At 33.7% G+C, this 65,924-nt stretch overlaps 2 long non-coding RNA genes across 5 annotated transcripts; both read left to right on the top strand.

Annotated features, from left to right (window-relative positions):
- The first annotated feature begins 18,354 nt into the window (after positions 1-18,354).
- LOC134251258 (uncharacterized) lies at positions 18,355-32,405 on the top strand. Of its 4 annotated transcripts, none has more exons than XR_009988701.1 (3): positions 18,374-19,094; positions 19,282-19,384; positions 20,589-20,852. It is a non-coding gene; the product is annotated as an uncharacterized LOC134251258 (long non-coding RNA). The 4 variants fall into 4 exon arrangements; XR_009988700.1 differs by adding an exon at positions 32,204-32,405 and having other exon boundaries at positions 18,375-19,384; positions 20,589-20,712; XR_009988699.1 differs by having other exon boundaries at positions 18,375-19,150.
- LOC134251259 (uncharacterized) lies at positions 21,992-28,609 on the top strand. The gene is made up of 2 exons (XR_009988702.1): positions 21,992-23,797; positions 25,593-28,609. It is a non-coding gene; the product is annotated as an uncharacterized LOC134251259 (long non-coding RNA).
- Positions 32,406-65,924: the final 33,519 nt, after the last annotated feature.

Raw genomic sequence — 65,924 nt, 5'->3', positions numbered from 1 at the left:
TATTTGTATCATTACTTTATATGAAGATAAAACTTTTCCGTAAATTACAAAATCTAAGTCAATTGCATTAAAAGATATCACAATTTAATTTGGATTCTCAGAATTTTTTCCGACTCGGAAGAAAATACAAAAGATTTAAATAACACATTACAGAGAAGATAAAATTGTATTATTAGATGGAACGAGGTGTTCTCCGCGTTCAAAATTGTATGAAAAGCTTTAATTTATTAGCTCACCTGAGCTGAAAGCTCAAGTGAGCTTTTCTGATCACCCGGTGTCCGTCGTCCGTCTGTCAGTCTGTCCGTCCGTCCGTCCGTCTGTAAACTTTTCACATTTTCAACTTCTTCTCAAGAACCACTGGGCCAATTTTAACCAAACTTGATATAAAGCATCCTTGGGTAAAGGGGAATTTAAATTATTAAAAGCAAGGGCCAAGACCAGTTCCAAGGGGAGATAATCAAGAAAATATGAAAATAGCATGGGGTCATTAAAAATCTTCTTCTCAAGAACCACTGGGCCAGAAAAGCTGAAATTTATGTGGAAGCATCCTTGGGTAGTGTAGATATTAAATTGATAAGATCATGACTCCGGGGGTAGGGCGGGGCCACAATAGGGAATCCAAGTTTTACATAGAAATATATAGAACAAATCTTTAAAAATCTTCTTCTGAAGAACTACTGGGCCAGGAAAGCTGAAACTTTTGTGGAAGTATCCTTGGGTAGTGTAGATATTAAATTTTTAAAGTCATGACCCCCGATGGTAGGGCAGGGCCAGAACAGCTAATCCAAGTTTTAGATAGAAATATATAGAACAAATCTTTAAAAATCTTCTTCTCAAGAACCACTGGGCCAGGAAAGCTGAAATTTATGTGGAAGCATCCTGGGGTAGTGTAAATATAAAATACTTAAAATCATGACCCCTTGGGGTAGGGTGGGGCCACAATAGGAATCCAAGTTTAACCTAGAAATATATAGAACAAATCTTTAAAAATCTTCTTCTCAAGAACCACTGGCCCTCTAAAGATGAAAATAATTTGGAATGCAGCTCAGGCTGTTGATATTCATGTTTGTTAAAATCATGACCCCCGAACTACAATAGGGAATCCAAATTTTACATAGAAATATATAAAACAAATCTTTAAAAATCTTCTTCTCAAGAACTACTGGGCCAGGAAAACTGAAACTTTTATGGAAGCATCCTTGGGTAGTGTAGATATTAAATTGTTAAAATCATGACCCCCGGGGGTAGGGCGGGGCCACAAAAGGGGTTCCAAATTTTACATAGAAATATATATATATATATATATATAGATCAAATCTTTTTAAAAGATCTGCATCACCCAAGTTACTCAGGTGAGCATGTGGCCCATGGCCGCTTGTTTGTATTAAATATGTTTCTTTCCTTAATTTTGTATTTTTCAAAAATATTTTTTTGATCAGTTACACCACATATGGCTTTAAGAAATGAGCTGTATCATTTGATAACATATTTTCATATGTAAATCATGTTATTACTTCATGTGAAAACAATAAAAGAACCACTGCCTTCCACAATTTAGATCTGTATCACAGCAAGCTTTTTATACAGTAAGTCAATAAAGGTCACTTTAACATGCCTGTGATTCTTATCTCGTTAACTGTCGGCACTACTCTGGAGAGAGAGTTCCTTTACTATATCCAGCTGTGTCTTACCATCAGATGCTGATAGACAGTAAAAAATAAAAACCTCCCCCCAAAAACCAGAAAAAGATTAAATCAGGTGTTGTTCATAAATAAAATGTGAAATGTTGTCATAAATGTGAATCAAGAGACTGAAAAATCAAATATACATGTTTATTAAAAGTAGAAAGATTATGTAAACGATTAATATACCATGCCATTGTGATAGATTTTTAGTCTTCTGTCAAAAAACCAAAAGGAATTGAAATATTAAGTGTGCATAAATTTATCAATGAAAGTCAGGTAAATGAATTACAAGAGCTAAATTGAAAGAAATGTAATATTACATGTACATATCAATTTGAAGTCAGATATATTTTAAGAGTGACTAAACCAAACGAAAAAACAAAATTAAAATGTTCATTTCAATTAAAAGTCAAGAAGACTTGAATTCTAAGAGCAGCTAAATCTGGAGAATTGGAGTATTTATTTTGCATATCAAAGATCATTCAATTCAAGGAGATTTCAAGAGTGGCTAAATGAAGAAAATATCAAATATACATACAAATTTTGAAAGTCGTGGAGCTGAATTTGAATAAGGCCATAATAAAATTGAAAAATTCCTAAGATTCCCAAATCCCCGCCCGCCCCGGTGATTTTATACCCCCGCCTCGATTTTTTTCACGTGTTTAAATACTGTTTTAATTTCTTCGCTTAATTCTGATCAACCAAATTTGGCACAAGAGCATCGGTAATCAACAAACAGATTGTGAATTTCGTTTATAATAGTCCCCCTGGGGCATATAGTGGTAGGCAATGGTGTAGAACCACTGAAATTAATGAAATCTTTAAAAAGTAGACATCTTTACTCCTGGACATCAAGCATTCAAAACTATTTGCATGATTGTAATCAGCATTGAGTCCTCTACCAAAACTTTGAAATTCATGGCCTGTAAATTGATTTCTGGTAAATAAAATTATATAGTGAAAATGCATTATTTCTTTGAAAATCTTCTTCTCTGCTCCTTGGTTTAAATAAAACAACTTACATAGGATGAGCAAGAGGCCTCTACCAAATTTGTGAATTTTATGGCCCCAGGGTGACAGAGGTTCTGGTGTTGGGGAGATTATTGAAGTTATATAGTAAAAATACATGATATTCTTTGAAAATCTTCTGTGAGTATTAAATAAACCAAGTAAGTAAATAGTAATGATGAGCAAGAGTGCCTCTACTACCAAAATTGTGAATTTTATGGCCCCAGGGTAAGGGTTCTGGTAGATGAGTATTATATAGTGAAATTACATGAATTCTTTGAAAATATTCTTCTCTGCTCCTAGGTATTAAATAAACTAACTAAGTGCATAGTTATGATGAGCATTGCTTCTACAACAATTGTGAATTTTATGGCCCCAGGGTGGGTTCTGGTGTGTTATTGATTATATAGTGAAATTACATGAATACTTTGAAAATCTTCTTCTCTGCTCCTAGGTATTATATAAACTAACTAAGTGCATAGTTATGATGAGCAAGAGTGCCTCTACATCAATTGTGAATTTTATGGCCCCAGGGTCAAGGGTTCTGGTGTTGAGGGGGGGGGGGGGCTCTATTGATTATATAGTGAAATTACATGAATTCTTTGAAAATCTTTTTCTCTGCCCCTGAGTATTAAATAAACCAAGTAAGGAAATATTAATGATGAGCAAGAGTGCCTCTACTACCAAAATTGTGAATTTTATGGCCCCAGGGTCAAGGGTTCTTGTGTTGGGGGGGGGGGGGGGGCTCTATTGATTATACAGTGAAAACATTACATTTTTCTTTGAAAATCTTCTTCTCTGCCCCTAGGGTATTATATAAACTAACTATAGTGCATTTATAAACCAACTAAGTACATAGTTATGATGAGCAAGAGTGCCTCTACAAAATTGTGAATTTTATGGCCCCAGGGTCAAGGGTTCTTCTGGTGTTGGGGGGGGGGGCTCTTTTGATTGTATAGTGAAAATACATTAAGTCTTTGAAAATCTTCTTTTCTGATCCTGGATATTAAATAAACTAAATACATAATGATGATGAGCAAGAGTACCTCTACAACAATTGTGAATTTTATGGCCACAGGGTCAAGGGTTCTGGTGTTGGGGGGGGGGGGGGCTCTATTGATTATATAGTGAAATTACATGAATTCTTTGAAAATCTTCTTCTCTGCTCCTAGGTATTAAATAAACTAACTAAGTGCATAGTTATGATGAGCAAGAGTGCCTCTACAAAAATTGTGAATTTTATGGCCCCAGGGTCAAGGGGTTCTGGTGTTGGGGGGGGGGCTCTATTGATTATACAGTGAAATTACATGAATTCTTTGAAAATCTTCTTCTCTGCTCCTAGGTATTAAATAAACTTACTAAGAGCTAGTTATGATGAGCCTCAACAAAATTTTGAATTTTATGGCCCCAGTTATGATGAGCAAGAGTGCCTCTACAAAGATTGTGAATTTTATGGCCCCATCATCAATGGTTCTGGGGGTGTGTGTGGGGTTATTGTTCATAAAGTGAAAATACATGAATTCTTTGAAAATCTTCTTCTCTGCTCCTAGGTATCAAATAAACTAACTAAGTACATAGTTATGATGAGCAAGAGTGCCTCAACCAAAATTGTGAATTTTATGGCCCCAGGGTCAAGGGTTCTGGTGTGTGTGTGTGGGGGGGGGGGGGGGCTCTATTGATTATATAGTTCTATTGATTATATAGTGAAAATACATGAAATTCCTTGAAAATCTTCTTCTCTGCTCCTACATTAAATCTTTAAAAATTTTCCTCTCTGTATTAAATATTAACTAACTAAGTGCAAAGTTATGATGAGCAAGTGTGCCTCTAACCAAAATTGTGGGAGTTAAATATTGGTCTAAAACTCTATGTCCGACTTATAGGCCAGTCATAAAGAGATTTTATGGCCCTACAAGTGCAAGTATTTACATATTTCAATAATTTTATTTGGTGACATTGCCTTTATGTTTAATAATTAAAGATTAAATATCAGTGTCATTTCGAAAAAAATAATAATAGAAACCAGGTAAAAACATCAATGGATCAAGGGTTCTGGTGTGTGTGGGGGGGGGGGGATTATTGATGAATATAACTGATTTAGTTGGAGTATTGATTATATATTTAAATTACATGAATTCTTTGAAAATCTTCTTTTCTGCTCCTAGGTATTGAATAAACCAACTAAGTGCATAGTTATGATGAGCAAGAGTGCCTCTACAAAAAATGTGAATTTTATGGCCCAGGGTCAGGGGTTCTGGTGTTAGGGTGGGGCTCTATTGATTAGTAAAAATACATTAAATCTTTGAAAATTTTCTTCTCTGTCTCTGGGTATGAAGCAGATGAACTACCTATATACCAGGTAGTTATGATGAGCAAGGGCCCTAATCTTGCAGAATTGTGAATTTCAAGGCCCCAGGGTCAGGGGTGGGGGTAGGGGGGTGGGGGGCTCTACTTATATACTGGAAATGAATTAATTGTTTGCCATCTGGTCCTTTGTATTTATAAAACATTTATTTACTTTTTGATAGGCAATTTTAAGGGTGCCTTTTGAACACAAGGTATTAAATAAAAATTTGTGCAACCTAGGGTCAGGGGTTTGTGTCAGAGTTTTAGGGGCACTACTGATTATTGATGAATATAACTGATTTGTTGGAGTGCATTTTTGCCCCCCTACCTTGCATATGGGTATTCAGTAACCAAGGTAAGCGACTGTTAAGTTTATTGTTATGATGATCAATGGTGCTCTTTCAAAATTGTGAATGCCATATAGCATCTGGCTTAAAACATGTTATTGTTCATAAAGTGAAAATACATGAATTCTTTCAAAATCTTCTTCTCTGCTCCTAGGTATCAAATAAACTAACTAAGTACATAGTGATTAACAGGAAACGGACAATAATACGATGTTTTACTACACAAAGGAAAACATTTTTTAAGTGTAGACAATATGTAGTAATCATTACTTTAATCAAGAATAACAAGTACCGGGTATAGTCTGGATAACTACTTTAAAACTTGTAATCCCAAGAAATAAATAAATGTAATGAAAGGTGGGACTAATATAAGTAATATACCCATTGACTGGAATTTTTAAAGAAATATTTTCCCATTCTGTTTCAATATATTGATTTTGTGTAAAGTAATGAAATATTATTTTCCACTTTTTTAATAAACATTTTTGAATATTATATGTAATTACGTAAATGATTTTATTTTGTAAAAACCTGACTGAAATTTGAATAAGTTTAATAAGTTTAACTTCTATGATTATTAATCGATTATAACTGGTAATCATTTTCCATCACTAATTTTCGTGTGTTTCGTTTGTTTACATTAGGTTTTTCGGTCTGACAAAATTTGATTCGGTCCTGTGTGTTGATTGGCTACATAGGACCGAATGTCCTGTGTGGTTGAAAAAACTTTCGCATAGACTGCTATTTAAAGAATAATAGTAAAGGAATGTTTGCGACCTTGACCTTGTCAAAATGACCTTGGATCACACCATGACACAAGCTGGTGATGAGTATATCCCATTTGTGTGGTACTGTATTGACAAATTCACACGTTTTTTTTCAAACAATGCATCCAGTCAAATTATCTTATCCTAAATGACCTTGATTCAAGGCCGTAACACACTCTCCATGATTTAAGCCACACATTTTTTTAAGATAGGCCTAATGTCACAGCTTATATATATATGTGTAAAAAGTTATGGTCAATTTTAAGCAATGTTTAAATTTTGGAAAAGCCGGATAAACTTCAAGGTCAAAGTTCATGATATACATGTACTAGTATTTGATATGATTTTATCACAGGTTACATTGTGATGTTTGTGTGATATGAAAGCCCTATTTCTCCTCATTAAAAAGTTATGATCAGGCCTCAAGGTCAAGTTGTCAAAAGTCAGGGTATGTTTAGAAAAGATTTGTCATAGGTAATTTACAGGGATAAAATAAAAGCCCTATCTCTTCTCATTCAAAAGATATGAGTATTGTTAATGTTTTTGAAAAGCAGGTCAAAGGGTAAAAAATGAGTGAATTTTAAAAGTTGTTGTCATATTTTTATAAAATGGAAGTTTTCAAAAGTTATGGTCAATTTAAAGTAATGTTCTTTTTTTTTAAGTGGGTCAAGCTCCCAGATCAAGGTCATGAAAATCAGATGTCACAAATAATGCATATGTGAAATATCAAAGTCCTATTTCAACTAATTCAATAGTTATTATCAAGTTTAAAGTTCTCGTGACAGATGGACAGACGGGCTGACAAATAAGGTTTAATGTTTAATGTAAAAAATAATAAATGTTATTTGAACATGATAGATTGAGAAGTACGAATAATTTAAAAAAAAAAAAAAGAAAATATTATACATTTATTGACTGAGTTCGAGGGCAACACGCGTTTTGTCGGACCCAAGAACCAAACTGTCTGCCTGAGGCCGTTAGGCCAAAGGCAGACAGTTTGGTTCGAGGGTTCGACAAAACGCATTTTGCCCGAGAACTTTGTCAATAAATGTTTTGTTATACCTTTCAATTTTTTTCATTTTTTAATATATATATTTACATGTATTTTGTACTTAATTCCGTGATGCGCCGCGTCATACCTAAGACGTAAACAAAGGTAGTGACTGTTCATTCGCCAAGCGCTCGGCATTAGAAGTGAAAGTCACGGGTCTTTCAGATATGACCTTAAAAACGTATGTTCTGTGTCACAGTAGGCGTTGGCACGATAAAGATCCCTCACTGCTTAATGGCACTGAGTGCCGAGTATAGGTCTAAATTTGAAAGCCTTTCACCGGCATCGGTGACGTCTCCATATGTCATTGAGTGAAAAATTCTCAAGAGGGACGTTAAACAATATACAATCAATCAATCAATCTATCACTGTTTAACACCAGAGAATGAAAATGAGATAAAGCTCCGCCCACTCTTTGATGTAAGCGGTCCAACATCTCTCCGAGCGGTCCAACATCTCACTCAGCGGTCCAACATAGATTTATTTATGCCCGCTCAGCAAAACATTAAAAATGTTAGACTTTTTTGTATAGAATTGTATAGGAACAAATTTCTAAAGGTATAACAATAGAATATATTTCCATTTCTAATTTTGTTCTCTGTGATAACTCTTTGAGAGTTAGGAGGAGTTAATTTCTTGATAATTCTGTCGGAATGTAAATTAGGCAGGGCGATAGGTCAGGAGCTCAGGAGGCCTTAAAATACTCTGGGCTTCCCCCGTTATGCAAATTATCCCATGTTTCCCTTTATTGTTGATCCCCTGGCATACTCTCCTAACTAAACAGTGATTCCTGAAATAAATCAGGTTTCCTACATGAGATAGATTTCCTTAAAGACTTATTAATACATATTATTCAAGAACATGCAATACAAATGTACATATTCTTGGAGGTTCAAGACGCGGAGACCAGTCATTTCGATGAGAACATATATACATAATAACTGTCTTGTTACGGGGTTGCTGGTGCCATAAAAGGTCATAGCTCCAGATAATTTTTTACCCCAAAGTGTATTTACTTCCTGATTTTCAAATCAATGCAAATTTTGATTTTCAGCAAAAAGATTGCAAGTTGAGAGAGAAACTGGCTATGAACCCATAATAAAAAAAGTAATGCCTAATGCATAGTCTTTCTACATAGAAATTGATTTTAATCTAAATCTCCGATTCTTCCTCCCCAAATGGAATATTCCTGGTCACTAAAGGCTTTTAAATCTGTACTTCGTTTTGAGAAAAATCAAACACTGAGTTAACCTTTATTCTTATTATTAAGTCATTCCTGTATTCTTCAACTTGTTGTACACAGTACTAACTTTCTTGGTGTAATGCGTGTCTATGATTGTTAATGCATAATTGTACGCTCTATTTTAATTTTCAATGCGTATTTTGTAAAAATATATGCGTATTTCTGCAAATACGCACCTTATCTGGAGCTCTGAAAGGATTTAATAAAATTCGCCTGATTCCACTTCTGATTTTTTTTATAGTCTGTCTTTGCACTGCTAGTGATTTATATTGTTTAAACAAAATATAATTTTATGAAAATAATTATTTTTAATCCTTATTTTTGACAAATGCTTAAGTTAATTATTAACCTATCAATTTGAATTTTAATAGTCAAAAAGGAATTTGTCACTCAGTGACAATGTGTTAATTGAAATTTGAGTGAATCCCGTATGTTGTGTGAGAGAGTTTTTAAATCCGCCGTGGACTATCCAGGAAGTGAACATGTACTGGACACTCACTCCATCATCAAGAAATACAGTTTTACTCTGGACTGTCCAATAGTTAGACATTAACTTTTATTTCCACTTGTCCTTCGGGCAGTTTCCAAAACGTTTGTGTGTGTGTCTGTGTGTGAGCTTTTCAACCTGTCTTTGTTTTCTGTGATTTAATTTGATTTATTTTTCAAAATACAAACTTTAACTTTTTATTGTTTGTTTTGCGTTTAATAAATTTTCATCACAAGTTCACTTGTGTTAATTTAACCAAATATATTCTATTAAAATGATGATTCCATCTTCTTTGTTAACTTTAAATTGCTTGAAATATAGAGTAAAAATCCAGAATGAAAATAATTAATGTTAGAAAAAAATTATGAAGTGTCGAAAAAAGCAATGTAAAATTCCGGAAATCCAACGCAGTAAAAACTGGAACCTCCCCTTACCCAAAGAAACTAATACATGTACACACTTCGATGCTCGAAGGAACACTCTAATTGGCACAACTTTTAGAAATTTATATATATGAAAGTTTAGTGACGCATACTAATCTTTTTTTCATTTATATGATGACCTGTGAATAAAAAAAATGTTGCGTATAACTGTTGGTTTACATTATAATAGGTTATGGATTAATCATGGATTTCAACACCAGTCCTGACCTGTATGTACCTGAACAAACGAACCAACTGACATTCTCGACTCTGAAGGAAAACACTGTTTCATTTTAGGGAAGGGGGGTTACGTATCGGGATGAGAGGAAATTTAATTATCTCTTTTAGTCCGATAAACAAGAAAGAATGGCTTGGAATATTTTTTGGCAACTACATGGCTCTCTCAGTCTAAACAATTTTGCATTTGTTTAAAAAATTCTAATTATTCATTTTTTTTCTCGTATTCTGAAAGCTCGGAATGTATATATTTTAGGGGCTCCTCCGTTTAAAACAGCATGTATTTAGTTACCATCATGTACCCCTAAAATCATGTCATATTCTTTTTATTCGAGGAAATAAAAGGAATGCATTTGGTACAATGCAATTATAAGTTATGTATCAATTCATGCAAAACTCATAGTTGCTTCATTTACGATTTTCATGAGAATTGGAAATGTCACTTTCACTTACAATTTACTGTGCCATGTTTATATTTGCTAATTTAAACAACATCGCAAATTTTTCTGATTTTTAGTCAGCCCGCGGGCTGATTAGTTATAGTACGAAGAATTTCCAGTGCGTTTGCGTGACCTGGAATTCTGGGAGTGGTTCTGCAGTAAATTACTCCTGCTAATTTTATTACAGTTAAATCACTATAGATTGTAAACCAACAAATCCCTATACAACACCAAAGTAATCTGTAACTTTAACTCAAAAAGGAATTTCCTGATGCTTATTTTGTATAGAAGGTAAAATAAATTCAAACAGTTTACTGGTTTGCAGTAATTTAACTGGTTCGCACCTGATCATGTGTTCTACGCAGCGAAGCATACACTTTATAATGTTGGATGAATTTAGTGTTTGACGCGAAAATTGAAGCTCTTTTATAAAATATTTTGAAGGTATTTTACTTGTGTATTTAAATCTACAGCACAAACATTGCTTTATTACATATTTTTAACTTTTTAGTTTTTACTGCTTTTACTTTTGTTTTTACTACAAATCATTTCGATCCCGATGCTAAATAGCGGACAGACTTGTTAAGTCATACAACAGATACTTCGGAAAGAACACAACCTGACTCAGCTTGCTCGTTTGTTGCCCCCCGCTGAAACTAGAGAATATCAATTTCAGTCTGTCTGTCCGTCCATCTATAGTTCTTTCTGTCTGTAACACTTTCACTTCCCGGCAATATTGCATGAAGTCTTTGATCTTTTGCAGTGAAATTTTACACAACTATTTACACCATATATGGCCATTAGAAGACCCTCTTGATTTTGAGGTCAAAGGTCAAAGTATTAAATTCAGAAATTCTGTCTATTTAAACACTTGTTTTCACGTAATATCTCTATAAGCCAATGAGCTTTTGCAATGAAATTTTATACCACAATTAACTCCCTATGACCATATATATATATGGCAAAAGGAATACCCCTGTGCATTTTGAGGTTCAAACGTCAATGTCATAAATTCATACTTCTGTGTGACTCTGTGTTAAACTTTCATTTCCAGTCAATATCTCAAGAAGGTTTTGAGTTTTTGCAATTAAATGTCATACATAAACCATACAACTCCCTATGGCCCTGTCCTGGAACCCCCCCCCCCCCCCCCCCAATCTGCGCATGTTTTTTTATCCGTAAATTGGCTTGTTTTTCATAAACTAGCTATGATCTGATAATCTGGATTGTGGCAAAAAGTAAAAAAATTTTTTGAAGGCATTTTTTTCAGTTCTCTATGATTCTTTAAAACATTATCAGAGAGAAGAAAAATCCACTGGCTGACTCAAGCTTTTTTTAAAAGCTAAACTTGTAAGCAATTAGAATAACTTGATATAGGCCCGTATACATGTAACAATTGCAATTACTTCAAAGTGGAGGGGGAGATGGGGCCTAAAAAAATCCTCGTAGTACGTGTGTACCTTTCCAATATTAGAATCATCCGTACAATTCAGAAACAAGTTGTAGTATTGATATAGCAAATTTGTTTTTTTTTTTTAAATAACGAGACCATAATGGACTTCACAAGGGTAGAATTGATCATAATTTTAGTACATGTGCAATTAAAATCACTATCAAAATTGGCAGAGTTATCGAAAGGTCATCCTGTGTCACCCTTCAGTGTAACCGATGAACTCGTCCATAGATACCTCAGCCGAAGAGAAAAGCGCGCGTAAACGCAGCATCTTTTATTCATTCATCAAAGAATAGAATCCGACATTCAACACTTTTAGATAATGTTCAAGAAAACCTTTAAATTCATTTTTATGATTTGCGCAAATGACATTTTTATGGCGTCGGGCTTGCCCGATCGTCATATAGGGATCAGTCAGGAGTCAGGTTTACGCGACCGCATGTGTCAGTGGATGCATCCGCAATAGAAAATAGCAACAGCTGTAAACCAATTTCTTTTAAAACCTTCACAATGAATAAAAGCTTGAATAACAAAATCAAATCAATTGTATTTTCAATTAATACTACTACAACACAACGATATTATGTTTAATTTTTACGCAAGAAAAACATTATGGTTGTTGCGGATGAATTTCTACTGAGAGGGTGCGTCGAATGACATGAATCACATTTTGGGACCGCGATTACTGTAATACAAACAGTCTCAAAGATGGTAAAATAATTACAAAATAAACACGAATACAACAAGACTATAAAGATTGAATTTCTTAATCTTAGCATTACTTTTACGATCTTCAATCCAATTTTAGCCGAACAACTTACGATATTGACCAGTAATCATGGTAATGCCAGTATTACTGTATTTATTTCCATTTGTTCAGTTGTTTACCTCACCCTATCGTAAGTCGATCGTACTTGTAACATTAGAGAGTCATGGTTGTAGTTAAGATGCAATCACTATACAACAGAACAACACTGACAATGGCAATTAATTAAAATAATTTATGAAACCCTTCGTATGTTTTCGATTGACTGAAAAGAAATTAGATTGATCTAGAGGATGGACATTTTTGACGATGTCTGGTCAATCCGAACCCTGACTCATTCGGACCAGGACACAACGTTATCAGGCCCTATACTGTATTTGTGTTAAGACAATTTATTTAATTGTATTATTATGTTAAAGGAGTCACTTGCTTCACCTATTTGCAGATCTTTTGAAATTGTTTTTCTTGTTAGACGCCATTGAAGCCTTTCAGGTTTGGTACTTGTGAATATTTTGTAAAAAAGTATCGACAAATATTATTATTGTTTTACAAACAGCGTGACAGTTTACTAGATAGGGCGTGCTAAAATTGTGTGACCTGATTTTCATTTTACTCAGTGATTGGATGCTTTATTTCAATGGAATCAATACTAATTTGCATATGAAACTCAGAATTCAACAATATCCTGAGAATACTGGCCAATCACATTGAATGATTGTTTACCAGTGCGGCATTTGTACTCACCAGCAACACGTGGTCAGTCAAAGCCCGTTCTCTGTCCTCAAAAAAGCATTTATTGTATTTGGTATGATTTGACTGCATGGTTTTATATACGTACAAGAAAATTCAAAGAATAGAATAGAATGCTGTTGTACTATGCAGCTATCAATATCGTCATTGTAGGTTGTAAAACTTGCTTTGTCCGTCCACGTGTAACTGTTGTTTACTGCATGCTAGTAAACATGTGATTCAATACGATTGGTCAGTATTGTCAGTGGTATTGTCGGGTTCTCTGTTTCATATGCAAAGTATTTTTGATTCCATTGAATCAAACATCCAATCGATGAGTAAAATGATGATCGGCATACAAAAGTTTAGCACGCCCTATAAAGCAAACTGTCACGCTGTTTGTAAAACAATAATACCACATTTTCCTAGCGTAAACATGCTAAAAACATTACACAAACAACTCGTACGTGTGCATTTGAGAGTAAAATCAATGTAAGCTGACCAAGCTCGCGGCCCAAATTAGAGCATAGAGTTTCTGTCAGTTTAGGGTGAAAAAAGTGATTATGTTTGTCTGCTGTATAAATATCAGTTGAACTCAATTACTAAACCCACAGTAGATTCCGTCAGCCATACCACGATTGCAAGAAATTTATACATGTACTGACTGCAAATATGCAAAAAGGATGTCTTTAATTCTAATGCATAGTATTGTACTTCAGTCTATAAAATTTTATTACAAAATTATCATCATCAGCATGCATGTGTTTTTGACTTTTAATCATTTCCCCTACGTGATGCAATACATTTCATGGTTGAGTAGTTTTGTCTAGTGATTTTAGTGCAAAGTGACCAAAATAAACATCTCACCAATTTTTAGCTCACCTGAGCCGAAGGCTCAAATGAGCTTTTCTGATCACATTTTGTCCGGCGTCCGTCTGTCCGTCTGTCTGTCTGTCTGTCCGTCTGTCTGTCTGTCTGTCCGTAAACTTTTCACATTTTCGACTTCTTCTCAGCTGGGCCAATTTCAACCAAACTTGCCACAAAGCATCCTTGGGTAAAGGGGACCTTCAAGTTTGTTCAAATCTAGGGCACGCCCTTTTCCAAGGGGAGATCATTATGAATTATAGAAAAATTAATGGCATTGTCAAAAAATCTTCTCTCTCAAGAATACTGGGCCTTCAGGAAAGAGTGAAACCATTGGGAATCATCCTCAGGTAGTGTAGATTCAAGTTTGTTCAAATCACCAGGTTGGGGCCAAAATGTTAAAGTTTTACATAGAAATATGTAGGAAAAATCTTGTCCGAAAAATCTTCTCTCTCAAGAACCACTGGGCTGGAAAGATGAAACTCATGTGGACTTCACCCACAGAGTCCTTTGGATTCAAGTTTGTTCAGTCATGACCTTTAAGGTTTTTAGGTTAAAGGTCAAGTTTTACATAGAAATATATAGGAAAAATCTTGTCAAAATCTTCTTCTCAAGAACCACTGGGCCAGGAAAGATGAAACTCATGTGGAATCATTCTCAGGTAGTGTAGATTCAAGTACTTCAAACATGCCTATTGGGGCCAAAATGGCCGGTTTGCATAGAAATACATAGGAAAAATCTTTAAAAATTTCTTCTCAAGAACCACTGTGCCATGAAAAGATGAAACTCATGTGGAATCATTCTCAGGTAGTGTATAGTTTGTTCAAATCATCTCTCTTGGGGCTGGCCCCCAAGTTTAACATAGGAATATATAGGAAAAATCTTCTTCTCAAGAACCACTGGGCCAGGAAAGATGAAACTCATGTGGAATCATCCTCAGGTAGTGTGATTCAAGTTTGTTCAAATCATGACCCCCAGGGCTAGGATGGGGCCAAAATGGCCGACCCAAGTTTTACATAGGAATATCATAGGAAAAATCTTGAAAAATCTTCTTCTCAAGAACCACTGGGCTTCTCTTGTGGAATCATCCTCAGGTAGTGTAGATTCAAGTTTGTTCAAATCATGACCCCGGGGCTAGTGGGGCCAAAATGGCCAACCCAAGTTTTACATATGAATATACATGTATAGGAAAAATCTTGAAAAATCTTCTTCTCAAGAACCATAGGAAAGATGAAACTCATGTAAAATCCTCAGGTAGTGTAGATTCAAGTTTGTCTCTTCATGACCCCTGGGGCTAGGGTGGGGCCAAAATGGCCAACCCAAGTTTTACATAGAAATATATAGGAAAAATGTTTAAAAATCTTCTTGTCAAGAACCACTGGGCTCTTCTTGATGAAACTTATGTGGAATCATACTCACTAGTGAGATTTAAGTTTGTTGGGTATGACCCCCGTGCTAGTGACCTTAAACCAGTTTTACATAGGAATATATAGCAAAAATCTTGAAAAATCTTCCTCTCAAGAACCACTGGGCCAGGAAAGATGAAACTCATGTGGAATCATCCTCAGGTAGTGTAGATTCAAGTTTCTTCAAATCATGACCCCCAGGGCTAGTGGATGTGCAGGAATATATAGGAAAAATCTTGAAAAATCTTCTTCTCAAGAACCACTGGGCCAGGAAAGATGGTCATGTGGAATTATCCTCTGTTAGTGTAGATTTAAGTTTGTTCATAATTCATTGCCTTTGGGGCCAAAATCCAGTATATTTACATAAAATATGTAGGAAAAATCTTGAAAAATCTTCTTTTGCAGAACCACTGGGCCAGGAAAGATGAAACTCATGTGGAATCATCTTTTTCTGTATTCAAGTTTGTTCAAATGTTGACCTCTAGGGTGGGGCCAAAATGGCCAACCAAAGTTTTACATAGGAATATATAAAAAATTTGAATCAAATCTTCTTCTCAAGAACCACTGGGCCAGGAAAGATAAACTCATGTGGAATCATCCTCAGGTCATGTAATAAGTATTTCTTAGCTAAATCATGAATCTGTAAAATGTTTTTACATAGGGATTTATAGGGAAACCTTTTAAAATCACCTTTTCAAGTAGCATGATTAGTGATATTAAAAGTGAGCTTCAAGTTTGTTCAAATCATGATTGGGGGGTAAAAATTTGTCCCCCGTAAACTTTCATTTCTGATTGATATGTTGTTTTTCCAAGTTGTCATTGTCCATGTTGTAGTTTCGGTCACATAGTCAGAAAATTTAACCATATCATGTTCTTGTGTGTTTCTTTTACCTTTCAGTATATTTAAACATCTATTACAGTCTGCTAGCTGCATTTCCTAACTCAAACTAACATGAACTCTATCTCTAACTCTGACTTAAGACTTCTAACTCTTCTTAAACTTTTTACATATGCATATATGTAAGGGCCATAGTGATCAGTCTCCAAGGGGATATCTTGTCTGGGGCATATCTTCTCTCTCCTAATCTTCATACTTAACCCACAGAGTGCCTTTTTAACCGATGTGCAGTGACCTTGAACCAGGTTTCAGGGTCAAAGGCCAAGGTCATAGCTGAATTATATTAAAAATCCTTCCCAGAGCATATCTTCTCTCTCATTCACCCAATCTGGCCCAAACGTTCAAAAACCTTTGGGAAAAGGTGTGCAGTTACTTTTAACCAGGTTTCTAGGTTAAAGGTCAAGTTCATAGCTGAATTATATGAAAAAACCTTGTCCGAAGCATTTCTTCTCTCTCCTTCGCCCAATCTGGCTCATACTTCACCCACAGAGTGCCTTTGGATAATCAATGCGCAGTGACCTTGGACCAGGTTTTTAGGTTAAAGGTCAAGGTCAAAGCTAAATTATATGAAAAATCCTTGTCCGAAGCATATCTTTTCTCTCCTTGGCCCAATATGGCTAATACTTCACCCACAGAATGCCTATTGGTAACTGGTTTGCAGTGACCTTGAACCAGGTTTCTAGGTTAAAGGTCAAGGTGATAACAGAATTATATGAAAAATCCTTGTCTGGAGCATATCTTCTCTCTTCTTGGCCCAATTTGGCTCATACTTCACCCACAGAGTGCCCTTTGAGTAACCAATGTGCAGTGACCTTGAACCAGGTTTCCTGGTTAAAGGTCAAGTTTATAGCTGAATTATATAAAAAAACCTTGTCCGAAGCATTTCTTCTCTTTCCTCCACCTACAGAGTGCCTTTGGGTAACCGATACGCAGTGACCTTGAACCAGGTTTTTAGGTTAAAGTTCAAGGTCATAAGTGAATTATATGTAAAATCCTTGTCAGAAGCATATCTTCTCTCTTCTTGGCCCTTACTGCCTCATACTAAAGTTCAAGGTCATAAGTGAATTATATGTAAAATCCTTGTCCGAAGCATATCTTCTCTCTTCTTGGCCCTTACTGCCTCATACTTCACTAGAGAGTGTCTTTGGGTAACCGATGTGCAGTGACCTTAAACCAGGTTTCTAGGTCAAGGTCATAGCAGCATTATATGAAAAATCCTAGTCCGGAGTAAATCTCCTCTCTAGCTATTTATACTTCACTCACAGAGTTCCAGTGGATGTGCAGTGACCTTGGTCGAAGTTTCTACGTCATGGTCAAAATTACCCTTTCTGTTTTAAATCTTTGTTTGGTGCATAATTCTTTGCCTTTAATTCCAGTATATTTATAAAACTCGGGAAACAAGATAACTTCGATAAATATTAGTAAATTTGCAGTATCCGTGAAGTCGTACTAAATGACTTTTTCTGTATAACACAAATGTTCCTCTTCAAAATAATCCCTTTTAATCATTAAACAGATTGTTTATCAGAATGTTCTTTCCCTAAATAAATTACGAGATGCATAATCATGATAATATATTTACTTAGCTAAAATGAATCTGTAAAATGTTTTTCATTTTTAGCTCATCTGAGCCAATGGCTTAAAAGTGAGCTTTTCTTATAAAAATTTGTCTGTTGTCTGTCGTTGTTTTTGTTGTTGTTGTCATTGTCCATGTTGTCGTTGTAAACTTTTCACATTTTAATCTTTTTCTCGAAAACCAGGGCCAATTTCAACCAAAATTGCTACAAAGTATCCTCGGGTAAGGGGATTCAATTTTTTTTCAAATGAAGGGCCACGCTCTTTTCCAAGGGGAGATAATGGCAAGTTTTATCAAAATCTAACTAAATTTATGCGCGGATACCAGAATTTTTTTCCGGGGGGGGGGGGGGGGGGGGTCCACCTCATCAAAAAAAATCCTATCCCAGAAATGGACAACCAAAAAAAACCCTAAAGTAAATCTCACCCAAACGTCAAAAACCTATATCGTGGAGGTGGGGTGGGGGTAGTGGCGACTTCTATTGCCGCAAATTATGTTTGTCTTTTCATACCTACTTCCACATTTCATGTTTATGAACTTTTTGTGTATACATTTTTTAACCTTGTAAATTCAGGGGGACCCCCCCCCCCCCGACAGATCCGTGCATGAATTTTCATCATTAATAAAATTCAGACTGGTATATAATGAATTAAGCATGTACAAAATAAATATAAGAGGTTTTGAGTTATAGGTCATCACAGGGTCTGAGAATTTCATAATCAATTTGATTAATACATGTAAATTATAGAATTATTTTGACTATTTCCTTGGAAAGCCGCCCAATATGTAGGAGCGTGTATTTAGAGGCAAACACCTAAGTGCGGGTATTACTGTCTCATGACAGCATCTAGTTTTAAAGTTACTGTTGAGCCCTGAAGATACATTGTAATTGTAATTTTTTGACCTGCTTATCATGCTGTGGCGTGGCACTTTATTAATTTTTATTTGACCACTTCTTCTCAAAACCCTTGAAAGCCCTTTTAGCTGATGCCCTAATTGCTAAACACACTTTTCTGCCAGACAGTGAGACTTGGATTAATCAAAGTACTGAGACAGTACTGAAAGACGGGGTCAAAATAATCTTCATGCTAGATTTCACAAATGTGATTTTTTTGTAGAGTTTTAATAACAACTTTTATCTTTCCATTAACATTCTAAAAAAAAAACTATGAAAGATATATACATTCACATTTTTCATTTAATTTGATTTGAAGAGAAATTTTAATAATTGCTCAGTCTGGAAACCTTTCTGAACTTTTCCGAATTTCATCAGGTACGAACTAATAAATTTTCCGGAAGTAAACAATGGATGATGTGTACAGTCATAATATTATGCAGGATAGTACTTTGTCTACTAGTGTTATTTACAGTTAATATTTTTAGTTTTAAATTATCAAAATACTTTATTAGTTGAGATAGAGAAAGGTTCATATCAATTTCTTCAGTTTGATATAATATGTTTATGTTTTCAAATTGATCGAAACAATTTCTGCACCCTTTCGTACCGTAGATTTAATTCATGTGTTATCACCATGGCTTCCTTTTTCTATTTTTAGGCCTCTGAGATTAAACTAAAAGTGACACCATCTAAAAATCATTGCATTTTAAGCATACACTCTGAAATACGCTGAATAAGGAACCCACACTCCTCTTGACCAAGTAAGTTGAGGATTCTGCAAAGAGTTGAGTTTGAATTAATTTTTTTCATAATTTTACTAGGAATGAACTACAAAATTTATTCATTATCGATATCACTTATCAGAGTTGTTTACTTGAACAAATATTTTGTTACCATGATTGGAAAAATAATTCTGTGAAATCTTTCAAGATACTATTAAAATAGTTTCTTTTACAGTTTTTCATTTTGCATAATTTATTACATTTTTGTTTACAAAAAGCAAGAACATTCATGAATAGTTCATGAACATTCCTAAATATTTTTTACATTTTATTCATGAATAGTTCATGCATTAAACCTATTAATATCATTCATGAACTTTTCTTGAATTAAGGTTCAAGAATATAATTTATAAAGTTTTCTTGAAAGTTCAAGAATTATTCTTGATCATTTTGCAGGCAATTAAAAAATCCAAGTTTGTTCATGAACAACAAATAATTCTTGAATATTCTTGAACTTGGTTTTCATGAATAAAATCCTTGAAATCATGAGTGTCCATGCAATTTTAACTTCAACAATTCATGAGCTGATTCAAGAATATAATTAATAAGAATTATTCTTGATCATTTCGCAGGGGCAGTTATATACTTGTAAAGTTTCACTACTTTTGAATAAAAGCATAACTTAAAAGATTATTTAAAAAACATATGTATGTATCCTTTATCAGGTCACCATCAAATGCACATATATATTGAGGAAGGATTAAAACGCTATATACGTACATTCTGAACCATGCTATCAATGAAATTCCCGACACTAGATTAAAAGGATTTTATAAACTTGAAAGATAATTATTTATAAGCATATGTGGATTTTATCTTGTATGATTTTTTTTGTGTTCACATGTTAAAACAGCTGTTAATATTATTTGTTCCCTACATAAATACTGACTGTAAAATCAGCGTAAAATAATGTTGCATAATTTTCATTTCCGGACTTACTATTTATAAAAAATGAATACTGTTCCCACTCATTAACGGACACGAATTTAATTCTGGACAGAGATTTTTAACCAATTATTTTATACACAAAAAATAAAGTGGTTAATGCTTGGGAACATATTCAATTTCATCAACATTTACTGATTTTTCATGAAAAATGAACGGATTTCACTGAGAACTGGAAGTCAAATCGTCCGGATGAATGAGGGTCCACTGTATACAATAAATTATTGAAATATTTCAGACAAAGGATAATGATACTTCAAGAACTTACACTGGGGATCACAAATTATGGGCACAACACATTGAAGAACTACTGGTGTATTTGGATAAGTCATTTAGATATGATGGAATACTTGGCAACATTGGTATGTTAAATATTTTATAAATCATATATCATATGGCAGTTATTACTTGACATAAAAAGCTGAAGACTGTAAATATCAGGATCAAACCTTCAATGTTAATTATAAAACAAGTTAAATTGACATTGTTGCTTGGTAAAACATATTTGGCATTAATGCTATTTATTTATATTTGCATATCCACTGCTTTCTCCCACTATGAAAAACCTTCAGTGTTAAAACAAGTTAAATTGACATTTTTGCTTGGTAAAGCAATGGCATTGATGCTATTTATTTATATTTGCATATCCACTGCTTTCTCCAATTATGAACATGCAGTCAGCAATTGCGTTCATAAGACTATAGACGCAACTACTTCTGCTACATGTATGAATGCAATTGCTATTTCACACAAGTGTAGCACAAGCTCTTCTACACTTATACAATGTGTTGAGAAGTTTTTATATATGAAATGTTTAGCAAAAGGAATAAATATAAGTTTTTTTTAATAATATTCAATTGACAAGAAAATAGAATAATTTAAAATTGCTGATTTACAACTTTAAAAATCTTATTTTGGTCAATGCTTTTAATTGTATAATAAAAAATTTTAAAAATTGAAGAGAACTGCCTTATTAATTTTTTTCATGTCATATTTTCGCATATTTATACAAAGAACAATAACTCTATTCAGCAAATATTTCTTCAATAGTATATCTATTTCAAGAAGGATTTCGTTTAAAAATAAATAGAAGAACAAAAAAATCATAGAAAGCATTCTGGAGTCATAATATTAGATAATTGTTGTTTTTCACACAACGTTAAATTATTAATTTTTATAGGCGGTCGGTTATATGATATGAAAGTTTATGTAAGTCACTGTTATACTGTGTTGAGAAGTTTTATATAAAAATATTCAAAAGGAATCAATATAAGCGTTTTAATATTAAAATTTTCTAAAAAAAAAGCAAAAATCGTAAAATTCAATTTTATAATTTAAAAATTGCTGATTTACAACTTTAAAAATCTTATTTTGGTCAATGCTTTTAATTGTATAATAAAAATTTTTAAAAATTGAAGAGAACTGCCTTATTAATTTTTTTCTTGTCATATTTTCAAGCATATTTATACAAAGAACAATAACTTTTTTCACACTTGGGAATTTTGACATTCAGAAAAGCAACATTTTGTTGTGTTCAATAGTATATCTATTTCAAGAAGGATTTAAACTCTAAAAATAAATAGAAGAACTTAAAAAAATCATAGAAAGCATTCTGTCACAGTATTTTAACATAATCTTTATTAGAGCTTTGTTGTTTTTCACAAATTTCAGCAACGTTAAATTATTAATTTTTATATGCCCGTCTTAAGACAGGACGTATTATGTCATAGGCTTCATGTCTATCTGTCAGTCTGTCTTTTCGTGTCCTGCTCATAACTTCAATACTATTAGGCCTTATAAGGATTATCAAACTTTGTCAACCGATACTTCTTTGGTAGTAGTTTGCTCTGAACTTTAATAAAGATGCTATGGCCAAATTTGGAAAAATCCTGTCTGGCTCATAACTAAAATCCTGTCCCACTCATAACGAGAAAACTATTAGACCTAGATCTATCAAACTTGGCAAAAGTATACATCTTAGGTAGAAGGTGTGTCACGACCTATTTCAAGGTCAATATGTTACCTTTAATTTTTAAATTAGTGAAATTTAAATAAAAGTTTTTTAAATTTTAAATTTCATTATCCTAAAAATGTAAAAAATAGATTTGTATCCTTATTAAAAAGTATTAAATCAAGTAAAAACATTTTTTTTTCATCATATACTTTACTTCAATCTTAAACAAATTTCAATATTAATGAGAGGAATTCAGTTTGTCCCATGTGCATAATTACTGTAAACGTGGAAATTTTGATGATGTGCTAATTTTTACTATATTGAAGATTCTTCTTTTCTCGTCAAAATTTGCACTTGTCAAACTTCTTATCATATTCAAAGAGACACAACAGACATTGACCATTGTACAATTTACCCCTAAACTTTTAACATCTTTTTCGTTTGGCAACGACATCAAAGTCACTGTTAATTTATTTTGTAATTAGTTAAGAAAACATAGTGATATAAAATCACATTTTTAAAAACCATTGAATCTAAATTAGTGTATCAAATACTGCAAGCGTAATTTAGCGTATATAATCATCACACCGTGCTTGACCTTGTTTGTTACCTCAGGCATTTGACCGCTTATAATGAAATCAAATAACAAGAGGGCAATTTATTTAATCAAATCTTACACACAAAAATAGTTTGTGCAAAAATTATATTTTAGTGATTCCAACACTGCCTTTGTATCACTGTGAATTCAAAGATTTTAAACTCTAGATTAAATATTTCGTCAAGATTAACACTCGTCAATTTTCGTAAACAAAAAATTGTCAATTTTTCAACTCGTCAATATAAGGACGTTTACAGTATCAAGCACTGGTCAAGAAGAATTTTGATAGCAGAAAGTTGCATGTCAAATTAGAGAGAAATTAATGAGTTTAGTGTGAGGAGGTAACTAGTAGATCATTGGTGTTATCTATTTCCCTTGGATATTGAGCAAATGGACAGCCAGCCTAGCTAAAATAGATAAAAAATAGCTCTTGTTCCTAGCTTAAGTTTTAAAATGAATTTGATGAAAAGTAATTAAAACTTATTTGATATTGCATAATATACTAATAATCTGATATTATATAATATTAATTAATTAAAAACTAATTTTATGGGGTGGGGTTTAATCAGCATTTCTACTTGTCCATATGAATTAAATATCAAACCTGTCTTGCATTAAATCTAAAAAGAAATCATGGAGTATTTTATATGTTTTAAAGTGTTTTAGGATAAAAAGTGCAGATCCATTAATATTTAGGGAGTAATGAATAGACAAGCATCCAGTTAAAGATTAATTAATGAGTTTAATGTAGGAAGGCTATCTGATCAAGTGCTGCCTAATATCTGTATCCTTTGGGGATTAGACAGAAAAATTGCTGGTCAGTTTATAGCATACCGGTATGTCATTTGATGGCTAGCCCTTCTTTTCAAAATTAATTTGGCATAGATTACCGTAAGTTGTTAAGACTAATTAGGGTCCCACAGGGATTTGTGGGTGCCCTATAGTAATCACTCTGTCTGTCCGTCTGTCACTCTTCCGTCCACAAATTTTCTATTTTTTTCTAATAGCTTTTTTGGTGGTTGCCCAATCAAGTTCAAATTTGGTATGGTAGTTCAGTAGGCAGAAATACATATTTTGATGCTAAGTTTGGTTCTCTATGTCTTCTGGTTTGGAGCTGGGTTGGTGGGGTAGATTCCTTAACTATGCATAAGAATGAATGGGCAACTTTTTTATGGTTGCCCAATCAGGTAAAAATTTGGTATGGTAGTCCAGTAAGCAGATATACATATTTTGATGTTAAGTTTGATTCTCCTTGTCCCCTGGTTTGGAGCTGGGGAGGTGGGGTAGATTCCTTAACTTCATATAAGAATGCATTGGCAAAGAGGGAAAACTGCTGAAGATGTTCCCATTGTAAACTGAATGCTGGCTATGAGTCCCTTGGGATTAATTAGCTTTCCTCCTGAAGAAAATCCAGAGCATTATCTTTATCTGTCACATTGAGATGAATTACCACCTCTGTCTGCAAAGGTATCCGCTGCATTTCATTTCCGGAAATATGCATAGCATTTCCGACATTTTTTTTTATTTCACTTCCGACATTTTTTGTTTTCATTTCCGACATATTTTTTTTCATTTCCGGAATTTATCTGTGCGGCAATTCAATGTTTTCTACATAAATGAAATTGGAATTTAAAAGTTTGTCTACCAAAATAATGATTTAAAAAAAGCTTATGCATACATTTAACACTTGTCCTAGGAAAAAATAGTTCAATAAGCATAAAACCTTTTAACCACATTTAGTGTGCACGTGCACTAAATTAAATGTCAGTGACAGCACCAAACATTTACAAAACTCAGAAATTGGATTTCAATAATTTATTTATGATTTAATCCTTTATATTTTTCATAAGTAACGTCTTCAAATCTGTTACTAAAGGTAGCTAGACTATACATATGTATTTGAAAAAAATGTCGGAAATGAAAACAGATAAATGTCGGAAATGAAAACTATAAAATGTCGGAAATGAAAAGTTGATAATTACAAAAAATTCCGGAAATGAAATGCAGCCGACTGCAAATGAAGTTTGTTTTGAAGTTGAGTCAATTTGGAATGCTATGAACACTCTAAAATGTGGATTTAAATATAAATTTTTATAATTTATTTTTGTTTAATTGTTATGATTTCATTAAATTCTGAAAACAAGATCGAAATATATTAAAGAAGATTTTTTGATTTACTTTTTTCACTTTATGTTAATCAATTTTTAAGGTTGTGTATAAAAAAAAACCCATTCTATCATTAATACTGAAAAAGTTCTTATTGTAACTTAAGAAGAAAATTATGAGAGAGGTACAATTAATCTTTTGGGATTAATTATCTAGCCTGCTGCAGAAAATTTAGAAGGCTTTTCTTTATCTTTAAGATTAATGAAAACCTTTGTCTGCAATTGCTGTTTGCTTGAAGTTAAGGTCAAGCCTTCATGATATTTGCATTCATTGAAGGTTGGCATTCTATATAACTTAAGCTTCATAATTGTTTAAATATACATTCTATGTTAAGTTGTTCTTTACTGCCTAATGTAAATACAAGGATATTATTTTCAGGTTTTTGAATATTCAGGAATTATCTTGAAATTTTAAGAATACAGTTGCTGTTGCTTATGCTTCGTGCATTTTTTAATCATTTTGTAAGCTGCACCCTTTTAATTCTACCCCATGGCGGGGCCCTTGCTGACTGGTCAGTTTTCTAGTTTGATATTGTTTATTATGATGCCGGCATTTGACAAAGTCTTACACAAACAGTATAATAGTCTCTCAGTTTTGTAATATTTGTTATAATTATGCCTACAGCGCAGGGGATGGATAAAGAAATATTTTTTTAAAAAATTAAAAAATCATGGAAATCTTAGAATCAAGGTTGACATGATTTTCTTGCACTCTAAACTGTTAAAGATAATTGTGTAATATTTTGACAGGCGTATCATGCTGTGGCGTGGCACTTTATTGTCATAGGGTTCAATAAGCGTTGATTGGTGACGTCACAACTGCATCAAAAAAAAAATTAGAGAATGTGACGTCGGTGCAGCTTGTATCCAGATAACTGTATTTAAAAGGCAAAAACTTAAAGAATTGTTTGTGATTTATTAGAGAAAAAAAAGGACACTATAAATCAGGTATACTGATTTTACAGCTGTTACTTTTTATTTACTGAAAACAACAAGCCGCAACCAAGGCTTAAAAAAAAAGTTTGTTTCCTGTAACATTCCCAAAAAATCAAGGGTCAGTAGGTCAGAAATTCTTTTTTTGCTTATGAATGGTGAAACATCCTTGGAATGAAAATAAATACCAGGTGTTATATTTACAGTGGACACCCAACATGGCATCCAACAGGGCTGCCAAGCGCAGAAAACAAACTTCAGAAAGTTGTACGGGGAAACTGTTGTTAGAATAATGATTATTCTTTATTTTTTAAGGTAAATAAAAACTAGGTTGACATATTTTATGTCTCAAATTAAGCTACAAGCTATTTTTAAAAATTTAATTAATGGAATCAGCTGATTACGTAATCAAACAAAGTTTTGCCATTTGTCAGAAAAAGAAAATCCACCCGGGGATAATTTGAATGGGTTTATCAGGTTGCAGGAAACAAACAAATATTTTTTTAGGCCTTATGTAAGCCACGATTTCCTCTGATTTTCTTAACAACATCAAAGAATCCAAATATAAGTACATGTAATAAAAAACGATTATATATGCCAGCAGAGCTATTGCTATTCATAATGCCACGTTCACTGAATAACGTTTATTTCTTAAATGGAGGCGTCATATTTTACACTTGATCAATTTTTTAAAATTGGCTCATAGTAATTTAAATGATTCACATCTGCTCATTAAAGGCCTTACACAATTGAAGTTCCATATATACGAGAGTTGTCCCAAAAAGTCGTAGACAATGTTTATAATTTTTTAAACATGCAACCATTACCATGATTATATTTTAACCTCAACAGGACTCAAAATCAGTTCGCTATATCCGTAAATTTGTTATATCAGAGTTCGTTATACCAGTCAGGGGTGTGATTGAAATCCATCATTTTTAAAAATGATGATTTTCAGTCATTAAATTGATTTTTAATAATGATGGAAATTCATCTTTTTTTTAGTAAAATGATGAAAAACAGTCATTTCTATTTTGAAATTTATTTTAGAAATAGAGTTATCTCTGATTTTAAAAATGACTGTTTTTCATCATTTTTTATCAAATTGTTAGGTCTGGGCGCACTTAATTATCTAATTAGTTTTACGGGGCGCACTAAATTATTTTGGTTTCAATTACTTGTCAAGATGATTCTCTACACAAGGGTCTATGGCAGGATAGTGTACTATATCTAATTACTGGAGTAAATGGGATGGGAAAATTGACTTGAGAATGGAAATATGATGAAAAGACATCATATTTACAAAAATCAGAAAATTGTGTACATTATATACTTAGAAGAAATGACCATTATCCATCATTTTCAAAAATGACTGATTTCAGTACCACCCCTGTGTTATAACCGTAAAATTTTACAAAGATTTGTTGAGAATTTTGTTTGCCAGGGACCAAGAAAAAACTTTGCTATATCCATGAGTTTGCTAATATATCCGTGTTCATACTAAACGAGTTTTACTGTTAGTATAAAATAAATTTAATTAATGAGAATTCTCAATCATTTTACTATTCAAAAGATGAGAATTAAAGACTGAATTTTTATTTTTTTTTCATTTTATATATACAGTACACATATACTCACTAATTGGGGGCTCGATCATGTAATGAATTAAAGGATAGGAGCATTACATGGAGACTTGTTAAGTGGGCCACAATGACTCCGGTGGCTCCGGAGGATACCCCTGCCTTTGAGCAGATAATACAATTAATGGATACTTGAACTGACATCTTAAACATTATATTTCTTTTGAATAAAATTGTGTTCATATCTAGATTACAATATTATCAATAAAATGTTACATAGGAAAGGGATATTCAACATTATTTCTTCTATGAGGCCTGGAAATTAGAAACACCTACTGGGAAATTATGTTACCTGGCAATTTTAGGAAAATAAACTAATTTTAAAAAAATTTGAACTTCAATTTAACTACCACTTCGAGGAAAGATCTATTTTGACTAATATTTTGTCATCAGGAAGACTTGATGTTTTTAAAATCTTTTTTGTTCATTTGCTTTAAGCATGTTAAGCCAACACCATTCTTGTTTTATGCAAAAGCACGATTTTGTTTTAATGCATTTGAAAATTGAACACACTGTTGATAGTCACTGTATAAATTCTTTCAATCAATTATACTTTGTGTCTAAACCCGGTTGTCTAGAAGCAATTCTAGCAAATGGATGGGTTTTATACTTATCAATATTTTGGTTTCAAATTCCAAATTGAATTACTGTAATTAAATGTTTATGTGTAACTTATTTGAATTGCAAGAATGAAAAAAAAATTCCAGGCAGCTGTTAAAAAAACTACTTTTTTTTAAAATCTGACAACTCAAATAAATACTCGGTAAATATACATTGATTTAAACATTACTTAGAAATAGATCATTCTTAGATTGTGTTAAAATATGGAATTTTCCTTATCTATTCAAGATGCTGAATATGCTAGCTAACATCTTAAATTTTAGAAAAATAAATTTTCATTTTAAAGAACTTCAGTGACCCTCTTCCCCTCCAAAGGTGTCAGTTTAATATATCTCGCAAATTGGGGGACCCACAGCCAATGAGCTTTCTGATAAAAGTATCTGGTGCCCTTCTACTTTATATAGTCAAGAACCATCATAGACAATTTCAACCAAACTTCTTTGGATGAACTTAATTCAGCATTGTTCAAAAGAACAGACATGGAGAACTGTGATGGTAAAAAATTGACGTTTTCTGACTAGGTGGAGCAGCAGGCATGGATAAAATTCTGTGTAGACACCCACAGAGACAAAAAATTGTAATCAATCGGGAAAATATAGTTAAAGAAGGTGTTCATAAGCATTTCAGTAGCATATAATATTTTCAGACAGAAGGAACAGTTTACAGGATGACGCATGAAGGAAAACCACCATCTTGATATTACAGTGCTGTAAAAAATAAATTTCATAACGTGACTTTGCTGGATTTCCGTAAATATAATAGTTTTTATGCAAACGTATTCTAGGTGATTGCAGAATATGAGAAAGGCATTGTTAAATGTTATTTTATGTATGCAAACTGAACATTTTGTGCACATTTTTATTGACTGGTTAAAGGGACATAAGAAATATAGTGACAGGGAGTTTAACGGTGACTATGTTGAGAATAGTTACAGAGTACATGTACTCGGGTAACGTCAAAAATTTTTGTTTAAGTGCTCCGGGTATGAGTGCGTGTCATTTTTGTATCTGATAAAAATATAACTATTTGTGCTTCGTTTTTATTGAAAACATGCGTTTTAATAAAATGAAACATGTTTGTGAAGAAAATGAATGGAAACTGCAAATAATTGGAAATTTCTGTAAGTCCAAGGGGCATAACTTTGTCAAAATGGCGCAATTGTACCCAAAACAGAACTTGACCCAAATATTTATGTGATACATCTTTAAGCTTAATTTCATTTCAGTATGTTAAACGGTTGCAAGGAAAATGAACAGAAACTGAAATCATTGAAATTTTTTTAAGTCCAATGGGCATAACTGTAAATAAAGGTGCGATTGTACCTTAAACAGAACTTGACCTAGATATTTATATCCCCGCTCCGAAGGAGAGGGGGGTATACTGTTTTACCCTTGTGTGTCTGTCCGTCCGTCTGTCTGTCCGTCTGTCAGTCTGTGTGTCCGTCCAAAACAAATTTTCGTCACAGTTTTTTCAGTCTGTGTGTTTTAACCGTCCGAACATTTTCAAAATCCGATTTTCGTGTTTGTCACAGTTTTTCTCAGCAACTACTCATCCTTGAAATATGCCATATGGTGGGATACATTTTGGCTTAAATCCAATGTCATGCTTGAAATTTTAACACAATATTCTCTGTGGTATGCCATATCGTGGGATACATTTTCGCACAAATCCGATGTCAACTTCCTGTTTGTCGGTGCGTCTGTCTGTTTCATACATAAGGCAGATTAATTTGCCTTTGTACCAAATTAATCCGATGTATAACGTTGTTAACTTCCTGTTTGTCTGTGCGTCTGTCCGTTTCATACATCACAAATTTTCGTCACAGGCCAATCGTTTTCTCAGCAACTACTCAGCGAATCTAGATGCTTGAAATTCTAACCAGCCCAGACTCCCAGCACAATATCAAACAAAAGATTTGGGAGGGAAAATTTATTGATTTGTCAATATTGCTTAAGTCGGCGCGGGAAATTTCAGATCATTTAGACACACAAGGCCAAATTGCCATCCTGTTAAACAAAAAACACGCACCTTTTTGTCAATTGAAAAATGGATTTTCACTTAAATGTTAGAAAAATTCAGTCAACTTCTCTTGAAATATATGTTTGTCTGGTGTGTCTGTTTAGGCTGCGAAAAGTTTCATACATAAACTCTGAACTCTGGTTGATTACATCCCAATTTTCGTCACAAATCTAATCGTTGCTACTTTTAATTCAGGCAAGCCATGTTTTACCCAAATTGCAGGTTCGTCCACTCATGCAATTCATGCATACACCCCTCAATCAAATGCATTTGGTAGATTCAGTAGCTTTTCTTAAATACATAAGGATCATGTAACTCATTCAACAACATGCCCACACCTATATAATAAATAAATAAATAAATAAAAATTTTAGGACATTTGGGGGGAGGGGTTTTGAACATGTATATAGTTTGAACCACCCAAAGCATTGCAGGTCATAAATATTTGGGAACACTGCCCAGGGGGACAAAGCATTGCCACACTGTCATGGAGAACACGCTTAAAATCAAACAGGAAGTACCCCCCAATTACTTAGATTCATTTAGTCAACTTCCAAAAAAGTCATACAAGAGATTCAGTGCAGCTTCCTGCGATTGTCTGTGTGTCTGTCTGTTTCAAATTTGTCACATTGGGTGGGGGTGTTATTTCTCATGAAAACATTTGTGTTGCTTACGGACATGTTCTTTGATGGAACGCATCTCTCCGAGCTGGGTAATAATGTAAAAAGTGGTTTGTGGTCCCTCATTCAAGGGAAGGGGAAAGTATCCCCTAATATAAAGTAATGGAGGAACATCATATCGAACTACTAAGTGGAAATTTTGTGAACATATCTGGCTCATTGTTGATGCTTGAAATATTATGGCAATGTTGAAAAGTAAAAAGTCAAGTAAGAAGTTTTTCGATTGGGGTCTTTGCCATTGCAGGCCTGGGGCCCCCTCCACCTCTTGTAACAGGATCTAGGCTTCTGATTGTGTTAAAGTTGCTGACCAGAAGCAATCCCTGGAAACAGGGTATACATGCCACCCAAATTTGGGATGCACAGGGCCACTGGTTTTGCCCGGTACTTTTTGGTCCCTATTGTTGATTGTACATCTAAATGCGGCATGAACACAAGTTTGTACATGTATGTTTTTTCAAGTCTTTATAAATTCAATGTCCAACTGTTGTCTATTGCAAAGTTATACACCAAGGAAAAGGAATAGTGATCTTATGAGCATAAGGAATTTTCAAAGAGCAATGCATAGGTCAGAGATCACCTGACTGTTCAATTAACAAATATTATTCGCAGTTTTCTCTGCAACTACTCATTGTAGATGCTTGAAATTTTAACAACAATCTTCTCTAAGGCATGCCATATGTTGGGATGCATTTTTTTTTTAAATTGGATTTCAACTTCATGTTTGTCTGTGCGTCTGTCTGTTTCATAAATAACAAATTTTCTTTGCATTTTTTTCATTACCTTTTCATAGCAGATACTTCAAATTTTATTACACTCTTTGTTTAGGCATGTCATATGGTGGGATTAATTTTGATATGAATCTGATGTCAACTTCATATTTTTCTGTGCATCTGCCTGTAATTGAACTTGTGTGTATTAACATGATAGTGCTTATTTACATCAGAGCGGGGGTATTACTAGTGAGCATTGGCTCACAGATTTTTGTTTCAGTTTTCTCATTAGCTATTCAATGCAGATGCTTGAAATTTTATCACACTCTTTGTTGAGGCATGCCATATGGTGGGATTAATTTTGATATGAATCTGATGTCAACTTCATATTTTTCTGTGCATCTGCCTGTAATTGAACTTGTGTATATTAACATGATACTGCTTATTTATATCAGAGCGGGGGTATTACTAGTGAGCATTGGCTCACAGATTTCTTGTTATGTGATACATCTGTATACCAAATTTTATTTCAGTATATGCAATGGTTGCAAAGAAAAAGAACACAAACAAAGTGGACAGACAGACAGACAGCAGCAAAGCAATTTGCCCTCCCTTCTTCCAAGGGGGGCATAATAAATTAAGAATAAGTATATGAATGCTGGGAAGTGCAAAGATGTGAAATATATAGGCCTTTCAACTAATTTTTCATGTTGCACATCTGGTTCAAAACATAGTATTGATAATTTATGGGTATATGAAATTATCAAAAATGATAACTTATGCATACTTTTAATTATTAAAATGATTAATCATCTTATTTGACTTTTCTGATATTATGTTTTAAGGACAGGTAACTCAGGTGTGAAAAATGAACAAGTAAGTGCCGATTTATGAGTTATCATTTATAGGAACGACATATAGGCTGCTTCAGAACTAGTATTGTTATGTAAACAAAAGGGTTCCTTACATTGTTTTGTACACAAAAGAGTTGACCAAGAGAAAGAGAATGCATTCATTCTACCTGAATTGACAGGGTCAAATGAATGAGGAACAGACTATATTCAACATTTTTAACTCTCTTTGATGATTATTATGATTGAAGAAATTTTTATGTCCTGTTTTTATGTTCACACTTTTTCGCTTCCTATATAAATACACATGTATATAAATTTTTACAAGTAAATGCAACCATTGATCATCTTATTTGTGTTACTAAACACAAATGGGAACCATCGAGTATAAAAAAAATATAAGTGACCGGAACCCTAGGCTATTGATCGGTATACCGAGTACTACAGGACAGGTAAGTGACCAGAACCCTAGACATATTAATATGGTCTACCGAGTACAACAGGACAAGTAAGAGTCCAGTACCTAATAGGCTATTGATACAGTCTAGAGAGTACTACAGGACAGGTATGAGATCAGTACCCTAGGCTATTGATACGGTCTACCGAGTACTGCAAGACAGCTTAGAGTCCAATACCCAAGGCTATTGATACTGTCTACCGAGTACTACAGGACAGTTAAGTGACCAGAACCCTAGGCTTTGAATACAGTCTTTTGAATACTACAGGACAGGTAAGAGTCCAATACCCTAGGCTATTGATGCAGTCTACCAAGTACTACAGGACAGGTAGGAGATCAGTACCCTAGGCTATTGATACTGTCTACAGACTACTACAAGATAGGTAAGTGACCAGAACCCTAGGCTATTGATACCGTCTACCAAGTACTACAGGACAGGTAGGAGATCAGTACCCTAGGCTATTGATACGGTCCACTGCATACTACATGACAGGTAAGTGACCAGAAGCCTAGGCTATTGATATGGTCTGACAAGTAAAACAGGACAAGTAATAGTTGAGTACCCTAGGCTATTGATAAAGACTACCGAGTACTACAAGACAGTTAAGAGTCAAATACCCTAGGCTATTGATACCATCTACTGAGTTTTACAGGACAGGTAAGAAATCAGAACACAATAAGCTATTGATATGGTCAACTAAGTTCTACAAGACAGGCAAGAGTCCAATACCGTAGCCTATTGATACTGTCTACCGAGTACTACAGGACAGGTAAGAGCCCAGTATCCTAGGCTTTGATACGGTTTACCGAGTACTACAGGACAGGTAAGTGACCAGAACCCTAGACTATTGATACAGTCTACTGAGTAGTACAGGACAGGTAAGTGAAGAGTACCCTAGGCCATTGAAATGGTCTACTGAATACTATATTACAGGACACAGGTCAGAGTCAAATACCCTTGGCTATTGATAGGGTCTACCGATTACTATAGGACAGGTAAGGGATTAGTTCCTTAGGCTATTGATACGGTCTACCGAGTACTATAATACAGGTAAGAGTCCAATACCCTAGGCTATTGATAAAGTCTACCGAGTACTACAGAACACGTAAAAGTCCAGTACCCTAGGCTATTGATACCGTCTACCCAGAACTACAGGACAGGTAAGTGACCAGAACCCTATGGTATTGATACAGTCTACTGATTACACTGGACAGAAAGTGACCAATACCGTAGACTATTAATACTGTCTACCTTCTACTACAAGACAGGAAAGTGAACAGAACCTTATCCTATTGATATTGTCTACCAAGTACTACAGAACACGTAAGAGTCCAGTACCCTAGGCTATTGATACGGTCTACCTATTACTACATGACAGGTAAGTGACCAAAACCCTAAGTTATTGATACAGTCTATTGAGTACTATTGATATGGACTAACAAGTACAACGGAACAAGGAATAGTTCATTACCCTAGGCTATTGATACAGTCTAACATGTTATACAGGACAGGTAGGAGATCAGTACCCTAGGCTATTGATATGATCTACCGAGTACTACAGGACAGGTAAGTGACCAGAACCCTAGACGTATTGATATGGTTTACCGAGTACAACAGGACAAGTAAGAGTCCAGTACCTAATAGGCTATTGATACAGTCTAGAGAGTACTACAGGACAGGTATGAGATCAGTACCCTAGGCTATTGATACGGTCTACCAAGTACTGCAAGACAGCTTAGAGTCCAATACCCAAGGCTATTGATACTGTCTACCGAGTACTACAGGACAGTTAAGTGACCAGAACCCTAGGCTTTTAATACAGTCTTTTGAGTACTACAGGACAGGTAAGAGTCCAATACCCTAGGCTATTGATGCAGTCTACCAAGTACTACAGGACAGGTAGGAGATCAGTACCCTAGGCTATTGATACTGTCTACAGACTACTACAAGATAGGTAAGTGACCAGAACCCTAGGCTATTGATACCGTCTACCAAGTACTACAGGACAGGTAGGAGATCAGTACCCTAGGCTATTGATACGGTCCACTGCATACTACATGACAGGTAAGTGACCAGAAGCCTAGGCTATTGATATGGTCTGACAAGTAAAACAGGACAAGTAATAGTTGAGTACCCTAGGCCATTGATAAAGACTACCGAGTACTACAAGACAGTTAAGAGTCAAATACCCTAAGCTATTGATACCATCTACTGAGTTTTACAGGACAGGTAAGAAATCAGAACACAATAAGCTATTGATATGGTCAACTAAGTTCTACAAGACAGGCAAGAGTCCAATACCGTAGCCTATTGATACTGTCTACCGAGTACTACAGGACAGGTAAGAGCCCAGTATCCTAGGCTTTGATACGGTTTACCGAGTACTACAGGACAGGTAAGTGACCAGAACCCTAGACTATTGATACAGTCTACTGAGTAGTACAGGACAGGTAAGTGAAGAGTACCCTAGGCCATTGAAATGGTCTACTGAATACTATATTACAGGTCAGAGTCAAATACCCTTGGCTATTGATAGGGTCTACCGATTACTATAGGACAGGTAAGGGATTAGTTCCTTAGGCTATTGATACGGTCTACCGAGTACTATAATACAGGTAAGAGTCCAATACCCTAGGCTATTGATAAAGTCTACCGAGTACTACAGAACACGTAAAAGTCCAGTACCCTAGGCTATTGATACCGTCTACCCAGAACTACAGGACAGGTAAGTGACCAGAACCCTATGGTATTAATACAGTCTACTGATTACACTGGACAGAAAGTGACCAATACCGTAGACTATTAATACTGTCTACCTTCTACTACAAGACAGGAAAGTGAACAGAACCTTATCCTATTGATATTGTCTACCAAGTACTACAGAACACGTAAGAGTCCAGTACCCTAGGCTATTGATACGGTCTACCTATTACTACATGACAGGTAAGTGACCAAAACCCTAAGTTATTGATACAGTCTATTGAGTACTATTGATATGGACTAACTATTGAGTACAACAGGACACAAGGAATAGTTAGGCTATTGATATGATCCCTAGGCTATTGATACAGTACTAAGGACATGAGTTATACAGGACTACAGGACAGGTAGATCAGTACCCTAGGCTATTGATACAGTCTACCGAGTACTACAGAGAATACCCTAGGCTATTGATACTGTCTACCAGTACTACAGGACAGGTAAGTGTAGGCTATTAATACAGTCTACCGAGTACTACAGGACTAGAAAGAGTCCAATACCCTAGGCTATTGATACGGTCTACCGAGTACTACATGACAGGTAAGAGACTAGTACCCTAGGCTATTGATACAGTCTACGGAGTACTACAGGACAGGTAAGGGTCCAGTACCCTAGGCTATTGATATGGTCTACTGAGTACTACATGACAGGTAAGGGTCCAGTACCCTAGGCTATTGATATGATCTACCGAGTACTACAAGACAGGTAAGAGACCAGAACACTAGGTTATTAATACAGTCTACCGAGTACTACAAGACAGGTAAGAGTCCAATGCCATATGTTATTGATACGGTCTACCTAGTACTACAGGACAGGTAAGTGACAAGAACCCTAGGCTATTGATACCGTCTACTGAGTACTACATTTACAGGTCAGAGTCAAATACCCTAGGCAATTGATCTGGTCTACCGAGTACTACAGGACACGTAAGAGTCCAATACCCCAGGCTATTGATACAGTTTACCGAGTACTACAGGACAGGTAAGTGACCAGAACCCAAACTATTGATATGGTATACCAATTATTACCAGATAACTAAAAATTAAATACCCTAGGCTAATGAAACGATCTACTGAGTACTACAAAACAGGTAAGTGAACAGAACCCAAGGCTATTGATACAATCTACTGAGTACTACATTATATGGAAGAGTCCAATACTTTAGGCTATTGATACGGTGTACTGAGAACTACATTACAGGTAGGAGATCAGTACCCTAGGCTATTGATATGGTCTACCAAGTACTACAAGGCAGCTAATAGTCCAAAATTCTAGGCTATTGATACGGACTACTGAAAACTACATTACAGGTAGTAGATCAGTACCCTAGGTTATTGATACTGTCTACTGAGTACTACAGGACAGGTTAGTGCCAAGAACCCTAGGCTATTGATACAGTCTTCCAAGTACTACAGGACAGTTAAGTGAATAGAACCTTAGGCTATTGATACAGTCTTATACTGAGTACAACATTACAGGTAAGAGTCCAGTACCCTATGCTATTGATACAGTCTGCAGAGTACTACAAGACAGGTAAGAGTCCAATACCCTAGGCTATTGATATAGTCTACTAAGTACTACAGGACAGGTAGGAGATCAGTACCCTAGGCTATTGATATGGTCTACCAAAAACTACAAGACATCTGAGAGTTCAATACCCTAGGCTTTTGATATGGTCTACCGAGTACTACAGGACATGTAAGATATCAGTACACTAGGCTATTGATACGGTCTACCAAGTACTACAGGACACTTTAGTGACCAGAATGCTAGCCTATTGATATGGTCTACCAATTACAACAGGACAAGTAAGAGACAACTACTCAAGACAGGTTAGAGTCCAATACTCTAGGCTATTGATACAGTTAACCGAGTACTACAGGACAGGTAAGTGACAAGAACCCTAGGCTATCGATATGGTATACCAATTATTACAAGACAGCTAAGTGTCCAATACCCTAGGCTTATGATGCGGTCTACGCAGCACTATAGGACAGGTAAAAAACCAGTATCATAGGATATTGGTAGGATCTTCCGAGTACTACAAGACAACTAGGAATCCAATACCCTAGGCTATTGATATGGCCTTCCAATTTCTACAAGACAGCTAAGTGTCCAATACCCTAGGCTTATGATGCGGTCTACGCAGCACTATAGGACAGGTAAAAAACCAGTACCATAGGATATTGGTAGGATCTTCCGAGTACTACAAGACAACTAGGAATCCAATACCCTAGGCTATTGATATGGCCTTCCAATTTCTACAAGACAGCTAAGAGTCCAATACCCTAGGCTATTGATACGGTCTACCAAGTACTACAGGACAGGTAAGATATCAGTACCCTAGGCTATTGATATGGTCTACCGATAACAACAGGACAAGTAAGAGTCAAGTACCATAGGCTATTGATACGGTCTACTGAGTACTACAGGACAGGTAGGAGATCAGTACCCAAAGATATTGATATGTTCTATAGAGTACTACAAGACAGTAAGAGTCCAATACCCTAGGCTATTGATATGGTCTATTGAGTACTACAGGTAAAAAGTAGGAGTTCAGTTCCCTAGGATATTGATACGGTCTACCATGTTCTACAAGACAGGAAAGAGTCCAATACTGTATACTACAGGACAGGACAGGTAAAAATCCAGTACCGTAGGCTATTTATACCTTTTACCGAGTAATACAGGACGGGCATGAAATCAATACCCTAAGCTATTCAAAAGGTCTACTGAGTACTACAAGACAAGTAAGAGTCCAATACCCTAGGCTATTGATACGGTCTACCGAGTACTACAGGAAAAGTAAGAGTCCAGTACCAAGGCTATTGATACGGTCAACCAAGTACTACAGAACAGGTAAGTGACCAGAACCCTAGGCTATTGATATGGTCTACCATGCACTAGAGAACAGGTAAGTGACCAGTCCTCTAGGCTATTGATACGGTCTACCATGCACTACAGGACGCATAAGTGACCAGAACCCTAGGATATTGATATTGTCTACTGATTACAACAGGACAAGTAAGAGTCCAGTACCATATGCTATTGATACTGTCTACTGAGTACTACAGGACAGGTAGGAGATCAGTATTCTAGGCTATAGAGTACATTTTACCAAGTACTACAAGACAGGTAAGTCATTCCAATACCCTAGGCTATTGATACGGTGTACTGAGCACTACAGGACAGGTAAGAGTCCAGTATCAAAGGCTATTGATACTATCTACTGAGTACATTAACAGAACCGGTAAATTACCAGAACCCTAGGCTTTAGAAATGGTCTACTGAGTACTATATTACAGGTCAAAGTCCAATACCCTAGGCTATTGATATGGTCTACCGAGTACCACAAGACAGTAAGAGTCCAATACCCTTGGCTATTGATATTTTCTATTGAGTACTACAGGACAGGTAAGAGATAAGTACCCTATGATATTTATACGGATTTCCAAGTACTTCATTACAGGTCAGAGTCCAATACCCTAGGCTATTGATAAGGTGTACCAAGTATTACAAGACAGGTAAGAGTCCAATACCGTAGGGTATTGATACGGTCTACTGAGTACTAAATGACAGGTAAGAGTCCAGTATCAAAGGCTATTTTGATACTATCTACTGAGTACATATACAGAACCGGTGAATTACCAGAACCCTAGGCTTTAGAAATGGTCTATTGAGTACTATATTACAGGTCAGAGTCCAATACCCTAAGCTTTTGATACGGTCTACCAAGTACTACAGGACAGGCAAGTGAACAGAACCCAAGGCAATTGATATCGTCTACTGAGTACAACAGGACAGGTAAGAGATCAGTACCCTAGGCTATTGATACGGTTTACCAAGTACTACAAGACAGGTAAGAGTCCAATACCCAAGCTATTGATACGGTCTACCGAGTATTAGCTACAAGAGACATAAGTGACCAGAACCCAAGGCTATTGATACAGTCTACTGAGTACTACATTACAGGTAAGAGTCCAGTACCCTAGGCTATTGATACGGTCTACCGAGGACTACAGGACAGGTAAGTGACCAGAACCCTAGGATATTGATATGGTCCACCAGTACAAAAGGACAGGTAGGAAATCAGTAACCTAGTTTACCAAGTACTACAAGACAGGTACGAGTCCAATACCCTAGGCTTTTGATACAGTCTACCAAGTACTACAGGACAGGTAGGAAAACAGTACCCTAGGTTATTGATATGGTCTACTGATTACAACAGGACAAGTAAGAGTCCTGTACCAAAGGCTATTGATACCGTCTACTGAGTACTACAGGACAGGTAAGAGATCAGTACCCTATGATATTAATACGGTTTTCCAAGTACTTCATTACAGGCCAGAGTCCAATACCCTAGGCTATTGATAAGGTGTACCAAGTATTACAAGACAGGTAAGAGTCCAATACCGTAGGGTATTGATACGGTCTACTGAGTACTAAATGACAGGTAAGAGTCCAGTATCAAAGGCTATTGATACTATCTACTGAGTACATATACAGAACTGGTGAAATACCAGAACCCTAGGCTTTAGAAATGGTCTATTGAGTACTATATTACAGGTCAGAGTCCAATACCCTAACCTTTTGATACTGTCTACCAAGTACTACAGGACAGGCAAGTGAACAGAACCCAAGGCAATTGATATCGTCTACTGAGTACAACAGGACAGGTAAGAGATCAGTACCCTAGGCTATTGATACGGTTTACCAAGTACTACAAGACAGGTAAGAGTCCAATACCCAAGCTATTGATACGGTCTACCGAGTACTAGCTACAACAGACATAAGTGACCAGAACCCAAGGCTATTGATACAGTCTACTGAGTACTACATTACAGGTAAGAGTCCAGTACCCTAGGCTATTGATACGGTCTACCGAGGACTACAGGACAGGTAAATGACCATAACCCTAGGATATTGATATGGTCCACCAGTACAAAAGGACAGGTAGGAAATCAGTAACCTAGTTTACCAAGTACTACAAGACAGGTACGAGTCCAATACCCTAGGCTTTTGATACAGTCTACCAAGTACTACAGGACAGGTAGGAAAACAGTACCCTAGGTTATTGATATGGTCTACTGATTACAACAGGACAAGTAAGAGTCCTGTACCAAAGGCTATTGATACCGTCTACTGAGTACTACAGGACAGGTAAGAGATCAGTACCCTATGATATTAATACGGTTTTCCAAGTACTTCATTACTCTTCATTGATACCATACAGGTTAAGAGTCCAATACCCTAGATACGATACACAGGACAGGCAAGAGAACAGAGCCCTTGGATACTGATACTGTCTACCGATTACTGCAAGACAGGCAAGGACAAGGAAGAGTCCAATACCCTAGGCTATTGATACAGTTAACCAAGTACTACCAGGACAGGTTAGGGTCCAGTACCCTATGTTATTGATAGGGTCTACCTAGTACTACAACAAAGGTAAGAGTCCAATACCCTAGGCTAGTGATACAGTCTACCAAGTATTACAGGACAGATAAGTGACAAAAAACCTAGGTTATTGATATGGACTACCAAATACAAAAGGACAAGGAAGAGTCCAATACTATTGATACAGTATAACTACTATTACATTACACATAAGAGTCAAGTACCCTGGGCTATTGATGCAGTTTACTGAGAACTACATGACAGGTAAGAGTCCAATACCGTAGGCTATTGATATGGTCTACTGAGTAAAACAGGACAGGTTAGTGACCAGAACCTTAGCCTATTGTTATGGTCTACTGAGTACTACATTGCAGGTCAGAATCCAATACCCTAGGTTATTGATACGGTCTAATGAGTACTACATTACAGGTCAGAATCCAATATCCTAGGCTTTTGACATGTTCTACTGAGTGCTACATTACAGGTCAAAATCAAATACCCAACTTGAAGGCTATTGATATGGTCTACCGAGTACTACAGGACAGGTAAGAGATCAGTTCCCTAGGCTATTGATACCATCTACCGAGTAATACAGGACAAGTAAAAAAAACAGTACCCTAGACTATTTATAGGATCTTCTGAGTACTACAAGGCAGGACAGATTCTCATATTCTAGGCTATTGATATTGTACTCTACACTATTGATACAGTCTATCGAGTACTACAGGACAGGTAGGAGCTCAGTACCCTATTGATACAGTGTACCTAGTACTACAACAAAGGTAAGAGTCCAATACCCTATGATATAAATATGGTCTACCGAGTACTACAGTACATGTAAGAAATCAGTACTCTAGGCTATTGATGCGGTCTACTGAGTACTAGAGGACAGGTAAATGACCAGAACCCTATGCTACTAATACAGTCTACTGAATACACAGGAGAGGTAAGTGACCAGGAATCTAGGCTACTGATACTGTCTACAGACTATTAAAAGACAGGTAAGTTAACAGAACCCTTGGCTATTGATACGGTCTACTGAGTACAAAAGGACAAGGAAGAGTCCAGTACTCTAGGCTTGTGATACGGTTTACCAGAGAGGTAGGAGATCAGTACCCTAGGCTATTGATACAGTCTACAAAGAACTAAAAGACAGGTAAGTGACCAGAATGGTCTCTTGGTTGATACAGTCTACCAAGAACTGCAAGACATCTATGAGTACAACACCCTTGGCTAAGGAGATCAGTACTCTCCTACCAAGTACTGCAGTACGCGTAATAGTCCAGTACCATAGGCTATTGATGCGGTGTACTGAGTACTACAAGTGACCAGAACCCTAGGCTACTGATACAGTCTACTAAGTACACATGAGAGGTAAGTGAACAGTACCCTAGACTATTGATACTGTCTACAGACTATTACAAGACAGGTAAGTCAACTAGGCTATTGATATGGTCTACTGAGTACAAAAGGACAAGGAAGAGTCCAGTACTCTAGGCTATTGATACAGTTTACCAAGTTATACAGGACAGGTAGGAGATCAGTACCCTAAGCTTTTGATACGGTCTACCAAGTACTAAAGGACAGGTACCGTATATCTTTGACTATAAGTCGGTTGCCTGTAAGTCGGTTGTATTTAATAATCTTATACTTCAAATGGACTGACCTTATATGATACTATCCAAACCCCAGGCAGCGGTAGTCACTACCGCATTTTCTATGGGAGGAGCTTATCTAGATAACACAGAGCAGCTGGATATATTTAGCATCACTTTTCCTTATCAGCTGATAAGCACATGGCTTATCTGATAATCTGTTGACCATTGCTTCTACAGTTTACCAGTAAAAAGGCATAAATACTAACAAATAATTTATTAATTTAGCTTTCAGTTAATTAAATATAACAGTGAAAATGTTTACTAATAAATTACGCATGCAAAAAACAATTAATTAATTATGATTACCATTTAAATTATAATTCAATATAATGTAACAAGATTGCTCCATGGATTTATAACAGTTAAAAACTTAATTTTGAATCAGACCAGCAATCAGGTACGCAAACACACTATCACACTCGGTAGAATGAACTGATAATTTTATCCCACAGCATCTGTGTAAATTTATTAGTTTTTGGCACAAGATTTTTATGACCAGATCTAGCTCTTGGTCGTCTAGCATCCTCATAATTACTTATTGAAGTTTACTCCCGGTCTACATTCTCATTCCAGTCTAGAACAGCCATGTGAGATCGTCGTTTGTACTCCTCATCACCGAATTTTATACGCTTATCATGGTAAATCAGAAGAGCATTATTAAAAGATTCCACATAATGAGTATCAATACAATTCACATAATCATCCGGAGTTTTGTAAATTTGTAGTTTTCTTATTTCATTTCTTAAAATTCTCTTTGCATCTGAATCCTTGAGAACATGTTTGGATGGTTCATAGTTGGGATCACATCTACATCTCGATTCTGTGGAACAATTTTCATGATTATTCTTATAATGTTCAACAATGTTGTCCAACAATTCTCGCAATTTTTTTGATGATCCTTGGCAGTTTTTCATGGCATAATAAGTATGTGTTTTAATGGATGCAACTTTATCTGATAGATCTGGATGCCATGTAATACCTCTGTATTTTAATGGTCCATTTGCAATTTTCTTCATTTCTTTGCTAACATTCTTACTAGCATGCCATGTATCGTTTGCATTTGTCACAGATGGCTTATTTACAGACAAAAATTTGTTCACACTTGCATTTCTGTCGTGACCATGGACGTTGACAGAAACATCCTTCTCTTCGAAATGGCAGTAAAGAAGTTCAACTCCTTTCATCTCATGTCTTTGACTTACAGGGTCGTCTTGCCTTGTAACAACCTCCAGTCCAACAACCCGATGGTGGGTTTGGCCTATTGCAACAACATCTGACTGGGCTGCATTTCTTCTCCAACCATGGCGGGCATCTGTCATGATATTTATCCCATTATATTGAGTCCCATTCTCTTCTGATTTTAGAATTTCTGTTGCTACTTCTTCATTAATTGCGTCACTTACGGACTCCTCTGCCATTTCTTTAATCAAAGAACAATAAAGATCATGCTGGCCTTCAAATGCGCTTTCTGGTATGGTCCCTATATTGCCAGCCTCACAGAGTCGCTTATACTGGCTATACCGTAATCCTGTTGCATAGACAGAATGCATCATTCTCAGGTTTGCAAGAAAAATTCCACCTGGCAAATGTTGTGACGAATCTGCCGAAATCAAGTGATTTTCCTTGCAGGTAAATGTCACCTTGGCGGTATGACCAAACCTTTGTAATTTCTTTATATCCAAAAACTCCTGACAAGTTTGGCTATGATGTTGTATTCCAGAACAAATATTTCTCATTGCAGAATACGATGTTAAAAACATATCCTCATTTGTTGCCTTTTGGTCACATGGTAAATACGGTTGAAAGTTAAGGTTTTCCTGTTGCGGTGCATTATCTGTTAATCCATGCATTTGGATGTAAAAGTCAAATACATTGTTCAGTAACTGCTCATTTGTTACAGATGACACTCTTTCAGCCAAAAAAAGTTTTATTTTGTCCATCTTGTTGTAGACAGAAACTTTTTCTTCTTCAGATTTCACGTAAAATCTTATACATCCTGTAACAAGTGGGTTTTCTTGGACTTTTCGCCTTTCATTCCTAACTTTCATTTTTTCTCCAGCATCAGATCTTCTTTTCTTTCTCCCTTGCTGTTCTCTATTCTCATCTCGTATTCTCTTTGTTGCTTGTTCATCCATCTTTACTTACTTCTTATCATGTAATAACAGACTTAGTAAATATGCAAGGAAATTGTCTATAAAGTCAGCAGGTGGTATAAGATCTACTTTGGTCAGTATGGGGTGCCATGGGGTAGTCAGAATTGAATATATAATTAGGAATTTATACTACATGCCATCATACTGTGTGTTTCTTTTTTAATCTACATATTTTTATTGTTATTTATGATAAGTATACATTTATTGTTATGGCTTACTTTATATTTACAAAAGTGTGTATCTTTGTGACACAAAAATGTGGCCTCCTTTTTGTTACTCAGCATCTCTGACCATAAGACAAGTTAACTTCAGAAGATAGAGGGTAATGTAATAAAAACAGTGCATGTCACTGCATGATCTAGACAATGTTATTAACAATTCGGATGTAACATTTTAATAAGAATCAGGTAGTATACAAAATATCTAAATTATCAATAAATAAGTTTAGAAAAAAATCTTTGTGGACAGTAATATGCACTACATTTTGATGCCACCATACCCTTGACTTATAGTCAACTCTTCCAAAGCACATGCTGTGAAGTTTGGCGGGAAGACTTCTCAATGGTCAGTCAGTTTTCTTTGTCTTGACCATTCCATTGGAAGCCATATCAGTGAAGGAGTTATCATCGTGTTTTGCTAATTTTTTGTGTTATGTCTGAAACAAGGAGACAAGTTTGTTTAAATCTTACAGAAGTTGAACTCAATTCCATCCAAGCTTTGTTTTCACATAGTGAATGGGATTTTGATTCTTGTGTTGTTTTCAATAACTGGTCAGAGGGAAATACTGATGAAGAGATAAGACCTGCTGTAAACCAAGAGATAATAGTCTGCAGCACAAGTGAAAATCCTGGCCGGAATGAGGAGCAGCAAGCAGCGGGTGGTAATCCTGGACATGGAGATGATGATGTAATACCACAGGTCAATGACCAGGAATGCATACATTGTTTTTGCCATCCATGTGTGACCACAAACAGACAGAGCTGGCTTGGAAATGGCGCACCACCCCATGACCGGAATTCCGCAATCAGGAAAACCAAATATAAAAAGTTTTGGACAATGATGTCAATAAGATATGCGTGGAATCATCCGCGATACATTTCCAAGAAAGCAGAAAAACTAAATCAAGGTGGCAATGTGACTGACAATACAGTGTGGACACTCCGAGAAATAATGCCCGAATGTGTTTTGTCTCTAGTGAGGAACTTGTATCCTAATCCTTCAGGGAGACCGTACATGGGACACAAGTGGACATGAAAACTATATTAAAATTATGCAACAGATGTGAATTAAAAACTTTTTGTCAGCATTTATTAATTATTTTTGTTTAATCATTGATTTGGCATGGATATATTCAATACAACATGGAATATCACTGCAGTAAGTGACTTATAAATTTGTTTCTGTATTCACATGGCTCTGTTTGTTTACATCTCTGCTTTGTTCATTACAATTCAGTATGACCTGGGGTCACCATTCCATATAAAGAGCAGAGGTAAATTTGAAATTGGTTCACTTCAGATGTTTTGATGTATATTTTGGCAAAGAAAAAAATTATTCAATGAATATTTTTTCATACAGGGGTAGCTAGAAAGGAAATGTGTTACTGTGCCAAATTTTGAGACAATACAAAATAATAAGATGTGATTACTTTTCAAAACATCTCTGCTCAGCTGAACATGTAGGAGAATATGTGATTTTCAAAATTTAGCTCCTCCCATTTCCTTTTATACTCCAGGCCTGGGTTTAATAGCTCGCCTATAAGTCGGACACAGTCTTTTGGACAAGAAAATGACTCCTTAAAAACGATATATAGGTGAGTATATACGGTAAGTGACCAGACCCCTAGGCTATTGATATGGACCCCCGAGTACAACAGGACAGGTAGGAGATCAGTAACATAGACTATTAATACAGTCTACCGAGTACCTCAAGACACTTAAGTCCAATATCCTAGGCTATTGATACCGTGTACCAAATACTACATGATAGGTAAATGACCAAAACCCAAGGCTATTGATACAGTCTACTGAGTCCTACATTACAGGTAAGAGTCATATACCCTACGCTTTTGATACAGCCTACAGAGTACTACAGGACAGGTAAGTGACCAAAAACTGACGCTATTGATACGGTCTTCCAAGTACTACAAGACAGCTAAGAGTCAAATTCCCTAGGCTATTGATACGGTCTACTGAGTACTACATTACAGGTCAGAGTCCGACACCCTAGGCTTTTAAAACGGTTTACCAAGTTATACAGGACAGGAAGGAAATCAGTACCTTAGGCTATTGATACAGTCTACCGAGCTATAGGACAGTTAAAGATTAGTTCCCTAGGCTATTGATATGGTCTAACGAGTACTAACAATACAGGTGAAAGTCCAATACCCTAGGACTTTGATACAGTTTACCAAGTACTACAGGAAAAATAAGAGTCCAGTACCCTATGCTATTTATATGGTCTTCCGAATACTACAGCAAAGGTAGGAGTTCAATACCCTAGGATACGGTTTACCAAGTTATACAGGACAGGATATGATGTACCAAGTACTAATGGACAGGTACCCTATATACTCGCCTATAAGCCGGTCCGCCTATAAGTCGATTGTATCTAATAAGCTTATAGTTCAGATGGACTGACCTCATATGATACCTTTCTTTTAATAGCTTGCCTATAAGTCGGACACAGTCCTTTGGACCAGAAATTGACTCCTAAAAACGGATATATAGGTGAGTATATATGGTAAGTGACCAGACCCCTAGGCTATTGATATGGTCTCCCGAGTACAAGAGGACAGGTAGGAGATCAGTAACATACCGTATATACTCGCCTATATGTCGGTCCGCCTATAAGTCGGCTGTATTAAATAAGCTAGTACTGTGAAATTACAATTTTTCGTGGGGGTTTAATTTTCGTGGTTTTCGTGGTATGATGAGACCCACGAATTCATGTCCACCACGAAATGTAAAATGTGATAACCATTACTACTCAGCAATTCTACATCCAAGAAATCAATTCCCTACGAACCAAGATTTTTTCCTCAAACCACGAAAATTTGACACCACGAAAATATGTGATTTCACAGTATCATAGAGACTGACCTCATACAATACCATTCATTTTATATCTCGCCTATAAGTCGGACCCAGAGTTTTGGACCAGAAATTAACTCACAAAAATCCAACTTATAGGCGAGTATATACAGAAGAATATTAATACAGTCTACCGAGTACTACAGGACAGGTAAGTGACCAAAACCCGACGCTATTGATACGGTCTACCAAGTACTATAAGACAGCTAAGAGTCCAATTCCCTAGGCTATTAATACGGTGTACTGAGTACTACATTACAGGTCAGAGTCTAATACCCTAGGCTGTAGATATGGTCTTCTGAATACTACAGCACAGGTCAGAGTCCAATACCCTAGGCTATTGATACTGTCTACAGAGTACTACAGGACAGGTAAAAAACCAGTACCTTAGACTATTGATAGGATCTTCCAAGTACTACAAGACAGGTAAGAGTCCAATACTCTAGGCTATTGAAACGGTCTATGGAGTATTACAGGACATGTAGGAGATCAGTACCGTAGTCTATTGATACAGTCTACCAAGTACTACAAGACATGTAAGAGTCCAATACCCTAGGCTATTGATACAGTCTACCGAGTACTACAGGACAGGTAAGATATCAGTATACTAGTCTATTGATATTGTCTACACTACAGGACAGGTAAGTGACCAGAACCCTAAGCTATTGATATGGCCTACCGAGTACAACAGGACAAGTAAGAGATACGGTGTATTGAGTACTACAGGACTGGGAGAAGATCAGTACCCTAGGCTATTGATACTGTCTAGCGAGTACAAGACAGGTAAGAGTCCAATACCCTAGGCTATTGATATGGTCTACCGAGTACTAAGGACAGGTAGGAGATCAGTAGGCTAGGCTATTAATACCGTCTGCAGAGTACTACAAGACAGGTAAGATCAAATACCTCAGGCTATTGATATGGTCTACCGAATAGCACAGGACAGATAAGAATCCAGCGCCCTACGCTATTGATACGGTCTGCTTAGTACAACAGGACAGGTAGGAGATCAGTACCCTAGGCTTTGGATATGGTCTGCTGAGTACTACAGGACAGGTAAGTAACCAGAACACTAGGCCATTGATATGGTCTACTGAGTGCTACAGGACAAGTAGGTGATTAGTACCTAGGTTATTGTTAAGGTCTACTGAGTACAACAGGACAGGTAAAAAACCAGTACCTTAGGCTATTGATAGGATCTTCCAAGTACTACAATACAGGTAAGAGTCCAATACTCTAGGCTATTGATATGGTCTACCGAGTACTACAGGACAGGTAAGTGACCAGAACCCTAAGCTATTGATATAGTTTACGGAGTTCAACAGGTCAAGTAAGAGTCCAGTACTCTAGGGTATTGATACGGTGTATTGAGTACTACAGGACAGGGAGGAGATCAGTACCCTAGGCTATTGATACGGTCTACCGAGTACTACTAGACAGGTTAGAGTCCATTACCTCAGGCTATTGATACGGTCTACCGAGTTCTAAGGACAGGTATGAGATCAGTAGGCTAGACTATTAATATGGTCTGCCGAGTACTACAAGATATGTAAGAGTCCAATACCCTAGGCTATTGATATGGTCTACCGAATACACAGGACAGCTAAGCGTTCAGTACCCTAGGCTACTAATACAATCTGCTTAGTACTACAGTACAGATAGGAGATCAGTACCCTAGGCTATTGATATGGTCTACTGAGTACTACAAGACAGTTAAGAGTCCAATACCCTAGGATATTGATACGGTCTACCGAGTACTACAGGAAAGGTAAGTGACCAGAATCATTAACACAATAATTAATATTTTCAATCCTACTTAAGATAATAATTTAAACAGATATAAATATAAACAATAAAATTTCTTTCTTTGCTTGTTGTTACCGGAATGAACAGTCGCAGCTTTTGCAGAAAAAAATTACATAACCCGCTTACGTGGGTTATGTATTTTTCCTGCAACAGCTACTTCCGTTCATTCTTATAACAACAAACAAAGAAAGCATTTTATTGATTAAATACACGCTAAACATAAATTCAGACATCAATATCATTGTAGACAGCGATAGTACAATAATATAATATCATGTACTTAGCGGGAATATTTGGTATGGTGGCATATTTCTGCCCCTTGTGTGCAAGTTATTTTTCTATCAAATATGTCGACATGCAAGATAAATATGTTGACATGCAAGATAGTTATGTAAACATGCAAGATAAATATGTTGACATGCAAGAAAATTGCAATCAAGTATGTTTTATGAAAAAATCTTCAAAAATCTTAAATATCGCACACATGTGACATCCAACATGCTAAATGCTACTTATTTATGTTAACATGCAAAATAAATATGTTGACATTCAATTAATTTATGTCGACATGCAACTTATATATGTTAACATGCAACTTATTTATGTCGACATGCAACTTATTTATATTGACATGCAACTTGGTTATGTTAATATGCAAGATAAATATGTTGACATGCAACTTATAAGTTGCATGTCGACATAAATATGTCGCATGTTTGCATAAATAAGTTGCATGTCAACATATTTATCTCGCATATCAACGTAACTTAATTGCATGCCAATATAAATATGTCACATATTTACATAAATTTGTCACATGTTTACATAAATAAGTGGCATGTTTACATAAATAAGTGGCATGTTAATATATAACTCTTTATATTCTCGTATAACTTTATATAACTCTTCCCTTCTAACAATAATGCGAATTTTCATCGCAGATATATTATTGTTTACATAAATTTCTATCCAGTAGAATTTTATTTGAATAGTATAGGAAGTTATCAATTTTATTTAAAATACTCATTATGCCACAAAGTGCACACACAGATGATATGCCGCCAAGTGCTTGCATTCTGTGACATAAATTTATATCAATTAATTTTTTTCTCAGTTTTTTAATTGTTGTGCCTACTTTTACTTAAAACAATTCAAAAAAAAATCAACCATTTCTTAAGTCATAAAATATAAATATTTTCCTTAAAAATATCCTGAATTCTGTAGGGAAACGGTAATAAAAATGTGTTTGAATTGTAATATTTCAAGCAAAGCCGAGAATCTTGGATACTTTTGAAAGAATATCAGATGAATGTACTGTTTTCGCATCAATATTATTTTTTAAGTCTTACAGGGTTTGTTAATGTATGAGTTAAAAGTTCGCTACTGATCTGTTACTTTTAACTTTTATGCATTTAAAACTTTGAGGGAGGGAAATCTATCGTCTTTTAACTTTTCCTTTTTATTTAAACTAATACATTTCCATGAAAAAATGACATTTTCTCTGTAGAGAAACGATAATAAAGAAAATGCTTAGAATTATAATATTTCAAACAAAGCCAGAATCTTGGATAATTTTTATAGAAAATCACTATACTGTATTCGTATCAACATTTTTTCTATTGAGGCTTAGGGGGTTATTGATATTTTATCTAACGAAACTCGTCAAATTTTTGTTGTTTTCAAATTCTAAAGAAAAATAATTTATTACTCTTCCCTCTAAACAATAATGCAAATTTTCATCGCATATATATTATTGTTAATATGCTCTCCCTTCCTGTAGAATTTTACTTGAATAATGAAGTAATTTATGAATTTTATATAAAATACTCATTATGCCATAAAGTGCTCACACAGACGATATGCCGCCAAGTGATTGTATTCCGTGACATAACTTTATATAAATTTAAATTTTTGCACTTTTCTGAGTACAACATTAATTCATTTTTCATAATTATTGTTCTTACTTTTACTTTAACCCATTTGAGAAAAGAAATCAACCATTTCTTTTGTCATAAAACTTTAATATTTTCCTTAAAAAGATCCTGAACTTTTCTTTGTAGGGAAACGGTAATAATGAATGTGTTTGAATTGCAATATTTCAAGCAAAGCCTAGAATCTTTTATACTTTTGAAAGATAATCAATGTACTGTTTTCGAATCAGCGTTATTTCTTTTTAGTTTTACAGGGTAAATTAATTTTTAAAAACTTGTCCATTCATTTGTTGTTGTTATATTCTATGGAAGAATAATTTATTTCTTCTCATTATGACAATAATGCAAATTTTCATCGGAGATGGGCTTTTTTATGCTGTAGAACTGTTTCCAAATACAAGAATGTAAGTTATGAATATAATTAAAATCACATGTTATGCCACAAAGTGCCCAAATAAACGATATGCCGCTAAGTGCTTGCATTCCATGACATAAATAAAGGAAATTAAACGCTCACTTTTTCATGACAATATGAGTTTAAGTTTGGTACTGATCTGTTACTTTTATCTTTTATGCATTTAAAACTTTGGGGGAAAATCTATCGTCTTTTAACTTTTCCTTTTTTTAGACCAAATAACATTTTCTCTGTAGAGAAATGTTAATAAAGAAAATGCTTAGAATTATAATATTTCGAACATAGCCAGAATCTTGAATAATTTTTATAGGTAATCACTATACTGTATTGTTATCAACTTTGTATTATTTCTTTTGAAGCTTTATCAGGGTTATTGATATTTTATCTATGCCCATACTTTGAATTTTTGTTGTTTTCAAATTAAAGAAAAATAGATTTTATTGCTTTAACTTTTATCGACAGAAATATACTAATTTTCAAATATCGATCTAAACAAAATATTTATTCATGTCAATATAGTTTGTCGATTTGAAGAAATATATAAGTTATATCGATATAGATATATGCTCTATTCCCGTAGAATTTTTTTGAATTAATTTGAAATTAATTTATGAATTTTATATAAAATATGTATATGTAGTTATAGCTGTAACAAAATTTAAAAAAAATATTTGAAAAATGGAGCTGCCAACCAAATTATTGCATTGTCATAGAAATTATGTAACTTTATATATATATTAAATTCATGCACTTTATTTCTTAAGTTCAATTTTATTAAAAATAGAAAATACAACACTTTTTAAAAGTAATTTATTATGTTTTAAATATTTTACTCTGTGATATACATGGGATTTAATGCAACCTCCACAGTCTTGAAACCTATGCATAAAAATGAACTTCTTATTTTTAAATAATATAAAATAATTTGATTTCTGTAAAGCTTTTCACAAAGTTAAAACGGAAAGTGTAAAATTTTTTTTTGAATAAATTTATAACAAGAAAAACACCCAAGGTATTTAATCTAACTGAGAGAATTTTCTTAAATTTGGGGACATATCAATGGATTTGTTTGTTCATAGCTGTAACATTATGTTCCCTTTTCAAAAGTGGTGATTTGCAATAGCCCACTATGGATCAATTTTCAATTTGTCTCCAACCTGAAAACTCAAACCATTTCTTTTGTCATAAAACTTTGAACATTTTCAATTTTCTCTTAACAATCAATGGGTGAAGGGAAACAAAAATTGTGAATTTTTCTTTTAGTGCAATCTTTAAACATGCTCCTAGACACCAAGCAGTCAAACTGTTAGCATGAATGTAATGGCCATTGAGTCATTTACCAAAATTGTGAAATTCATAGCCCCAGGGTCAAGGGTGGTAGTGCTAGGGCGGGGCTCTATTGATTATATAGAGAAAATGCCGAATTTGTTTGAAAATCTTTTTCTCTGCTCCTGCGTATTCAAGGAATTAACTAAGTATATAGTTATGATGAGCAAGAGTAAAAAATTTTATGGCCCCACTCTTTTTATTACAATTAATTATATAGTGAAAGTTACATTTTAATTCTTTGATTTCTTCTTTGAGTACTTAAATAAATTAACAAAGTATATAGTTATGATGATTGAATTTTTATTTTCAGGGGTTCTGGTGTTAGGGTGGGGCTCTATTGATTATATAGAGAAAATGCAGAAATTGTTTGAAAATCTTCTCTGCTGCTTGGTATTCAAGGAATTAACTAAGTATATAGTTATGATGAGCAAGAGTGCCTCTTCCAAAATTGTGAATTTTATGGCCCCAGGGTCAGGGGTTCTGGTGTTAGGGTGGCGCTGACTATTGATTATATAGTGAAAGTACATTAATTCTTTGAAAATCTTCTTCTCTACTCCTGAGTATTAAATAAATTAACAAAAGATATAGTAATGATGAGAAAGAACGTCTCTTCCAAAATTGTGAATTTCATGACCCTGGTCGGGGGTTCTGGTGTAAGGTTGGTGCCCTATTGATTATATAGTGAAAGTATGTTAATTCTTTAATAATTTTTCTCTACTCCTGAAAAAAATAAATTAACATTATGCCAAGAAAAATTGTGCCCACATCAACAATTCTTGCCGCCAAGTGCTTGTATTCCGTGACTTATATATAATGAAAATAATTATTTTGAAATTCTTCTTTGTATTGATCAAATACATTTTTATAAGCTTCATGTCTTTTCCAAAATTGTTGTGGACAACAAAAGTAGTGGCACTATAAATTATTGCTGAATATTACTTTAAGAAAAATTTTGTTCCTCATTTTTTGTGGGTATTGAGTAACCAAACTAAACACGCTAAGTGTATAGTCACTTTTGGTGTCTAAATTAAAACATGAACCAATGTCATTTGATGCTTAGGTGATGCTGTATGGGCCTCTTGTTTAATATACTTTTTAATTTGATTCAGAATTTAATTAAAAAGACTTATAACAAAGAATTTCCTTTTTCCAATAATAAAAAACAAATGCATAAATTTCGATGATCTTTATTTCTTTTCAACTTTATATATAAATAAAATTTGTTTTAACCAATATCTGAAAATCAATTTATTATTTCAGTCGATAAAACTTATAGCAATAAAATCTATTGAACAAATAGAATATCTATTATGAAAAAAACAATTTAATATATGTACATAAATAAGGAAGTATAACCCTTTATATGTTGATAAGTCGATAAAATATAAGACAATATACAAAGTTATAACACAACAAGTGTAGAGCCATTTACGCTTCCGTAGTAATCACTATACTGTATTCGTTTCAACATTATTTCTTTTGAAGCTTGAAGGGTTATTGATATTTTATCTTACGAAACTCGTCAATTTTTTGTTGTTTTCAAATTCTAAAGAAAAATAATTTATTACTCTTCCCTCTAAACAATAATGCAAATTTTCATCGCAGATATATTATTGTTTACATGCTTTCCCCTCCCGTAGAATTTTATTTGAATAATGAAGTTAATTTATGAATTTTATATAAAATACTCATTATGCCATAAAGTGCTCACACAGACGATATGCCGCCAAGTGATTGTATTCCGTGACATAACTTTATATAAATTTAAATTTTCGCACTTTTCTGAGTACAACATTAATTCATTTTTCATAATTATTGTTCTAACTTTTACTTTAACCCATTTGAGAAAAGAAATCAACCATTTCTTTTGTCATAAAACTTTAATATTTTCCTTAAAAAGATCTGTGAATTTTTCTTTGTAGGGAAACGGTAATAATGAATGTGTTTGAATTGCAATATTTCAAGCAAAGCCGAGAATCTTGGATACTTTTGAAAGATAATCAATGTGCTGTTTTCGCATCAGCGTTATTTCTTTTAAGTTTTACAGGGTTAATTAATTTTAAAAAAAACTTGTCCATTCCTTTTTTTGTTGTTAAATTCTATGGAAGAATAATTTATTTCTTCTCATTATGATAATAATGCGAATTTTCATCGGAGATGTGCTTTTTTATGCTGTAGAACTGTTTCCAAATACAAGAAGGTAAGTTATGAATATAATTAAAAAGACATATTATGCCACAAAGTGCCCACATCAACGATTTGCCGCTAAGTGCTTGCATTCCATGACATAAATAAGAGAAATTAAACGCTCACTTTTTTATTACAATATGAGTTAATATTTCGCTACTGATCTGTTACTTTTAACTTTTATGAATTTAAAACTTTGGGGGGAAACATCTATCCTCTTTTTACTTTTCCTTTTTTTTTTTGTAAACAAATACATTTTCATGAAAAAATGACATTTTCTCTGTAGAGAAACGGTAATAATGAAAATGCTTAGAATTATCATATTTCAAACAAAGCCAGAATATTGGATAATTTTTTATAGGTAATCACTATACTGTATTCGTATCAACATTATTTCTTTTGAGGTTTGGAGGGTTATTCATATTTTATCTAACGAAACTCGTCAACTTTTTGTTGTTTTCAAATTCTAAAGAAAAATGATTTATAACTCTTCTCTTCTAACAATGATGTGAATTTTCATCGCAGATATATTATTGTTTACATGCTTTCCCCTCCCGTAGAATTTTATTTGAATAATGAAGTTAATTTATGAATTTTATATAAAATACTCATTATGCCATAAAGTGCTCACACAGACGATATGCCACCAAGTGATTGTATTCCGTGAAATAACTTTATATAAATTTTTTGCACTTTTCTGAGAACAACATTAATTCATTTTTCATAATTATTGTTCTATCTTTTAAATTCTATGGAAGAATAATTTATTTCTTCTCATTATGACAATAATGCGAATTTTCATCGGAGATTTGTTTTTAATGCTGTAGAGCTGTTTCCAAATACAAGAAGGTAAGGTATATAATTAAAAAGACATATTATGCCCCAAAGTGCCCACATCAACGATTTGGCGCTAAGTGCTTGCATTTCCATGAATAAATAAAAGAAATTAAATACTTTTTTATTACAATATGAAAATAATATTTTCGCTATTTTTATGCAATTAAAATCTTTGGGGGGAAACATCTATCGTCTTTTAACTTTTCCTTTTTTTAAGTAAACAAATACATTTTATGAAAAAATGACATTTTCTCAGTAGAGAAACGGTAATAAAGAAAATGCATAGAATTATCATATTTCAAAGAAAGCCCAGAATCTTGGATAATTTTTATAGGTAATCACTATACTGTATTCGTATCAACATTATTTCTTTTGAGGCTTGGAGGGTTATTGATATTTTATCTAACGAAACTCGTCAATTTTTTGTTGTTTTCAAATTCTAAAGAAAAATAATTTATAACTCTTCTCTTCTAACAATAATGTGAATTTTCATCGCATATATATTATTGTTAACATGCTCTCCCTTCCTGTAGAATTTTACTTGAATAAGGAAGTAATTTATGAATTTTATATAAAATACTCATTGTGCCATAAAGTGCTTGCACAGACGATTTGCCGCCAAGTGATTGTATTCCGTGAAATAACTTTATATAAATTTAAATTTTCGCACTTTTCTGAGTACAACATTAATTCATTTTTCATAATTATTGTTTTAACTTTTACTTTATCCCATTTGAGAAAAGTAATCAACCATTTCTTTTGTCATAAAACTTTTTATTTTCTTTCTGTAGGGAAACGGTAAAAAAGAATGTGTTTGAATTGCAATATTTCCAGCAAAGCCGAGAATCTTGGTTACTTTTGAAAGATTATCAATGTACTGTTTTCGCATCAGCGTTATTTCTTTTAAGTTTTACAGGGTTTCTTAATGTAAAAAAATATTCTCCATTCTTTTTTTGTTGTTAATTTCTATGGAAGAATTATTTATTTCTTCTCATTATGACAATAATGCGAATTTTCATCGGAGATGTGCTTTTTAATGCTGTAGAACTGTTTCCAAATACAAGAAGGTAAGTTATGAATATAATTAAAAAGACATATTATGCCACAAAGTGCCCACATCAACGATTTGCCGCTAAGTGCTTGCATTCCATGACATAAATAAAAGAAATTAAACGCTCACTTTTTTATTACAATATGAGTTAATATTTCGCTACTGATCTGTTACTTTTAACTTTTATGCATTTAAAACTTTGGGGGGAAACATCTATCGTCTTTTAACTTTTCCTTTCTTTGTAAATAAATACATTTTCATGACAAAATGACATTTTCTCTGTAGAGAAACGGTAATAAAGAAAATGCTTAGAATTATCATATTTCAAACAAAGCCAGAATCTTGGATAATTTTTATAGGTAATCACTATACTGTATTCGTATCAAGATTATTTCTTTTGAGGCTTGGAGGGTTATTGATATTTTGTCTATCGAAACTCGTCAAATTTTTGTTGTTTTCAAATTCTAAAGAAAAATGATTTATAACTCTTCTCTTCTAACAATGATGTGAATTTTCATCGCAGATATATTATTGTTTACATGCTTTCCCCTCCCGTAGAATTTTATTTGAATAATGAAGTTAATTTATGAATTTTATATAAAATACTCATTATGCCATAAAGTGCTCACACAGACGATATGCCGCCAAGTGATTGTATTCCGTGAAATAACTTTATATAAATTTTTGCACTTTTCTGAGTACAACATTAATTCATTTTTCATAATTATTGTTCTATCTTTTAAATTCTATGGAAGAATAATTTATTTCTTCTCATTATGACAATAATGCGAATTTTCATCGGAGATGTGCTTTTAAATGCTGTAGAGCTGTTTCCAAATACAAGAAGGTAAGGTATGAATATAATTAAAAAGACATATGCCGCCAAGTGATTGTATTCCGTGAAATAACTTTATATAAATTTTCGCACTTTTCTGAGTACAACATTAATTCATTTTTCATAATTATTGTTCTATCTCTTATTTTAACCCATTTAAGAAAAGAAATAAACCATTTCTTTTGTCATAAAACTTTAATATTTTCCTTAAAAAGATCCTGATTTTTTCTTTGTAGGGAAACGGTAATAAAGAATGTGTTTGAATTGTAATATTTCAGGCAAAGCCGAGAATCTTGGATACTTTTGAAAGATAATCAATGTACTGTTTTCGCATCAGCGTTATTTCTTTTAAGTTTTACAGGGTTAATTAATTTTAAAAATCTTGTCCATTCTTTTTTTGTTGTTAAATTCTATGGAAGAATAATTTATTTCTTCTCATTATGATAATAATGCGAATTTTCATCGGAGATGTGCTTTTTTATGCTGTAGAACTGTTTCCAAATACAAGAAGGTAAGTTATGAATATAATTAAAAAGACATATTATGCCACAAAGTGCCCACATCAACGATTTGCCGCTAAGTGCTTGCATTCCATGACATAAATAAAAGAAATTAAACGCTCACTTTTTTATTACAATATGAGTTAATATTTCGCTACTGATCTGTTACTTTTAACTTTTATGCATTTAAAACTTTGTGGGGAAACATCTATCGTCTTTTAACTTTACTTTTTTGTAAATAAATACATTTTCATGACAAAATGACATTTTCTCTGTAGAGAAACGGTAATAAAGAAAATGCTTAGAATTATCATATTTCAAACAAAGCCAGAATCTTGGATAATTTTTATAGGTAATCACTATACTGTATTCGTATCAAGATTATTTCTTTTGAGGCTTAGAGGGTTATTGATATTTTGTCTATCGAAACTCGTCAAATTTTTGTTGTTTTCAAATTCTAAAGAAAAATGATTTATAACTCTTCTCTTCTAACAATGATGTGAATTTTCATCGCAGATATATTATTGTTTACATGCTTTCCCCTCCCGTAGAATTTTATTTGAATAATGAAGTTAATTTATGAATTTTATATAAAATACTCATTATGCCATAAAGTCCTCACACAGACGATATGCCGCCAAGTGATTGTATTCCGTGAAATAACTTTATATAAATTTTTGCACTTTTCTGAGTACAACATTAATTCATTTTTCATAATTATTGTTCTATCTTTTAAATTCTATGGAAGAATAATTTATTTCTTCTCATTATGACAATAATGCGAATTTTCATCGGAGATGTGCTTTTAAATGCTGTAGAGCTGTTTCCAAATACAAGAAGGTAAGGTATGAATATAATTAAAAAGACATATGCCGCCAAGTGATTGTATTCCGTGAAATAACTTTATATAAATTTTCGCACTTTTCTGAGTACAACATTAATTCATTTTTCATAATTATTGTTCTATCTCTTACTTTAACCCATTTAAGAAAAGAATTAAACCATTTCTTTTGTCATAAAACTTTAATATTTTCCTTAAAAAGATCCTGAATTTTTCTTTGTAGGGAAACGGTAATAAAGAATGTGTTTGAATTGTAATATTTCAGGCAAAGCCGAGAATCTTGGATACTTTTGAAAGATAATCAATGTACTGTTTTCGCATCAGCGTTATTTCTTTTAAGTTTTACAGGGTTAACTAATTTTAAAAATCTTGTCCATTCTTTTTTTGTTGTTAAATTCTATGGAAGAATAATTTATTTCTTCTCATTAGAACAATAATGCGAATTTTCATCGGAGATGTGCTTTTTAATGCTGTAGAACTGTTTCCAAATACAAGAAGGTAAGTTATGAATATAATTAAAAAGACATATTATGCCACAAAGTGCCCACATCAACGATTTGCCGCTAAGTGCTTGCATTCCATGACATAAATAAAAGAAATTAAACGCTCACTTTTTTATTACAATATGAGTTAATATTTCGCTACTGATCTGTTACTTTTAACTTTTATGCATTTAAAACTTGGGGAGGGGGGGGGAAACATCTATCGTCTTTTAACTTTACTTTTTTGTAAATAAATACATTTTCATGACAAAATGACATTTTCTCTGTAGAGAAACGGTAATAAAGAAAATGCTTAGAATTATCATATTTCAAACAAAGCCAGAATCTTGGATAATTTTTATAGGTAATCACTATACTGTATTCGTATCAAGATTTCTTTTGAGGCTTAGAGGGTTATTGATATTTTGTCTATCGAAACTCGTCAAATTTTTGTTGTTTTCAAATTCTAAAGAAAAATGATTTATAACTCTTCTCTTCTAACAATGATGTGAATTTTCATCGCAGATATATTATTGTTTACATGCTTTCCCCTCCCGTAGAATTTTATTTGAATAATGAAGTTAATTTATGAATTTTATATAAAATACTCATTATGCCATAAAGTCCTCACACAGACGATATGCCGCCAAGTGATTGTATTCCGTGAAATAACTTTATATAAATTTTTGCACTTTTCTGAGTACAACATTAATTCATTTTTCATAATTATTGTTCTATCTTTTAAATTCTATGGAAGAATAATTTATTTCTTCTCATTATGACAATAATGCGAATTTTCATCGGAGATGTGCTTTTAAATGCTGTAGAGCTGTTTCCAAATACAAGAAGGTAAGGTATGAATATAATTAAAAAGACATAATGCCGCCAGACATATTCGATGTTCCATAACTTTTATAAAAGAAATTAAACGCTACTTTTTTATTTAATATTTGTTTTAACCAATATCTGTTATCTTTTAACTTTTAAGTGATTGTATTCCGTGAAATAACTTTATATAAATTTTCGCACTTTTCTGAGTACAACATTAATTCATTTTTCATAATTATGGTTCTATCTGTTACTTTAACCCATTTAAGAAAAGAATTAAACCCTTTCTTTTGTCATAAAACTTTAATATTTTCCTTAAAAAGATCCTGAATTTTTCTTTGTAGGGAAACGGTAATAAAGAATGTGTTTGAATTGTAATATTTCAGGCAAAGCCGAGAATCTTGGATACTTTTGAAAGATAATCAATGTACTGTTTTCGCATCAGCGTTATTTCTTTTAAGTTTTACAGGGTTAATTAATTTTAAAAATCTTGTCCATTCTTTTTTTGTTGTTAAATTCTATGGAAGAATAATTTATTTCTTCTCATTATGACAATAATGCGAATTTTCATCGGAGATGTGCTTTTTTATGCTGTAGAACTGTTTCCAAATACAAGAAGGTAAGTTATGAATATAATTAAAAAGACATATTATGCCACAAAGTGCCCACATCAACGATTTGCCGCTAAGTGCTTGCATTCCATGACATAAATAAAAGAAATTAAACGCTCACTTTTTTATTACAATATGAGTTAATATTTCGCTACTGATCTGTTACTTTTAACTTTTATGCATTTAAAACTTTGGGGGGAAACATCTATCGTCTTTTAACTTTACTTTTTTGTAAATAAATACATTTTCATGACAAAATGACATTTTCTCTGTAGAGAAACGGTAATAAAGAAAATGCTTAGAATTATCATATTTCAAACAAAGCCAGAATCTTGGATAATTTTTATAGGTAATCACTATACTGTATTCGTATCAAGATTATTTCTTTTGAGGCTTGGAGGGTTATTGATATTTTGTCTATCGAAACTCGTCAAATTTTTGTTGTTTTCAAATTTTTATTTATAAGTGCTTCTCTTCTAACAATTGTTTTCATCCGTTTCATTTTCCCCTCCCGTACAATTTTATTTGAATAATGAAGTTAATTTATGAATTTTATATAAAATTACTCATTCTCTTCTTGTATTGTGAAATAACTTTATATATTTTCCTTAAAAAGATCCTGATGATTTGTTCATGAATTTAATATTTCAGGCAAACCCAAGAATCTTGGAAGAAATTTGAAAGATATCAATGTACTGTTTTCGCATCAGCGTTTTTCTTTTAGTTTTACAGGGTTAATTAATTTTATTTTTCATAATTTTTTTTTTTAAATTCTATGGAAGAATAATTTATTTCTTCTCATTATGACAATAATGCGAATTTTCATCGGAGATGTGCTTTTTAATGCTGTAGAACTGTTTCCAAATACAAGAAGGTAAGTTATGAATATAATTAAAAAGACATATTATGCCACAAAGTGCCCACATCAACGATTTGCCGCTAAGTGCTTGCATTCCATGACATAAATAAAAGAAATTAAACGCTCACTTTTTTATTACAATATGAGTTAATATTTCGCTACTGATCTGTTACTTTTAACTTTTATGCATTTAAAACTTTGGGGGGAAACATCTATCGTCTTTTAACTTTACTTTTTTGTAAATAAATACATTTTCATGACAAAATGACATTTTCTCTGTAGAGAAACGGTAATAAAGAAAATGCTTAGAATTATCATATTTCAAACAAAGCCAGAATCTTGGATAATTTTTATAGGTAATCACTATACTGTATTCGTATCAAGATTATTTCTTTTGAGGCTTAGAGGGTTATTGATATTTTGTCTATCGAAACTCGTCAAATTTTTGTTGTTTTCAAATTCTAAAGAAAAATGATTTATAACTCTTCTCTTCTAACAATGATGTGAATTTTCATCGCAGATATATTATTGTTTACATGCTTTCCCCTCCCGTAGAATTTTATTTGAATAATGAAGTTAATTTATGAATTTTATATAAAATACTCATTATGCCATAAAGTCCTCACACAGACGATATGCCGCCAAGTGATTGTTTTCCGTGAAATAACTTTATATAAATTTTTGCACTTTTCTGAGTACAACATTAATTCATTTTTCATAATTATTGTTCTATCTTTTAAATTCTATGGAAGAATAATTTATTTCTTCTCATTATGACAATAATGCGAATTTTCATCGGAGATGTGCTTTTAAATGCTGTAGAGCTGTTTCCAAATACAAGAAGGTAAGGTATGAATATAATTAAAAAGACATATGCCGCCAAGTGATTGTATTCCGTGAAATAACTTTATATAAATTTTTGCACTTTTCTGAGTACAACATTAATTCATTTTTCATAATTATTGTTCTATCTCTTACTTTAACCCATTTAAGAAAAGAATTAAACTATCTAACTAAACTCGTCAATTTTTTGTTGTTTTCAAATTCTAAAGAAAAATAATTTATTACTCTTCCCTCCTAACAATAATGCAAATTTTCATCGCATATATATTATTGTTAACATGCTCTCCGTTCTTGTAGAATTTGACTTGAATAATGAAGTAATTTATAAATTTTATATAAAATACTCATTATGCCATAAAGTGCTCACACAGACGATATGCCGCCAAGTGATTGTATTCCGTGACATAACTTTATATAAATTTAAATTTTTGCAGTTTTCTGAGTACAAAATTAATTCATTTTTCATAATTATTGTTCTAAGTTTTACTCTAACCCATTTGATAAAAGAATCAACCATTTCTTTTGTCATAAAAATTTAATATTTTCCGTAAAAAGATCCTGAATTTTTCTTTGTAGGGAAACGGTAATGAAGAATGTGTTTGAATTGCAATATTTCAAGCAAAGCCGAGAATCTTGGATACTTTTGAAAGATAATCAATTAATGTACTGTTTTCGAATCAGCGTTATTTTTTTTAAGTTTTACAGGGTTAATTAATGTAAAAAAAAACTTGTCCATTCTTTTGTTGTTGTTAAATTCTATGGAAGAATAATTTATTTCTTCTCATTATGACAATTATGCGAATTTTCATCGGAGATGTGTTTTTTTTATGTTGTAAAACTGTTTTCAAATACAAAAAGGTAAGTTATGAATATAATTAAAGAGACATATTATGCCTTAAAGTGCCCACATCAGCGATATGCCGCTAAGTGAGTTTACTTTAACTCATTTGAGAAAAGAAATCAACCATTTCTTATGTCATAAAACTTTAATATTTTCCTTAAAAAGATCCTGAATTTTTCTGTGTAGGGAAACGGTAATAAAGAATGTGTTTGAATTGCAACATTTCAAGCAAAGCCGAGAATCTTGGATACTTTTGTAAGAGTATCAATGTACTGTTTTCGCATCAGCGTTATTTCTTTTAAGATTTACAGGGTTAAATAATGTAAAAAAAATCTTGTCAACTTTTTTTGTTGTTGTTAAATTCTATGGAAGAATAATTTATTTCTTCTCATCATGACAGTAATGCGAATTTTCATCAGAGATGTGCTTTTTCTATGCTGTAGAACTGTTTCCGAATACAATAATGTAAGTTATGAATATAATTAAAAAGACCTATTATGCCACAAAGTGCCCATATCAACAATATGCCGCTAAGTGCTTGCATTCCATGACATAAATAAAGAAATTAAACGCTCACTTTTTTATTACAATTTGAGTTAATAGTTCGCTACTGATATGTTACCTTTAACTTTTATGCATTTAAAACTTTGGAGAAAAAATCTTTCGTCTTTTAACTTTGCCGTTTATTTTAAACAAATACATTTCACGAGAAATTAACATTTTCTCTGTAGAGAAATTGTAATATAGAAAATGCATAGAATTATAATATTTCAAACAAATCAGAATCTTGGATAATTTTTATAGGTAATCACTATACTGTATTCGTATAAACATCATTTCTATTAATACTTAGAGGGTTGATGATCTTTTATCTAACGAAACTCGTCAAATTTCTGTTGTTTTCAAATTCTGAAGAAAAATAATTTATTACTCTTCCCTTATAACAATAATGCGATTTTTCATCGCAGATATATTATTGTTTACATGCATTACCTTCCTGTAGAATTTTATTTGAATAATGAAGTAAATTATCAATTTTATTCAAAAAATTCATTATGCCATAAAGTGCTCACACAGACGATATGCCGCCAAGTGATTGTATTCCGTGACATAACTTTATATAAATTTTCTCACTTTTCTGAGTACAACATTTATTCATTTTTCAAAATTGTTGTGCTCACTTTTACTTTAACCCATTTAAAAAAACAAATCAACCATTTCTCAAGTCATGAAACATAAATATTTTCCTTAAAAATATCCTGAATTTTTTTCTGTACGGAAACGGTAATAAAGAATGTGTTTGAATTGTAATATTTCAAGCAAAGCCGAGAATCTTGGATACTTTTAAAAAATATCAATATGCTGTTTTTGCATCAACTTTATTTCTTTTAAGTCTTACAGGGTATATATTTATGTACAAAATCTTGTCCATTCTTTTTTTTCGTTAAATTCTATTGAAGAATTATTTATTACTTCTCATTATGACAGTAATGCAAATTTTCATCGGAGTTGTGCTTTTTCTATGCTGTAGAACTGTTTCTGAATACAATAATGTAAGTTATGAATATAATTAAAAAGACATATTATGCCACAAAGTGTCCATATCAACGACATGCCGCTAAGTGCTTGTATTCTATGACATAAATAAAAGAAATTAAACGCTCACTTTTTTATTAAAATATGAGTCAA

The sequence above is a fragment of the Saccostrea cucullata genome, unplaced genomic scaffold, assembly GCF_032062105.1.
Source record: "Saccostrea cucullata isolate Sc308-1 unplaced genomic scaffold, CSIRO_AGI_Scuc_v1 ctg1516, whole genome shotgun sequence".
Classification (NCBI taxonomy): Eukaryota; Metazoa; Mollusca; class Bivalvia; order Ostreida; family Ostreidae; genus Saccostrea; species Saccostrea cuccullata.
The sequence above is the reverse complement of the archived record's forward strand: the minus strand, read 5'-3'. Positions and strand labels throughout refer to the sequence as shown.